The 72089-nt window shown below is 35.1% G+C and overlaps 5 protein-coding genes, 3 long non-coding RNA genes and 2 pseudogenes across 12 annotated transcripts in view; 6 read left to right on the forward strand and 4 right to left on the reverse strand.

Annotated features, from left to right (window-relative positions):
• The first annotated feature begins 5057 nt into the window (after positions 1 to 5057).
• On the forward strand, positions 5058 to 13740 carry LOC145167550 (putative disease resistance RPP13-like protein 1). Of its 3 annotated transcripts, XM_079086775.1 has the most exons (4): positions 5058 to 9100; positions 9197 to 9297; positions 13013 to 13067; positions 13156 to 13740. In XM_079086775.1, the coding sequence occupies exon 1, from the start codon at positions 5241 to 5243 to the stop codon at positions 9069 to 9071; it is 3831 nt and encodes a 1276-aa protein (XP_078942901.1). In that variant the 5' UTR covers positions 5058 to 5240; the 3' UTR covers positions 9072 to 9100; positions 9197 to 9297; positions 13013 to 13067; positions 13156 to 13740. The 3 variants fall into 3 exon arrangements, with proteins under 3 accessions (XP_078942901.1, XP_078942899.1, XP_078942900.1); XM_079086773.1 differs by lacking the exons at positions 13013 to 13067; positions 13156 to 13740 and adding an exon at positions 9424 to 9960; XM_079086774.1 differs by lacking the exons at positions 13013 to 13067; positions 13156 to 13740 and adding an exon at positions 9643 to 9960.
• A 5554-nt stretch (positions 13741 to 19294) lies between these two features.
• On the reverse strand, positions 19295 to 19807 carry LOC145164862 (uncharacterized). The gene has a single exon (XM_079083527.1). It carries the CDS (start codon positions 19805 to 19807, stop codon positions 19295 to 19297), a length of 513 nt encoding a protein of 170 aa, XP_078939653.1.
• Positions 19808 to 29866: 10059 nt separating this feature from the next.
• Positions 29867 to 30530, forward strand: LOC145167551 (uncharacterized). Its single transcript, XR_013741223.1, has 2 exons — positions 29867 to 29970; positions 30373 to 30530. It is a non-coding gene; the product is annotated as an uncharacterized LOC145167551 (long non-coding RNA).
• Positions 30531 to 30780: 250 nt separating this feature from the next.
• LOC145164863 (uncharacterized) lies at positions 30781 to 31458 on the reverse strand. The gene is made up of 2 exons (XM_079083528.1): positions 31223 to 31458; positions 30781 to 31138 (listed from the first exon to the last, which is right to left on the reverse strand). The coding sequence occupies exons 1-2, from the start codon at positions 31456 to 31458 to the stop codon at positions 30781 to 30783; spliced, it is 594 nt and encodes a 197-aa protein (XP_078939654.1).
• Positions 31459 to 38327: 6869 nt separating this feature from the next.
• LOC145164864 (protein FAR1-RELATED SEQUENCE 5-like) lies at positions 38328 to 42064 on the reverse strand (annotated as a pseudogene).
• Positions 42065 to 42571: 507 nt separating this feature from the next.
• LOC145167552 (uncharacterized) lies at positions 42572 to 43475 on the forward strand. Its single transcript, XR_013741224.1, has 5 exons — positions 42572 to 42654; positions 42762 to 42814; positions 43005 to 43090; positions 43174 to 43261; positions 43366 to 43475. It is a non-coding gene; the product is annotated as an uncharacterized LOC145167552 (long non-coding RNA).
• Positions 43476 to 44478: 1003 nt separating this feature from the next.
• On the forward strand, positions 44479 to 46009 carry LOC145167553 (uncharacterized). 2 transcript variants are annotated; one of them, XR_013741226.1, is made up of 7 exons: positions 44479 to 44540; positions 44624 to 44708; positions 44796 to 44844; positions 45399 to 45482; positions 45552 to 45601; positions 45687 to 45765; positions 45880 to 46009. It is a non-coding gene; the product is annotated as an uncharacterized LOC145167553 (long non-coding RNA). The 2 variants fall into 2 exon arrangements; XR_013741225.1 differs by having other exon boundaries at positions 45552 to 45765.
• A 10019-nt stretch (positions 46010 to 56028) lies between these two features.
• LOC145164866 (protein FAR-RED IMPAIRED RESPONSE 1-like) lies at positions 56029 to 57287 on the reverse strand. The gene is made up of 4 exons (XM_079083529.1): positions 57266 to 57287; positions 57036 to 57166; positions 56283 to 56918; positions 56029 to 56196 (listed from the first exon to the last, which is right to left on the reverse strand). The coding sequence occupies exons 1-4, from the start codon at positions 57285 to 57287 to the stop codon at positions 56029 to 56031; spliced, it is 957 nt and encodes a 318-aa protein (XP_078939655.1).
• Positions 57288 to 59903: 2616 nt separating this feature from the next.
• LOC145164867 (putative disease resistance protein RGA3) lies at positions 59904 to 60709 on the forward strand. The gene is made up of 2 exons (XM_079083530.1): positions 59904 to 60209; positions 60611 to 60709. Exons 1-2 carry the CDS (start codon positions 59904 to 59906, stop codon positions 60707 to 60709), a joined length of 405 nt encoding a protein of 134 aa, XP_078939656.1.
• A 4308-nt stretch (positions 60710 to 65017) lies between these two features.
• Positions 65018 to 72089, forward strand: part of LOC145164868 (putative disease resistance RPP13-like protein 1) — a 9289-nt pseudogene continuing 2217 nt past the window's right edge. Inside the window, exons 1-2 of the transcript XR_013739879.1 lie at positions 65018 to 65062; positions 65803 to 69133. The product of XR_013739879.1 is annotated as a putative disease resistance RPP13-like protein 1 (transcript). The remainder of the gene's footprint in view (positions 65063 to 65802; positions 69134 to 72089) is intronic.

The raw sequence follows: 72089 nt of genomic DNA on the forward strand, positions 1-72089 counted from the left end.
GTGTGAAACTTTGAGTTATCTTCTTCCCCATTTAGACTTTGACAGATGAATACAACGACTGAAATGAATGTTCGCAAACGAAAGCCAAAAACCGATTCCAATCAACCCCGTGTAGACTTTCGTTCCGAGCACACCGATACCAAAGCGAATCCAAGTTCGTTCCAAGCATCACGATGTGAATCTGATTCCATGACCTTTCACTTCAAATCAATAGATTCATAGACCAAATGCGAATCCTTATCCATACAGAATCCAATCACATGTCCTTGAGACGAATCCGAACACAGGTTTGTTTTCCGTCCTCCGTTCATTCGTTCCAAGTGCTAACAAACGAACCTGAGTTTGTTCCAGGTTCGTTCCGAGTCCGTTTAATACACCCCAAAGCGAATCCATGTCAACGAATGTTAGTGCGAGCCCAGAAATCAATTCCAAATACGAACGTTCGCAGGTATGATGTTCGTCCCAAATCTCAATCAATTCAGACCCTTCGTTTGACCAACAGTTCATCCTTAACTCATTACAATCAAGATTCAACCCCATTTTTGACTTTTAGCATTGACCACCAAAAATCATTCCAATCGTTTGAACACTCCGATTCATTTATTCTAAGCAACATGATTCAGATTGATTATTCAATTTCAGTATAGATTTAAGTTCCAGTCGAATGATATCCTTCCGACTGCCAAATCATTCATTACTCCATTGTTCCAAAAACATTCACTTATCGATTCGTCTTCAGCTGTTCATCATCAGTTCTCAAAATAACAATCCCTAATCAACATCGAATGGAAAATCTAGACCCAGTGTCACAATCGATCATACAAATACCAACAGATGATTCCAATAACATTTTATCTAATTGATTTGAAGACCAAAACAAAACGATGATTCCAAGAACATTTTATCTAATTGATTTGAAGACCAAAACAAAACTCGAGAACAAAGTCGATTAAGACAAATAGAATCGATTTGAAGACCAAAACTCAAATAGAAATCGAGAACAACAGAACAAAAGAGTATTCAATCGCCATAAAATTAAACCCAAAAAAAAAAACTTTTGATCTGCGAGATTTTGAGATTTCAATCGGCAATATAGGAACAATGAACAATGAACGATATTTGTGGGTTCAAGAATGAACAGTGAATGAAACTTGTTGGGCTCAAAAACAATATGAATAGTATGGGATCAATTATTTGGGCCAGACTAAAACAATATACGATAGTTGATTTTACACTGAATTAACAAACAGATCCAATCATGGATACGAACAGAAACACAGATCGGATCAAAGAAAATACCTGATGAACAGTAATAGAACACATAATTCTCCATGAACAGTTGCTTGAACAGAAAGCTTTATTCCAAGTCGCCAAAACATCAAAAATCTTCAAAATCTTGTGCAAAAAATCACCAAATCAAGAACCGATACTTCAAAAATCAATAGATCTTCAAAGACCCGCTCTGATACCACTTGTTGGGATTAAAACCTAATTGTGATTTGATGAACAAGATGCGGAAAATAAGAACAAACACAAATAAAAAAGATATGCCGAATGATCACTCGATTTATTCAAAACATGAGGAATAAATTACACTTTCAGCATAGACTAAAGAATCTAACACTACATAAGAAACCTCACAACATGGCGGCTATATTTCGCCTCACTCTTGACCCTAATAATGAATAATAATACATGACTATTTACAGGGAAAAGACAAGTCTTGGGCTTTGAACCTACACTTCATCAAGGGGGCCCATTGCCATCATCCATGGAGTACTTTGAAACCCTACACATAGCATTTCGACGTCTTCAAACGTCGTGTTTTACTAGTCAATCAAGTATGGTTATAATCTCATCACATTTTACCTTAATTAAACAATTGGTTTAAGGTAGTTAGTACAATGGTAGTTACTATATACAATACTATAGTACATCTTCATTTTCCCATTACATTCATATTGTGATCTTCTCACATAAACGGTAATGTAAACTATTTTCTGGTAATAATAGTCATACTTGGGAAAAACACTCACTTTTACAAAAGAATAAACATACAGAACAGTCAGGTCTTGGTAGAAGACTACATTTCATTATAAGTAGAAAATGTAGGATTTTCTAGGAGATTCAAACATTTACATCAAACACTTACAAACATTTACATCAAACACTTACAAACATTTACAAACACTTTCATCAAACTTATACAAACATCTGACACTAAAATACTTATGAACTCACCAGCTTAAATGTTGATCTACTCTTTCAAAATAACATGTATTCTCAGGTCACCAGTAGACAGGTACACTGGACCAGGTTTTGAGAAGACGGAGCGCATTCGATACCCATCTTTTATTTTGAGTCATATTTTGGTGTCCTTCAAACTATACACAGAACACACTTGTATTAAATTATATTATTAATGCAATAGATGATGTTGTTGCTTGTTTACTATTGTGCATTGTTATGATACTGTACATGACGTCCTCCGCCCCCGAACGTTTCAGCCGTTCCGGTTTGGGGGTGTGACAGTTTGTGAAGTGAGTTTTCTTACAGTATTAATGGGTCGAAGGCACCAATGACGGCCCATTATTGTGATTATTCGGATTGATAATTCTATGTGGTTTGTATGTGATTATATGTTGGGTTGAGTGCGGGACTTACTATAGCATGTTGGGTTGAAATATACCCCAGGGCACGACCCACTACAGTATAATCGGGTTGAAACAGACCCCACGACGAGGCCCTAAGGTGAGGCCCATATGTGTTGTTTGTCTTGAAATATACCCCAGGGCGAGGCCCATATGTACAGATTGGATTGGATTATATCTCAGGGTTAAGCCCAGTTGTATGTTTGATATGTGGTACTTTGGGGAACTCACTAAACTTTATACTTACATTTTATGTTTATATTTTCAGGTACTTCCGTTTCAAAAGGGAAGGGCCCGGCGTGATGGCACATTCAACTATGAATATTAGATAATTATTTATAATACATCATTCATGGTTTCCGCATTTGATATATTTGTACTCTGAAGTTTAAATATTATGACTTGGGTTGATTTTGAACAATTAATGAATGATTTGATAAACTTTTAAAGAACAAAAATTATTATTATTTTCGGGACGTTACACATTCAACTATGAATATTAGATGATTATTTATAAAACATCATTCATGGTTAAACATTTAATTCATATAACCTAATGTATAACTAATTTTAAAAAGTATTCAACTATGTTTATAAGAAATTTTTATTTATCAACATCACTCATAGTTGAATATTTCGTTCGCAGATATGTAGTTTATTAGTTACGTGGAGCCAATATAAAATGTATACATCGAATTGTCTAGGTTTAGTATTTCTGGTGGATGAATTTGGGGATGTTCCTTTGTTAAACTATGAATATTCGGATTTTCCAAACAAATTTAACTGTGAATAAGATATAAGTATCGATGAAACATCATTTATAGTTGAACATTAATATCATATAACCTAATGTATAACTATTTTCATTCATTCAACTATGTTTATAAGAATTTTTTAATAATCAACATCATTCATAATTGAATATTCCACATTTCCACTAGCATATATGTAGTTTCTTAGTTATCTAGAGCCAATATGGAACTATTTACATCGAATTGTCTAGGTTCAATGTTCCTCATAGATGAACTTTTTTACAACATGAAATTTTTTCAAACTAAAGAAAAAACTATATACAACCTGAGTAATGTAAAACTAAAATAAAAAGTTGAATATAAACAACATATATTAAAAGTGTAATTAGAATATATAACAAAATTGTAGAATACCTGTAGATGTCGTGACTGAACTTTTTTCATTTTCTGGATCTACAAGGTTTGGTTGCAAGTATATCGAACTCGTCTTTATAACCTTCATCGTTATCATAAAGCACATATAATTTCTTTTCTATTCTACTGTTTTGTAGAGTTCGATTCTTTCACGGCTAACCTATGAATGTTCCGCAAACCTAACATTCAAGGCTTCATCTTCATCGTAAGAAACTTTGAGGCTTCATTTTTTCACTGTTGGAGATTTTGATATTGTAGCTTTGGGAGAAGTTTTGAAGTGTGATGCAGTGTTCCTAGAATCAATCGAGATATTTAGGAAGAAGCTATGACTAATCGTTTCTTCTATCTATTTATTATTCTATAGATTTTATATAGATAGTTGTAGAGTTGCTTCTTGATTTTGGTAAGGACCGTGGCTGAAGATATTAAGGATCTGAGTGGAGAAAAAGTTAGGTATTTAAGAGTTAAAAAACAGTTTTATAATTGATCAATATTACAAAATTGTCACTGAACGCATCTTTTTCACTGATCTAAAATCAACTCAAAATTTTGTAAATCTACTCAATAACTTTTTGCGTCATGCAAATTCTTAAATTATTTGTACTTAAAAAATTAATAAATATTAGTTATCATTTACGTGTAACTTAACAAAAATTAACAACTAGTTGTTAGAGAGGTTTTAACAAGAAGGTTGTAACTTAAAAATACTTATTAAATAAAATCTTATAATTTTCAGTTTATTTAAAAAATAGATAGGGGACCTCACATCTTTTTTTCATCTTTATCTAAACAAAAAAGTAAATCAAGTGGCTCCACCGCCAATACTCATAAAAATTTTGACCAGACGATCATGGGCCAGTTCAGAAATTTCCGTCTCCGCCACGCGCGGAATCGCCACTAGCTTCAATTCCTTAACTCTTTCACATTAAACATCATGATCCGCAATGTTTATCTCTATCAAAATGTAGCATGAACTAATGGCTGCCGGAGTCAGAATCGTCGGAGTTGGTAACATTGGAGAAACGCCGGCGGAAGTAGAAAGTGAAGAAAGTCATGAAGAATAGATTATTTTTGTCCTCATGGGCTGACTGAGGAGTGGGTTTAGTTCATCATTTTTCTTTGATGCAAACAATTATGGGTCCATGGAATTTTTACATCGACAAAGAAGTTTCACTTCGCAATGTTTGGTTAAACAATTTTTAATCTCTTTATCTTTTCGTTGAAACTCCTCAATTGCAACTTGCAACTTTTGGGCCCACAAATTTGTGGTGGGCGTTAATTTAATCCACATATTCACTGTAACCAATAATTGAAATCGATCTCTGTTCATCCAATTCATCAACTTCTCTTGATAATTGAAATCATTCTCTCTTCATCCATTTCATCCACATCTCTACTATATTCTCTGCTCTTGCCATAAACAATGGCTGAAATCGTTCTTTCTGCCTTCTTGACAGTGGTCTTTGAAAAGCTGGCATCTGAAGCCTTGAAGAAGATTGTTCGCTCCAAAGGAATTGAATCTGAGCTCAAGAAATTGAAGAAGACATTAGACCAAATCCAAGATCTGCTTAACGATGCTTCCCAGAAAGAAGTAACTAATGAAGCCGTTAAAAGATGGCTGAATGATCTCCAACATTTGGCTTACGACATAGACGACCTACTTGATGATCTTGCAACTGAAGCTATTCATCGTGAGTTGACCGAGGAGGGTGGAGCCTCCACCAGTATGGTAAGAAAACTAATCCCAAGTTGTTGCACAAGTTTCTCACAAAGTTCTAGGATGCATGCCAAGTTAGATGATATTGCCGCCAGGTTACAAGAACTGGTAGAGGCAAAAAATAATCTTGGTTTAAGTGTGATAACATATGAAAAGCCAAAAATTGAAAGGTATGAGGCGTCTTTGGTAGATGAAAGTGGTATTTTTGGACGTAAAGATGATAAGAATAAATTGCTTCAGAAGCTGTTGGGGGATAAAAATGAATCTGGGAGTCAAAACTTCAGCATCGTGCCCATAGTTGGTATGGGTGGAGTTGGCAAAACAACTCTAGCTAGACTCTTGTATGATGAAAAGAAAGTGAAAGATCACTTTGAACTCAGGGCATGGGTTTGTGTTTCTGATGAGTTCAGTATTCTCAACATAAGCAAAGTTATCTATCAATCTGTAACTGGGGAAAAGAAAGAGTTTGAAGACTTAAATCTGCTTCAAGAAGCTCTTAGAGGGAAACTACAGAACAAACTATTTCTAATAGTTTTGGATGATGTATGGTCGGAAAGCTATGGTGATTGGGAGAAATTAGTGGGCCCATTTCATGCTGGGACTTCTGGAAGTAGAATAATCATGACTACTCGGAAGGAGCAATTACTCAAACAGTTGGGTTTTTCTCATCAAGACCCTCTGCGTTGTATAGACTCCCTGCAACGTCTATCACAAGATGATGCTTTGTCTTTGTTTGCTCAACACGCATTGGGTGTACCTAACTTTGATTCACATCCAACACTAAGGCCATATGGGGAACAGTTTGTGAAAAAATGTGGGGGCTTGCCTTTGGCTTTAAGAATACTTGGGAGGTTATTGATGACAAAAACAGATGAGGAAGAATGGAAATATCAGTTGGATAGTGAGATATGGGGTTTAGGAGATGAAGATAAGATTGTTCCTGTTCTTAGACTAAGCTATAATGATCTTTCAGCCACTTTGAAGTTGTTGTTTGCATACTGCTCCTTGTTCCCTAAGGACTATGTGTTTGACAAAGAGGAGTTGGTTCTGTTGTGGATGGCAGAAGGGTTTTTGCAACACTCTGCTGCAAGAAATTCAATGCAACAGTGGGGTCAGAAATGTTTTGAAGAGTTGCTGTCAAGGTCATTTTTTCAACATGCTCCTAATGACAAATCGTTGTTTTTGATGCATAACCTCCTGAATGACATGGCCACATATGTTGCTGGAGACTTTTTTTCAAGGTTAGACATTGAGATAAAACAGGAATTTAGGAAGGAAGCTTTGGAAAAGCAACGCCATATGTCATTTGTTTGTGAGTATTACATGGGTTACAAAAGGTTCGAGCCATTCAAGGGAGCTAAAAATTTGAGAACATTATTAGCATTGTCTGTTGGGGTGGTAGAAGATTGGGTTACATTTAACTTATCAAACAAGGTGTTGAATGACTTACTTCAGGAGTTACCATTGTTAAGGGTCCTAAGTTTGAGTGGTCTTAGCATAAGCCAGGTGCCAGAAGTCATTGGTAGTATGAAGCACTTGCGGTATCTTAATCTATCTGACAGTAAAATCACACATTTACCAGAAAATGTCTGCAATCTTTATAATTTACAAACGCTGATCGTTTCTGGCTGTAATAGTTTGGAAAAGTTGCCCAATAGCTTCTCAAAACTTAAAAATTTGCAGCATTTTGACATGAGGGATACTCCTGATTTGAAGAAGATGCCCTTAGGGATTGGTGAGTTGAAAAGCCTACAGACTCTCTCCAAAATCATTATTGGAGGTGATTCCGGCTTTGCAATAAAAGAGCTTAAGAAATTGCAAAATCTCCATGGAAAAGTTACTATTGCAGGGCTGGGCAATGTGCAGAATGCAATGGATGCACGTGAGGCAAACTTATCACAAAAGAGGTTTACTGAGTTAGAGTTGAATTGGGGTTCTGAGTTTAATGTTCTTGGAACTGAATTACTTGAAAAAGAGATCCTCAATGAGCTGATGCCTCATAATGGTACTCTAGAGAAACTCAGAATTATGTCATATAGGGGTACAGAGTTTCCAAATTGGGTTGGGGATCCCTCGTTTCTTCGGTTGACTAAAGTGTCGATAGAAGGGTGTGAAGAATGTACATCTCTACCAAGACTTGGGCAACTACCATCACTGAAGGAGCTGTTTATTGGTAAGATGAGTAAGGTGAAGGTTGTAGGTTTGGAGTTTCTTGGGACCGACCTTGCATTTCCTTCACTTGAAATGCTACGGTTTTATAGTATGTCAGGGTGGGAGGAATGGTCAACAAATAGTGGATCGTTTCCTTGCCTTCAAGAGCTTCGAATTTTAGATTGTCCTAATCTGGTCCCGGTCTCCATTGAAACACTACCTTCACTATGGTTTTTGAAACTAATAAAATGTGGTCATGGTTTATTGAAAAGCCTGGTTGATGTAGCTTCATCAATCACCAAGTTGGAAATAGATGATATTTCAGGGCTTACTGATGAACTGTGGAGAGGTGTTACAAAGTATCTTGGGGCAGTTGAAGAAGTAAGCATCTGGGGGTGTAATAAAATAAAATACATATGGGAATCAGAAGCAGAGGCAAGTAAGATTCTTATTAATTTAAAAAAGTTGGATTTAAGTAAATGTAAAAATTTGGTGAGTTTAGGGGAGAAAGAGGAGGATAATAGTGGGAGCAGCCTAACATCTTTTAGGAGGTTGGAAGTAGAGCATTGTAACAGCTTGGAGCATTGCAATTGTCCAGATAACATGGAGGCTTTGTATCTTCGAGGTTGTGATTCAATTACATCGGTCTCCTTCCCAACAGGAGGAGGGCAGAAGCTCAAGGAACTTCTCATCACTGGTTGCAAGAAACTATTGGAAAAGGAGCTGGGAAGAGAGAAGACAGGGATGCTTGTAAACTCAAAAATGCAGATGCTTCGATCAGTACATATATATAAATGGCCAAATCTGAAATCGATCACTGCGTTGGGTTACTTCATTAACCTCGTCAGGTTGGCAATAATAGAGTGTCCAAGTATGGAGTCATTTCCTGACCATGAGTTGCCAAATCTCACCTCTTTAACACGTATCTGGATAGAAAGGTGTACAAGTATGGATGCATCCTTTCCTCGTGGGCTTTGGCCTCCCAAATTGTGTTACCTGAGAATAGGAGGGTTGAAGAAGCCCATCTCAGAGTGGGGCCCACAGAATTTTCCAACATCACTTGTTAACCTAAGATTACATGCCGGACCATATGATGACGTGAAAAAGTTTGATCAATTGTCACATCTTCTTCCTTCATCTCTTACTATTTTTGGCATAGATGGATTTGAGAAAATGGAATCGGTTTCAACGGGACTCCAACACCTCACCTCCCTCCAACGTCTCTTCATTGACAACTGCCCGAAGACGAAAGATCTACCAGAAAACTTGTTGCCTTTGCTTCTGGTATTGTGGATCCATGGATGCCCGAATCTGAAAGAAAAGATTAGCAAAGGAGGATCCTATTGGCCCCACATCTCCCTTATCCCCTTCTTCAGCACATTCTAGTAAGGAGATCTTACAAGTTTAATGTGAAGGTACAACCCTCTGTTCGCCTTGGACTTCTTTTGTTTAAATTGATGGCTTATTAATTGAATTCAAATGTATTTTTCTCACATTTCCCACAATTACAGCCATGAATTATGAAATGAAAGCATCCAGAGGAAATAAAAGATCAAACTGATGATGGTTTACAAAGGAAGACATTTATATGGTGCTGCTTCTAGTTTACAAGGTTTGTTTCTGTCTGACTGATAAACCCTTATGCGATCTAAAACAATCTTTTATGGACAGTGGTTTCCAAAATTTACTTAATTTTTTCTTGTTCTAAATTTGCTTGAAATGGAATCTTGATCTATAGGTGAATGACTTACTTCCCAACAATCATTCATGAAAGTTAAGTGCAGAACTCCTGCTGATGATTTAAGCTGTGAAGCTTCAATGATTTTTATGTGTAGCATCTTTTCAATCATTCTAACTAGGCCCAGTCTCTTCATAACCTTTTGAAATTAAGTAATCAATTTGACATCCTATATATGAGGCATGGTTGTTTGTTTTCTGATATTTACTTTTTTTCTAGACTTCATTCAAACCAAAGAGAAAGAGAAGTGTCCGTTTTCATGAAGTGACATCCTATGAGGCATGGTTGTTTGTTTTGTATAGGAAGACTATGTTTGAAAGTTAGATTAAAAACATAACAAAAACAGAGAACTCCATCTGCTGTTCTAAGAAGTTGAAAACAGAGTTCTTGTCACTTTGACTTTCATCGAGTGTTGTCACTTTGACTTTCGCTGACTGTTGTGATTTTTCTTTATTTATTTGTTTTTTTCTGTTTTCCACTCTAGATTTTTGTGTATTTTCTTGGGCAAATTCCATAGAACCCATTTGTTGTTTGATTTGTTTTGTTTAGCCATTGTAAGATTTTTTTTATACTTTAATGACATAGATTTCTTTTTTCTAAAAAAAACAACTATGAGTTTTTTCCAGTTATAAATTGCAAGAAGCAATAGATAGTGGTGGGTTTTTTTTTTTTTTTTTTTTTTTTTAAAATCAAAGTTTTATCAGTTAAATCATAAGCAAAATTATTTGAGTGGCTAAACCGAATTAATTCCATACTATAGTCATTTTCATAGAATTTAAAGTTTATATAATGTTTTTTTCTTAAATGAAAAGAAACTCTCAGTTGTTAAATCAGAAAAAAATATCTTCAATTAGAAAAAAAAAGTAAAGGTAAAACAAATTACAATGTATTATTAAGTAAATTTGGCCTATTTTCTTTTAACTAACTATATTCCATGATTATACAGTGGTTTTTATGTTTTTTGGGTACTTCCTAGTAATATAACAATCATATTCAAGGTGTATAGTCTTCTAGTGAAAGACTAGATTATATAAATAGTAATACAACATAAGCATAAAGTATTATAAACTATTTAGTACATCATCATAAAAAAATGTCTTAATATAAGAAATTTCTTTTGTTTATGGGTTGCAAAATATTAAGTAAGCAATGACGTTCGATTTAAATTCACTACTAGAAAACAAATGTAATGCCAACTGAATTTTAGCGACATAAAAATCTGTCGAAAACAGCGATGTAATACAGATGGATTTTTCATGGAATAAAAAAGCCTAATTATTAGGATTTTACTATGATTTCCAAACGGTTTAACAACATAATCCATTTCGTTAGTAATCTGTTAGAATACTACCCAAAGGAACTCAACAAGTTTGCAATCCGCCCTTAATTATAATTCCTTCTTTAATATAACGTATTATAATATTATTAAATTTACATTCCTCCGTTGATTGTTTTGAAACGGATTACCGTTGGAACTTATATAAAATTATTCTATACTTCAAATTATTCACTTTGACTAATATTAGTGGCAATTTGGCTATTTCCGTATCTTCAGGGTCAATTTTGTCAATATTTGTATAGTGTAGGGCAGTTTCTGTTATTTATCGTAATACCTCTGTACGCTATTTCCTTGAGATCGAAAACAACGTTAGTTGCGATTCCACATCTACCTACGACAGAGATTAGTGTTAGCGACTAGCCTACTATTTTCTTTGAATGGCATTTTCATGCACGGATTCTGTTCGGGTATGTTACAATTATCTGTTTTGGGAGCTTCTAGGTCTTTATGTATGGGAAAAACCAGACATTGTTGTGTTAATTTCTGTTTTACTTCATTTGAATTATTTAGGTAACATTCGGTTTCATTTGTTTTTCTTTCCATGTATTATTGCTGAGATGATTAAAGAAGTTGCGATTAAGCTTGTGAGTATTGTAATGGTCGTTATAATTTTTGTTAATTAATTTGTTGGAAGTTAATATCAGAATGTTGTCATTTCTAGGGTTATTGAAACAAACGAGCTAATTGTTTTGTTAGAAATTGGGATGTTTAAGCTTGTAAGGAGAAATGACGTGTCATGCAAGCATTCATTAATCACTAGATGTTAATTTGCGTTTCTTTAGTATTTTTTTTAGGAAAAATGAAAAACTTTCCTCTAATTTTAAAGGTTTGCTTGGAATGATTCTCTAAACAATACATCCTGGGTTGTATGAGTCCAAGTTATGCAGAGTTCCACAAGGAGCTTCAATGGAATCAGTTTCATTGATAATCCATCACCTTACCTCCCTCCAGCATCTCTCCATTTACCTAATAATATTATTTCAATACAATTATGTGTTTCCTCAAAAATTCTGTCTCAGTATCTAATTGTTAACATTGATAAATGAAATACATATCCTTTTAATGTTACTTTTTTTGTTGTTGAATTTATTCGAATCACGAATACAGATAATGTATAGCCTAATAGCCAATTAATATGTTTATCAGGTGACCCATTTGATCCAGGACTAATACTCTAATTGAATTGAAATGCTTGTGAATGGATATTTTATTGACCCATTTATCCTAGGATTGATCCTAGAATTTTCATTATTTGTTGAAGATTTACTGTTTAGATTTTGAAATCATGAATATTAAGTTAACAAAGTACAAACAACCAATATACATATGTTCAAATAACGAATCACTTTACACAATATCTTTAAAATAATGTGATTAGCTAGCTATGTAGTTATGGCTTGTTGGGTTTATATTCAAAATTAGTTTCATAAAACTCAAAAATTTAGCAAACGAAAGACTTTAAAATGAATATTTTAAAACTAATTTATAACCCACAAACGATCTTCTTGCAAAGTTTGGAAAGAAAACAAGAACCAAAGAAGAAGAAGAACATAACAACCTTTGTAGTCTTAGTCTTTGAATCCTCAATGGGAAGTTAGGAAGTTGATGGAGAATGTGAGTAGAACTATTTCCTTTGTGGACACCAACAATAATCCAACTTGAAGATGATGCTAGTCTTTAAACTCTTAAGCTCTTAAGCTTTAAGTGCCCAAAATATGACTTAAAGAGAGCAAAAATAGAAGCAAAAAATAACCTCTAACACTTTGAAAGAGAAGAATGAGAGAGAGAGATGGAGGAGCTACGGTTTTTTGCATGTCTTAAGCAATCCAAAATGAAAGCCCCATGTTATAGTATTAAAGCAAAGGCAATACTCTTAAGGTCTTAACACTTTTAAGACCTACATGTCCCTAATGTTCCTCATACCTTTAAGTCATGCTTTCTTTTATTTAAAATAATCAAAATGCCATATTTCTTTTATTAATTCTTATAAGACAAAACTGCAAAAATGGTCCATGTGGTATTTCTAGGGTTCTTGAAACAAATGAGCTAATTGTTTTGATAGAAATTGGGATGTTTCTGTTTATTAGGAAAAATGAAATTGTTTCCCCTAATTTAATTGTAATGATTCTCAAGAATAGCTTCAAGGCGTTGAATGTTGATTGGCATTACTTTATCATCTTGTTTTAAACTGTACCTTTGTTATGTGTTTTTTCTATTTGACTATTTGACTTGGTTACCTGCATCTTGAAGCTCCATATCTGTGATGGACATAAACAACATCCAATATCATATAACAAGAGAAAAGGTAAATCATCTTCTTATTATACTAGAATCAATCTATCATAAACCTTTTTTGAAAACTCACAATCTTTATGGTTTTATACTTTTTGTAGGCATTAAATCGTGTTGTAGGAATAGACCAGAATTGTGACTTCATAAAGGACTTGATTGTTCTTTTGTGATCAGCTAATGTTGCATTCTGATTTCATGAAGATCAGTTTTCTTTTTAAGTGTAGCATCTATTCAGTCATTCAAACTGGGCTCAGTCTCTTGATAACCTTGATGTTGCAAACTTATTTTGCTTTTCCAAAACATTTTTAAAGATATACATTTATCTCATTGTCAAACTGATAACGTAATTTCTAAAGGCAAACTCAATAGAAATAGAAATTATTATATGATTTATATTCTGATATTTACTTGTTTTCTAGACTAGATTCAAACCAAAGAGAAAAAGAAGTTTCGGTTTTCATCAAAAGACATCCTATGAAGCATAATCGTTTGTGTTGTCTAGAAAGACTATGTTTGATAGATAGATTGAAAACAGAACAAAAGCAGAGAACTCAATTGCTGTTCCAAGAAGCTGAAAACAGGGTACATGTAACTTTGACTTTCGTTGGTAGATGAATAACATTAATAACTCATTATGCTTTCTTTGAGCAAACTAACTTCCATAATTCCAAATAGAATTTTATTGATACCTAATGAAACTATCATTGTAAGTCTATCGTAGACACCAGGTTGTTGTTTAATTTGAGTAATCTCCTTTGGGGACTTCCGCCTCTAAAATGACAATCCTATTCATGGTGTTTAGCATTATAGTAAAAAGCTGTCTTGTCCTCAAGACTAACATCTGGAAATTGACTTTTTATGGTTGCAAATCTTCCCATGTTGCTTCTTTCTTCTCCCCATTTGATCATTGCACCAAACATTTATCTACAATCTCATGATGTCATTACACTGTTAGATCTAACAGCCAAGATTGCTATGGGAATGATTATTTCCGATTCATCTAACAAACACAAGTTCAGGGGGTAGAATTGTGCTAGTGGGTTTTTGAACAACCTTCTCCAATAAAGATACATGAAAAACATTGAGTGTTTTTGATGTAGGAGGAAGATCTAACATTTATGCTACAGGACCCACAGTAGCCGTGATCTGTGGTATGCTGAACTCATGTGTAGTTCTGTTCCCCCTGAATGGAAAATCTCTTGCCAAAAACAGCTTAAAAATAGAAGGGTTTTGGGATTCGGAGTAGTAGGCCCTAACAATTCATCATTCGCATCAAAGTAAGATGGTTGAAAAGCCTGCCTCAAAGTGGGGCCTACAGAACTTTCCTAACCTCACGTGATAGTTGATAACCTAACGTTATATGGCGGACTAAGTGACGATGTGAAAAAAATCACATCTTCTTCCTTCATCTCTCAATTTACACAAGATGTTTAAAATGATGTGATCAATTTACTAATAGATAGCTACCTACGACTTTACCCATTTGAAAATGGTGATTAATATGTACTTTATTTCGATGGCCCATTTAACCAAGGTTTAATACTAACTAAAAACATTACAAACTATTGAAAAGTCAGATGGGTCAAGTGGATGGATGTTTTCTTAAGAATGACGATTTTAATTTATTCTCCGGTCTCTATGAAAGAGAGTTAGAGTGAAAACAGAACAAAAAAAGAGGAGACCATTTGCTATTGCAAAAAGTTGAACCCACAAAACCTTGTACTCTTTTCCATATAACTTTTGACTTTCGTTAGTAGCTGGATAACTTCGGTAATTCATCAGAATTTCTTAAATTCATTAGCCTGCACACAAAACAGAGTTTGAAATATGCGTTTTAATTTAAGCAACTCATTTAAAAAATACTCGAAGCTCTTGGGCCTCTGAAGATTGATCTCTTACTACAAGATGATGAGTGCCTAATTGATTAATTTGTTAAAATATAATCTTGATGGATGGGTGTGGAATACTACTAGTCCAATGATCATGGGTGACAGTAAATGGAGAGTGCTGGAATGCTGATTTACTTGTTGCTCTTGTGTCCCGGGTGGCTTTGGTTTTCTTAAAGCTTCAATGCTTTTTATGTACCATCTTTTCTAGTCATACAGAACTAGGCTCTATCTCTTCATAACCGGTTTTGATTTTGCAAAACCTTTAAAAGTACACATTTATATCATTGTCACATTGATTATTCTTTAAAGTCTAATTCTACAAAGATTTATTTTCTAATGTTCATTTTTTTTTCTAGACTTGATTGACAACAGAACTAAAACAAAGAAAAAATAAACATCATATGCTTGATGTTCAAAGAAGTTGATGTCACAACACCTTGTACTCCTGTGTGTTGTATCGTTGGGGGATTAAGTTGTAGAAGACAATACTTTCCCATAATAGGTCTATACGATCAATCCTCAATAAATACAGACAGAGAGCATAATACATGGGCTACAAGTGGGCTAACAATCTAATGGGCTACATACATACAATACAATACATATCTACACTAATACGTCCATGCAGTTTGAGCGGGAGTTCTAGAGCAAACACTTAAACTGGTCCTAAATTTGGTGAATAGAGATGTAGGGAGCCCTTTGGTGAAGATATCTGCATATTGAAGACCGGAAGGGACATGAAATTTTTTGACTTGACCAGTTGCAACCTTGTCACGCACAAAATGGATGTCCATCTCTATATGCTTGGTGTGTTGATGTTGAACAGGATTAGTAGACAAGTAAACTACACTAACATTATCACAGTAAACAATGGTTGCCTTGGTGAGAGGAGTGTGCAGCTCTCTGAGCAAATTTCTTAACCAACAAGTTTTGGCTATCGCATTTGCCACGCCACGGTATTCGGCATCTGCGCTAGAACGAGAAACTGTCTGCTGGCGTTTTGAAGACCAAGATAAGAGGTTGTCACCTAAAAATACACATTAACCGCTGGTAGATCGGCGTGTTTCGGGACATCCCCCCAATCTGCACCAGAATAGGCAATAAGAATCGTAGTGGAGGAGTGATGAAGCTGAAGCCCGTAGTCCAGTGTACCACGAACATAGCGCAAAATGCGCTTGAGGGCATGAAAGTAAGGTTCGCGAGGGTCGTGCATGAATAGGCATATCTGCTGAACTGCATATGATAGATCTGGATGAGTAAATGTGACATATTGGAGAGCACCTGCAAGGCTCGCGATAAAGAGTCGGGTCTATAACCAGCTCGGGAGAAGAATCCAATTTAGAATTTGTGTCAGCACACATGAGTTGCATTTCATCATGTCAGCACGCTCTAATATTTCCAACGCGTATTGGCGTTGGGATAAGAATATACCCTTATTATCCCGTGTTGCAGCTATGCCCAGAAAGAATGATAAAGCACCTAGGTCCTTCATGAAAAACTCTGTTTCTAAAAGTGAAATGATGCGTTGAAGGAGTGCTGTAGATGAAGCTGTCAAAACTATATCATCAACATAAAGAAGTAAGTAAGCCATCTCCGAACCCCTGCAAAAAAATAAATATTGAAGAATCACAGCGACTATGTGAAAAACCGATCCTAGTGATGTAGGATGCAAACCGCTGAAACCAAACCCTTGGGGCTTGTTTCAGACCATAAAGTGAATTATGTAGAAGGCAAATATAATCGGGATGTGTAGTATCCCGGAACCCAGGTGGCTGGTGCATGTAAACAGTTTCATTTAGCTGACCATGCAAAAAGGCATTTTTGACGTCTAACTGATGAATAGACCAACTCCGCGAAGTCGCTAGGCTAAGAACTGTATGAATGGTGGTTGGTTTAACAACCAGACTAAATATCTCATCATAGTCAATCCCAGGGCGTTGGCTTTTGCCATTAGCTACAAGATGGGCTTTATACCTCTCAAGAGTACCATCTGCATTATATTTCTTTCTAAACAACCACATGGATCGCACAACATTAGCCCAGTAGGTCTTGGAACAAGAACCCAAGTACTATTAGCAATTAAAGCACGATATTCGTCTTGCATGGCAATGGTCCGGTTAGGGTCTTGAAGGGCTTGGGTGTGAGATTTAGGAAGAGGAGGTTCAGTGGTTGTGTGGAGATTTAGGCGGGAGATCGGTTTAAAAATGCCAACACGAGCACGGGTTACCATAGGATGAGTGGATGGTGGTGGGGAATGATTTTCATGGGGAGGACTAGTGTTTGTAGAGGAGTTAGAGGTTGTAGATGAAGAGGTAGTAGAGTGAGATGAGGGTAGAGGGGAAGAAGGTGGAGAATGGTGGCTATTAGGAACAGGAATTCCAGAAAATTCGGCCCCAAAATCGGTTGTTTGGGTGGTATCGTTGCTGTCGGAATTGGTGTTTGGTTGATGATTGTTGGACATAAGTAGGTCTCGAGAGATGGTGTTTATGCCATCAGTGTTATCAAGAAAGGAATAAGAGGGGGGTTTATTTGGTGTCATTGATTTGTAAGGGAAAACATCTTCTTTGAAGATGACATGACGGGATATGATTATTTTGCATTTGGCAAGGTCAAAACAATGAAAAAAAGATGTTGGGTTGGATAGCCAATGAATATGCAAGGTGTAGAGTGTGGTGCAAGTTTATGGGGTGTGGGTATGTTTGGGTAGCAGAGGCATCCAAAGACTCGAAGATGAGTAAAGATAGGTGGTTTGTTATATAGTTTTGTGAAGGGGATGTCATTGTTTATTGAAGATGAGGGAGTGATGTTGAGAAGGTGGGTTACCATGTGAAGAGCTTCAACCCAAAAGGTAGGTGGGAGGTGGGATTGGAAAAGAAGAGTACGGATGACATTATTAATGGTGTGGATCATGCGTTCTGACTTCCCTTTTTGTTGAGAAGTACGGGGACAAGAGAAACGAAATTGGATACCATTTTGGTCAAAAAGGTTGTGAAATTTTTTGTTCTCAAATTCACCCTTGTGGTCGCATTGGAACCGCTTAATTTCAGTTTGAAACTGAGTTTTGATATGGGCTCGAAAATGTTGAAATTTTGCGAAAACATCTGACTTTTTACGTAAGGGGTATACCCAAAGAAAATGAGAGAAGTGGTCAAGAAAAATTAGAGAGTATTTTAAACCACTAGAGCTAGTAATAGGTGATTCCCACAAATCAGAATGAATAATATCAAAGCAACCAGAAACAACGGAATTAGAAGTATAAAATGGTAGCTTAACATGTTTCCCAAATTGACAAGCGGGAAAATCAAAGGAACTAGATGTTTTATTACATGAAATAAAACGATTTGAAACTAAATAATTGAAAACTTGAGCACCTAGATGACCAAGACGCTGATGCCACAAGCTGGAGCTACCGGTAAGAAGAGCAATGGAAGGCTGAAAAGTAGATGGTGCGAAATATAGATCGCCAGTGCTATCACACCTATGTAGGACCCAAAGAGTTGTCAAATCCTTCACAGTAAAACCAAAAGGATCAAATTTAATAGAAACATGATTATCAGTTGTGAAACGACGCACATATATAAGATTTTTTATAATACTAGGTGTGACAAGCACATTATAAAGATGTAAAGGGCGATGAGTAGTAATAATTTTTGATTGACCGGTATGGGTAACGGGAATAGCTGAACCATTGCCAACAAAAACAGATTTAACGTTACTTTTATTACTAAAAGACGAGAGTATACCTGTGTCGGATGAAAGGTGAAAGGTCGCGCCCGTATCCATGTACCAATTTGCATCTGTGTCATCAGTAACAGTCATAGAGTTGAGTTCTTGAGTTAAATCTATGGCCCGATCTTATGATATCGGGGGGAACCACTGCCATTGGGGCTGAAGTTGAGGAGTGGTAGTCACATGAAAAGCAGTGTGGGGATGTTGTGGTCGAGCTGGTGGGGCTCCAAGAATGATGGACTGATGCTGTTGAGCTTGTCCAGTGCACCGGCGCTGGTGTGGGTTTCCTGGAGCAGGTCTGAAGTATGGCCAATATGGTGAGTAAGGTCATGGAAAGGGCTGCCAAGGCATGGGAAATTGCTGCCAAGGAAGGGCCTGCTGGTGATGCTGATGGTCGGGCCCAAAAGTTTGTTGGCGGCGCTGATCGGAATTGCCACCTCCTCGGCATGGCTGGTTGGGGCGACGGCCGCCACGGCTGGAGTTGGATGAGGCTCGCTGGTTGTGTCCCGCATAGAGCACGGTAGAAGATGATGAGTGATCCGAGTGGGATGCTTGAGTAGGACGATTTGTTTTGAGTCGATAATGGATCTGTGTGGCGAAGGAGCATGGATATGTTGTCATACTATGGAGATAATCCATTCAAAAGATGTACAACGAAGGTCTTTTTGGGTATGGGGTTGTCGATATTATCTAAGAGGTCCGAAATGCCCTTCATTTTTTGACAGCACTGAGCAACAGAAAGGTCACCCTGTGTTGTGAACCGAAGTTCGTTTTCAAGTTCAATGGCACGTATATTCTTGTTGTCAAGAAACAGATCTTCAAGAGATTGCCAGGCAGAGTGAGCGGTGGAGTTCTTCTTGACTATGGATGTGAGTAGAGGTTGAGTAAGAGTTGTATAGATCCATGATTTTACAATAGAGTCAAGGGTGTACCGGTCTTCATCTTTATCATACTTCGGTTTTGAGGTTCCTGTGAGAAAGCCTAGCACACGGTATCCTCTGCAATGGGTCTCAAACAATTCCCTCCAAGCATCATAATTGAGTTCATTGAAATGAAGAATAATGGGGACATGAGTCTTGATATTAACCACAACATATGGTTTTTGATTTGAGGAAGAGCCTTCATCACCTGACATGATGGAGGGTAGTGATGTGGAATCAAGAAATATAAACTAGAAATACCAAAAAGAAGAAGAAGGATCATAAGAGGAGAAGATGTTGTCGATGGGAGAATAGTGTCGGTAGGAAGGAAGAATCATAGACAAGAAATAGGGTTAGGATGAGATTTCTCTGATACCATGTAGAAGACAATATTTTCCCATAATAGGTCTATACCATCAGTCCTCAATAAATACAAACAGAGAGCATAATAAATGGGCTACAAGTGGCCTAACAATCTAATGGGCTACATACAATACAATACAATACATATCTACACTAATCTAATATAAGTATGTGATTTATGAAATTAATATCAGCAACATTCATCTTCAAGAGTGGTTAAAATAGCTAATGTAAGGATGCCTAGCTACATAATGTGATAAAAATAAATCGTAAAGGATTGGTAACGATGCAAGAACATCAATACAAGTAAATACTTAAGGTTTGACAAAAATGTTTAAAAATTGGTAAAAATATCAATTAAGTTGTTAGAAGTGAAAAAAATGAAATTTTGCGAAAACGAATGAAAAACTTTATATATGAATCCTCAACATTTGGACATTCTAGAATGAATGAAAGAAATATCAAAGTTTGTGTCAAGAAATGATGGAGTTTGGTTACGACTAAAAATGACCAAAAATCTGAGTAGCTAACCAAAAGTTTGCAGTCTGGCTCATAAAGGTACAAACAAAGATACAATACACTTGGAATGTTCGTAATAAAGTGCTAGGAAGATATTGGCAACAAACTAATGGAAAGAGATCTTGTTGGGTTAATCGAGTTGTTCACTAGTCAGCGGTACTAAATGGTCTAGGGGTAAAAATGTCTTTTAACCTTCTTGATGGACGTGAGATTGTTGGAGTCTTTTGCTTCAAGTTTGACTTGAGAGACTTGGTAATTTGGTTGACTGAGTTCTCAGGAGAGGTGAACACGGAGCTAAAAGGGAGGAGGACCTGGTCATATGCAGCATGTGTTTTCTTGATTGCTTTAGTTATAAATAGGAGTAATATTAGTTTATTTGTTTTTTGTACTCTCATATTTAATATAACAGATACCAGATTTAACAGTAGAGTTCCATTTCCATGCAAATTACATACATACACGTGAGTGTGTGATTGTGTTTGTTTTGTGGGGCCTGAACCAACAATTGGTATCAGATCTTAGGGCTCGTGAAGAGGTATAAGGCCGTTATGAGAGTCGACTTTCGAAGGGGAGGAGCCTTTGGGTGCGGGGTTGCCATCACAGCGGAAGCGTGATGTTTGGCAGTGTTTTTTTTCTTGCAGTGAGTAGCAAGCTGTAGGCTTATGGGGAGCACCATTCGAGACGACGGGGGTGATAGTTCAAATCGTGGGATCTTTTGAAGTGGTTCTAAGTGAACCAGTTGCAGTTCAATAATGATGTTATGTGTGAGCCGAGTTAAAAAACAAGAAAATCTATGTGATTAGTAAAAGATCTAATTGAGAATTCGTGCACTGTTTCATTCATTATTACGTAACAGGTTTTGAATACAAAAGCAAACAGGATATATATATCCTGAGATCCTGAAATTCAGTAAAAGATAACAAAAACAAATAGATAAATACGAAACATCTGTGATTATCCATTCACTGGAATAATCTAGATTCCTTTACTCCCCCTCAAGCGGGAACATGAAGATTCTGGAATAATACGAAACATCTGAAGATTCTTACAGACTCGTGTTTCATTGTCTTTTCTAAAACCCTGCGGTATCTTCATGTAAATGTCTTCGTCCAAATCTCCTTGCAAAAAAGGCGTTGTTAACATCTAACTGGTGTATGATCCAGTCACGTTTGACAGCTATAGTGAGTAGAACACGCACGGTTACAAGCTTAGCTACCGGGGCAAAGGTGTCATGAAAATCCACACCTTCCATTTGGGTGTAACCCTTAGCAACAAGACGGGCCTTGTAGCATTCTATATCTCCATTTGGCTTGTACTTTATCTTATAGACCCACTTGGAATCTATAGCTCTTTTTCCAGAGGGAAAAGATGTAAGTTCCCAAGTGTTATTTTGTTCAAGAGCATGGATCTCCTTTTGCATGGCTTCTTTCCATCGGTCATTTTTAATAGCCTCATGAAAGAACTTTGGCTCATCGTGGGTGGCGATGACAGCTAAAAAGGATTTATGAGAATTAATTTTTTTTCATATGAGACATAATTAGTGAGAGGATGTACTGTGGAGGCGACTCGATTGGTAGCAGGTTGCGGATGACTTATCGAAGGAGGCAGCTGTACGTCATAATCTTTGAAGCGAACTGGCTGAGATCGAGTTCGAGTCTCTCTGTTGCTGTCAGTGTTGTTGATTTCTTGGTTCTCGTGATTGTCGCTCTCCATGAGTTCGCTGTTTTCATCGATGGTAGCATTATCTAGCTCGAGAGTATCGTGATGATCTTGGGCTTCATCCCCGATGTGGCTGTCGATGATGGAAGGATGCTGAACCGGAGTCATGGTGACCTCCTTATCAGTGAAAACAAAGAGATCTCCATCTTCTTCATTTGTCTTCTTACTTTCTTGTATTCTTTCATTGTAAATTCATGTTCTAGAAATCTCACATCTCTTGACACTACTACCCTTCTGTACTCCAAGTCATAAATTTTGTAGCCCTTCGTCCCCTGTGGATAACCAACAAAGATGCCTGGTCTACCTCGCGGCTCAAACTTGTCTCCACCGGTTTCTGTGCTTTGGTAGTAGGCCGAACACCCAAATACTCTCATGTGATCATAAGTGGGTGATTGATTAAAAAGAACTTCATAGGGAGTGACCCCATTGAGCACTTTCGAGGGAAGCCTGTTGATCATGTAAGTAGCGGTCATAATACATTCTCCCCAAAAAGCTTTGGGAAGATTGCCCTAGAAACGAAGGGCTCGTGCCGTCTCAAACAAATGTCTAAGTTTGCGTTCTACCACCCCATTTTGTTGGGGTGTATATGGACAAGAAGTCTCCAAGACAATTCCCTCTTGTGCATAAAATCTATGCATTTTATGAGAGACAAATTCTCCCCTATTGTCACACCTTATACGTTTGATCTCCTTTCCAAACTGCGTTTTGACCATCTTGTGAAAATTTATGAGGTGTGCGCTAGCCTCATGCTTATGTTTGAGAAGGAATGTCCATACGGATCGACTAAAATCATCTACTATGGTCAAAAAATAAAAAGCCTTTGAAAAAGATGGGGTTCTATATTTTCCTCACACATCATAATGTATAAGATCAAAACAACTTGTAGCCTTTATTTCACTAATGGTAGTCTTTATTTCACTAATGGGAAAAGGAAGCCTTGTATGTTTAGCCTTAAAACAAGCATCACACACTTCAGCTTGAGTATTTCTAGAAATATTTTTAACAAAGCCTAAACTAGAAATCTTCTTGGGTGATGGATGACCTAGCCTTTTGTGCCAAACCTCAAAGGTAGTAACGAAAGCTTTCCTCTCCATTGCCCCCATTCGATATAGTCCTCCAATGCAAATACCCGCAACAATCAAGTCCCTCGTCACTAATTTCTGCATCACAAAGAAATCAGGAAAGAAGGTTATAGCACAATGTAAGTTCTTGGCAAGCTTATTCACAGATAACAAATTATAATTGAAATTTGGAACATGTAGGACTCCATTAATCTTAAGGCCTCCTGGAAGGGTATGTTCACCCTCCCCCATAACAGGTATTTTGTCACCATTAGGAATGATGACGGGTGCCTCCTTCGTGTAAGTGATTTTGTTATCAAGAAGATCACTCCTGTGGGTGATGTGATCGGTAACACCCGCGTCAATGACCCATCCATCGTAAGAATTTTCTCTACCTGCCAAGTTAGCCTTCGGAATTGTCTCATTGAGTGACTCCTCCTTGAAGTGTTCCACAAAGAGGTGACATTGCTCATCGGTTAGCCCAGGTATAAGGCTAGGACCCATATCCACGCAAGCTGCCTTCGGCTTGGGTTTATCCTTCTTCCCGGGCCACCAGTCCAGATACCCTTCTTGAAACAGTCATCCTTATTGTGACCATCTTTCCCACAAAAGGTGCATTTTTCTGCCTTGTCATTACTTTGCTTGAATGTCTTTGGAGTGGGCTTGCTAGCTGGTTGAGTTCTGTAACGCCCCGTTTTCATTTATAAATAAATAAATAAAGATAAGTATTTATGTCAAAAATGTTTATAAAATTATCATAAGTTATATATAAATATATAGTAGTAAATTTGGTGTTACAAATAATCAAAAATGTGTATAAAAGATTTAATGGTTATATGGTTTAAAAAGTTATAATTACATTTAAATATGAAAGTAAAAATATATTTATTTTTAGCTAAAGTGATCTAAATGAAAGTTGTAGTACTCGGAAATACCTACGCATGAAAAAAAAAATACGTCGAAAACGGAATTCGTATGAAGAAGTTATGAATTTTTGAAGTTTGAACAAAAATCTCGAAATGAAATCCGGCAGCCGACCACCGGCCGGAAAAGTGGCGAGTGGCGGCGCGTGGCGGCGAGTGGCGGCGAGTGGCTGGTGCCATTGGAAAGCTGACTCGATTTCCTTCAAGATGGAGTCGGGTCCAATAGTTCTAGGTGCGGTATTGAGTGCCAGAATTAGGCCAAAAGTAAAAGAAATCATAAAATAATAATAATGGAGAAATTAGGTCATGAATAAAATAATCAACATTTTTACCTATAAATAGAGAGGTAATTTTCCTTCATTTGGGAAAGAACAACAAGTGTAAATTATAGTCTTGATAATCGAGAAGATAAATCCGGAGAGGCTGTTAAGTGAATAAACTCGAGAAAACAAACGTTCGTGTTGCTGTTCTGCGACTAATGTGAGTTTTACTATTCTATATGTGATACTCATGTATGTAGTTATTATAAAACAAGTTCATGTGAAGATATTATGATAAATAATATTTACCATTATTTACTATTGACGGTAATTATGTGTAAACATGTTATATGTGTAATTTTTACTGTTGACGGTAAAAATGTTATGCTATATATTATATACTAGTAAATGTTATTACTATGATTATTATATGACATACATGATTAACTACTGTAGTTAAACAGTAGATGTTTCAGGATTACTGTAGTAAAACAGTAAATATTTCAGAATTACTGTAGTAAAACAGTAAATATTTTTATAATGATTATATGCATGTGGTAAAATGTATAGATTGTGAACTCACTAAGCGTTGGCTTATCAGATACTATTAACATTTTTACAGGACCCTCTGGGGTAAACAAGGGGAAGAATCCAGCTTGACTATCGTGGCAACCGCATTACTCTTGAAAATTATGGATAAAAGTCTTCCGCTGTTTATTTCAATAAATCATGTTTTATGTAATAAAGTTTAAACCTAGATTTATTTGTGTTTATTTAAAACTCTTTAAATGTCATTATATTATAAATGAAGTTTTATTAATATTCAAATGGGGACCAAATCAGATATTTTATTACTGTAGTAAATATTTATTTACCGCAGAAAAAAAGAAAAAAAAAAAGGGTGTTACAAGTTGGTATCAGAGCTTTAGTTTAAGGGATTCAAATATACATCAGTGTGTGTTTGAACTTAAACCGAAACTCAAAATTTTCAAGAAAAATAAAATTTTGGAAAAAGTGTCAAAATTTTAAAAGAGTAAAGTAATGTGGAACGAGCAGTCAGCCGGTATTCTTCAAAAGGTATAATATAATATATTTTTATAATATATTACATACAAGAAATTTTGATATATATGATATATATGTATATATTTCACATGCTAGAATTGAATAGGATATAGATAAATATCCGTATGATTGTGTGTTTACTTAAAATTAGCAAAGAGTAAAGTAAATGCTTTAAAACTATGCATAATTAGAATTACATAGACTTAGAATTTTGACTAAAGCCTTACTGCATGTTCTTGTTTGATTGTTGCTTTAGGGTAAAAAGTTAATTATTTGAATGACTATTTGATTCAGCATTATGTATAGTTATGTATTTATAATACTCTTTGATAATATTAATTGGTTAAAAAGAGTATAATCAGTAAACTCTGTAGACATTATATGTATGTCTACAATATGTGAAATAGAAAATGCGTGTTAAACTAAAATCTGCAATTTGGAAGACTTTGTGATATACCAAAAACAATTATGTATATGTGTGGACGTTAGTATGGGCCCGTACTAACGAAAGCACATGATACATAATTGGGACGGGAGGACCACAAGGAAAACCAGAAAACAGATGGAAGTTTCTTTAGAATAAGGCATAGGATTAATTACTTATATATATATATATATATATATATATATATATATATATATATATAATTTATTATATTATGGTTATAAGAAAGATGGTGGTTACAAGAAATGGAAGTGGAAATGGAAATGGAAGTGGAAATGGAAATGAAGATCAACATGAAGATGTCAATGTTAGGGAGCTAGTTGCGTCTGAAATAAGAGTAGCAATTCAAGAATTTCTCCCAGAGTTATTCGAGCAAGTAAAGACTGATTTGTTAAAAATCATTGATAATAAGATGGCAGCATCTGGTCAACTCAAGAAATGCAAGTATCAGGATTTTGCAGCTACCAAACCACCATTGTTCCATGGAAAGAAGGACCCTCTGGTCAGCATGCGCTGGATATCAGAGATAGAGAATGCTTTTCGTACTTGTTTTTGTCAGCCAGAAGCAAAAGTTCGATTTGCAGCAAACCAATTACGAGGAACGGCGAATGATTGGTGGGAGTTAACCATGAAGAAGCTTAAGGAAGCTGAAATAGAGAACATGACTTGGGCAGAATTCAAAATACTCTTTCAAGATGAGTATGTTACAGTGGTAGAAATAGATAGAATAACTGAAGAGTTTCTATCTATGGAGCAAACAACGGAATCGGTCAATGAAATCACCGATAAATTTCTGGAAAAATCAATCTTTTGTCAAGAATTTGTGGCCACGGAAAAGATGAAGATGAATCGTTATGTTAAGATACTCAAGCCCAGGATCAGAGAGGTTGTTGTAACCTCTAACTGCAAGACATTCAAAGACATGACAGAAATAGCAAGACTCAAGGAGCTGGATATGGAGACTCAAGACAAGAAGAGAAAGCAGGTACACGTTCAAGAACCAAACAAGAAGTTCAAACAAACCAATAACCAAACTGAAGGCAAGAAGAACCATCCCAAGTGTGATAAATGTGGGAAGAATCATCCAGGAGAATGTCGTATGGGAATGGGAGTATGTTTCAAGTGTGGAAAAAGTGGGCACATGAGTAGGGATTGTCCAGAAAAGTTGAAAATATGCTACAATTGCAATCAGTATGGGCATATTAAGCCAAATTGTCCTTTGTTGGCTCAAGGTACGGTTCAAACTCCAGCTCCATCTACTCTGAGGATCACTGATGGGAGAACAGGAACAAGAAATGAAGCCCCAAGAGTTCAAGGTAGAGCTTTCCAGCTCACCGTTGAGCAAGCACAAGATGAACCAAACGTAGTTGCAGGTACCTTCCTCATTAATTCAAAACCAGCACTAGTTCTGTTTGATACTGGAGCAAGTCGCTCTTTTGTGTCTTTAGCATATAGCAAGAATATAATTGTTAAACTAGAAAAGTTAGATAGAGAATTAGAAGTAGAGATAGCCGATGATAAGACGATAACAGCACATCATGTATATAAAGGTTGTGTATTAGTAATATCCGATGTGAAGTTCAAGATCGACCTCATTCCAATTCCGATGAAAGAAATCAACATCGTTATAGGGATGGACTGGTTAGAAAAGCATCATGCCTTGATCGACTGTAGAAGACATCGAGTCCGAGTTCAAACCCCAAGTAGGGGAGAACTAATCATTCAAGGGGAAGGAAGAAGGAACATGACATCCATCTGTTCAGCAGCAAGAGTACGTTAGTACATACAGCATGGATGTACTGGATATTTGGTTTATACACTAGATGGTAAACCAGAAAAGAAGACAGTAATTTCCAATGTGCCAGTAGTTCAAGAATATACCGACGTGTTTCCTGAAGATTTACCCGGTATTCCTCCAAAAAGACAAGTAGAGTTTGGGATCGACCTTACTCCCGGAGCAGCACCAATAGCCAAGACACCATATAGACTTGCACCCCCTGAGATGCAAGAACTGTCTGCTCAACTGCAGGAATTGATAAAGAAGGAGTTCATACGTCCAAGTAGTTCTCCATGGGGCGCACCAATACTGTTTGTCAAGAAGAAAGACGGATCATTCAGGATGTGCATTGACTACAGAGAACTTAACAAAGTCACTATAAAGAATAAGTATCCTCTACCAAGAATCGACGACCTTTTCGATCAGTTGCAGGGAGCATCTTGGTTTTCCAAGATCGACCTTCGATGTGGATACCATCAGATGAGAGTTAAGGAGGAAGATATACACAAGACAACATTCCGAACAAGATATGGACATTACGAATTCATTGTAATGCCATTTGGACTTACAAATGCACCAGCAGTGTTCATGGATTTAATGAACCGAGTTTGTCGACCCATGCTTGACAAATCAGTGATTGTGTTTATTGACGACATTCTTGTGTACTCAAAGAACAAAGAAGAGCATGAATATCATCTACGAGAAGTATTGACAGTACTGAGGCGCGAGAAGTTGTATGCCAAATTTTCAAAATGTGAATTTTGGTTACGAGAAGTCCAATTCTTAGGACATATTATCAATCAGAATGGTATTAAAGTTGACACGGCCAAGGTTGATGCAGTAATGAAGTGGGAAGTTTCCAAAGACCCCTACAGAAATTAGAAGTTTTCTTGGTTTGGCTGGATACTATCGTAAATTTATCCAAGATTTTTCCAAAATCGCAGTACCATTAACCAAATTGACGAAAAAGAATGAATTGTTTGAATGGGGTAATGAACAACAAGTAGCTTTTGATATCTTAAGGCAAAAGTTATGTGAAGCACCAATCCTAACTCTACCAGAAGGAGTCGATGATATGACTGTCTATTGTGATGCATCTTATCGCGGATTAGGAGCTGTATTAATGAAAAGAGGAAAATTGGGACCTAGATTCATTGGTCCATATAAAGTTATTCCACGAGTTGGGAAGGTAGCATATCGCTTAGAGCTACCAGAACAATTAAATCAGATACACAACACATTTCATGTGTCGCAATTAAGAAAGTGTATGGCAGAAGAAACCTATATTGTGCCACTTGACGATATTCAGGTAGATAACAGACTTAACTACATTGAAAAGCCTGTTGCCATTATAGATCGAAAAATAAAGACATTACGCAACAAGGAAATAGTAATTGTTAAAGTACAATGGCAGCACCGACGTGGAACAGAATGGACTTGGGAACCAGAAGATGAAATGAAAAAGAATTATCCCGAGTTCTTTTTATAAGGATTTCGAGGACGAAATCATTCCAAGTAGGGGAGAATTGTAACGCCCCGTTTTCATTTATAAATAAATAAATAAAGATAAGTATTTATGTCAAAAATGTTTATAAAATTATCATAAGTTATATATAAATATATAGTAGTAAATTTGGTGTTACAAATAATCAAAAATGTGTATAAAAGATTTAATGGTTATATGGTTTAAAAAGTTATAATTACATTTAATAATGAAAGTAAAAATATATTTATTTTTAGCTAAAGTGATCTAAATGAAAGTTGTAGTACTCGGAAATACCTACGCATGAAAAAAAATACGTCGAAAACGGAACTCGTATGAAGAAGTTATGAAATTTTGAAGTTTGAACAAAAATCTCGAAATGAAATCCGGCAGCCGACCACCGGCCAGAAAAGTGGCGAGTGGCGGCGCGTGGCGGCGAGTGGCGGCGAGTGGCTGGTGCCATTGGAAAGCTGACTCGATTTCCTTCAAGATGGAGTCGGGTCCAATAGCTCTAGGTGCGGTATTGAGTGCCAGAATTAGGCCAAAAGTAAAAGAAATCATAAAATAATAATAATGGAGAAATTAGGTCATGAATAAAATAATCAACATTTTTACCTATAAATAGAGAGGTAATTTTCCTTCATTTGGGAAAGAACAACAAGTGTAAATTATAGTCTTGATAATCGAGAAGATAAATCCCGAGAGGCTGTTAAGTGAATAAACTCGAGAAAACAAACGTTCGTGTTGCTGTTCTGCGACTAAGGTGAGTTTTACTATTCTATATGTGATACTCATGTATGTAGTTATTATAAAACAAGTTCATGTGAAGATATTATGATAAATAATATTTACCATTATTTACTATTGACGGTAATTATGTGTAAACATGTTATATGTGTAATTTTTACTGTTGACGGTAAAAATGTTATGCTATATATTATATACTAGTAAATGTTATTACTATGATTATTATATGACATACATGATTAACTACTGTAGTTAAACAGTAGATGTTTCAGGATTACTGTAGTAAAACAGTAAATATTTCAGAATTACTGTAGTAAAACAGTAAATATTTTTATAATGATTATATGCATGTGGTAAAATGTATAGATTGTGAACTCACTAAGCGTTGGCTTATCAGATATTATTAACATTTTTACAGGACCCTCTGGGGTAAACAAGGGGAAGAATCCAGCTTGACTATCGTGGCAACCGCATTACTCTTGAAAATTATGGATAAAAGTCTTCCGCTGTTTATTTCAATAAATCATGTTTTATGTAATAAAGTTTAAACCTGGATTTATTTGTGTTTATTTAAAACTCTTTAAATGTCATTATATTATAAATGAAGTTTTATTAATATTCAAATGGGGACCAAATCAGATATTTTATTACTGTAGTAAATATTTATTTACCGCAGAAAAAAAGAAAAAAAAAAAAAAAAAGGTGTTACAAGTTCCTTGCCCTCGTGTGTTTTTCTTCCCTATTAAATTCACTTGAAAAGCCGCTGCTTCACCACCAACTCTTCTTGAACCTTTAGAAATTGCTCGTTGTTGCTCATCTTCGGTCACTAGATGGTATATTGCCCCAAGGACGGAGCTGGCTTCATAGCAAGTATTTGTGTACGGATGATAGAAAAATCATCATCGAGTCCCATGAGAAACTCATAGATCTTCTCTTTTTCTTTAAGTTCACTCAATCTTTTTCCCAATTCGCAGTCACATCCGTCACACGTGCAACGGGGCATGGGAAGAACAAGCTGCAATTCATCCCACATAGCCTTTAGTTTCGTGTAGTAAGAAGAGACAGAAGATTCATCTTGTTTGGTGGCATTTAACGACTGTTTCAACTCATAGGCACATGGTGCTCCCTCCTTCTCGAATATTTCTTCAAGGTCCTTCCAGATTTCGGCTGAAGTATTTGCATATCTAACACTGGTTCAGATGTCTTTCTCCATGGCTGTTGTCATCCATCCCTTCACCATAGCATCGACTCGCATCCAAGCCATGTACGTAGGTGCTGTTGATTCCTGCTTCTTGACTGATCCATCGACCAGTCCTATCTTATTCTTTGCAAACACAAAATTAGTCATCTCCTGCTTCCATTCATTGAAATTATTGTCGTTCAATATGTCGTTAACTTGCATCTGTTTCGGGTAGTCAGATGGGTGGATATAGAAGGGTGAATTGGCATCGATAACATCTCCGTCCTTCTTGCTTCCGTCTCCTTTCTCCCCCGTCATGATCATCGTTAACCTATGACCTAACGGATCACATGCTCTGATACCATAAAAGATCTAATTGAGAATTCGTGCACTGTTTCATTCATTCATTACGTAACAGGTTTTGAATACAAAAGCAAACAGGATATATATATATATATATATATATATATTCTTGATCAAATAAGAAGTGAATTATTTGTAGGAAGGTAGGAAGACACACACACACACACACACACACACATATATATATATATATATATATATATATATATATATATATATATGGAAGTTATCCTACGGTTAAATAATGAAATATGATAAATACGTTACAACTTGCAACAAATAATAACTTTCATTTAAATGATGAATTAAGATAAGATAAATACGTTAAAACTTATCTCTTTGTTATCCCTAATATGATCACATGTCTTTATGTCTTCCATGCCCTAATTTCCACCCAAAAACAAAGTCGGCATCGGTGATTGATAAAGAAAAATCAATAGTTTAAATGAAAACAATCAAATTGAAGATCATGCTCTACGATATTGAATTTCTAGTCGAAGGGTTTATACCAAAGTTCAATATTCCTCTACGAATCCGGTTATACACAACCATAATTTTCGCCCAAAAAAATCATTCATATTTGCAAATTGAAAAAGAAGAATCGATGGTTTATTATTGGAGATTGGATACCATTAAATTGGAGATATTGTACTACGGATTTTTCCGTTATGATGGTTTTACAAAGATTGAATGGCTGGTAAAGCTATATAAAGATTGGATGGTCGAAGGCTTGATACCGAAATTCAGCAAACAGATACAATTTCCTGTGGGTTTTGAGCTGGTGTTAGAATTTTTTTGACTAATGGAGTATCCTGGTGAAGCACAACCTCATACAGACTCGATGGGTAAGTACTATTTGATAATCTTATTAGTATTCACTTGTTGTGAACAGGACATCAGAGTATTCATTATTTATGCAAGTTATATACATTTGTTCTTAATGATAGTAGTGGTTAGGTGTTTGAGTGAATCAAGTGTTTTTTATTACTGTATATGATGTGAATTTAGTGTCCTAGTAATAAAACCTAGGTAGCAAAGTGATTATCTTAGTAGAAATGATTCTGGTTACCAATGCTTATCTGTCAAATGAATCCGGTTAAACAGGTTTTTGGTATTAGGGTTGTATAAGTTATATTGATAGTTCTTTAACTGATTCAAAATACTGTAACATATATTCAGTTTTTTGTCTTTAATTTTGCATTAATAATCGTTTAAGTGATTTATTTTTATATATTTGGTTCTAAAGTGACTACATCAGATACTTATTCTCGAAAGCGTCCAAGTGATGATGATGACGATTTTGTAAACCCGCCACGCTTTACAATGCCGATACAAAAGATTGTGAAAAAGCAAACCATAATAGAAAAGCCAAGATATGTGGAAGATTCATTAAGATGTTTGAATACCAGGTTCCCTCCAGAACACATAACCAAAACCATGGCCTTGCTGAATGAAGATCAACAAAGATGTATACAATCTATTGGATTTGGATCAGCTCTAAATATGCAGTTAGAAAAGCTACCTCGTAGGATATGTTACTGGGTCGTTGACAACTACAACCCAACTAGCAATTCCATTTATGTACAAGACCAAAGACTTTTAGTGACAAGGGAAAGAGTACACGAGATATATGGGATTCCAATAGGTGACATACCAATGTCTAAACCTTCTAAAGCAAATTCTGAAAATAAGGTTGTCAAACTTTGGAAATCCCAATTTCCAAAAACAATAAAAAGAATACGGCTAACACATGTTATTGACATGATAGTAAAGGATACACATGCTGGTCCATTTTTTATCATGAATTTTCTTGTGTTGTTTGTGTAGGTGATGATTGAGTACTCAACGATGGGGACTGTCAATCAAGGGTTCTTGGAAAATATTTCGGGTGATATGGATATCAAACAACTAGATTGGTGCAGATTTGTTGTATCATGCTTGAAATCAAGCCAAATGATGTGGAAACCCTTGGACGATAAGTGCGTGTACACCGGTCCCATTGTATTTCTTCTGGTAAACAAATTTCCTGAAAATCAAAATATTATTAAAGATGCTTATATATATATATATATATATATATATATATATATATATATATATATATATATATATATATATATATATATATATATATATATATATTCTTCATCAACATATTCTTTGCAGTTGTTTTACCTTAATTTTACAAAAGTTGAGGATGGGACAATTCAAAGTCCAACTGCTGGAATGATTCACTAGACAACAGACATGTTGAAAAGGAGGGAATTAGAAGAGCTATCTAAAGGAGGTTTTGGAAATGTAACCATATCATTACAACACATGAACATGAACCGCACTGAACAAGGTATATTCGAGCATTTTCAAACTATTTTTGTGGTATCAAACAAATAAAATGTACAAAATATTAATTCACAGACGATAATTACAAAACAGAAGATGGCGAGGATGATGATGTTGTTGGATCTGAAAGAGATTGCATATCTCATGATGGGTTTATTGGAAATGTAGTTCAAGAAACATCAGAAAATGATGCAGACAACAACTTGAAGGTAAAAAGCATTCTTTTTATAATTACTGATTCACATGCTTCATTTATAAACTGATTCAAGTTACGATGCCATTTTTTTTATCAATAGCATTAAACATGGTAAACATTATGATTATAGTGATGGGATTTAGGTACAACAAATAAACTAGAAAACAATTCCTAAGTTTACATGCAACCTACTTTGGATCTATGTTTTAACTATTGAACATACAACTTTGAATTGCAAAACAAGAACCCTAGAGGAGAGAGGCTAATTTCGAAATTAACAAACTAGGGTTTAGGGTTTACACACCTTTCAATTGTTATAGCAAACAATTGATATTCCCTTGATCTTGATCTTGATCTTCTTGGAAGCTTTAGCACCACAAGTGTAATGCCTCTAATGGAATCACACCCAATGACTAGCAAGAAGGAAAGTAGAAGAAGAGAGAGGAGAGGGAGTATGCAATTTCGGCCAAGGTATTCTTCCAAAGAATGAGTACCCTAAAATGTTAGCCAGGAGGCTCCTTAAATAGTTGAGGGAACTAGGGTTTAGGGAAAACCCTAGTTATCCTTTGCTTTAGAGCCTAAGCAAGACCCAAAGGCCTTATCTTGGACCCCTTGGACGAATTCTCTAGGGTTTCCCCTAGGGTTTTCGTCCACCCCCTTCCAAGGGAGTTCTGGATCCTTCCATTCAACTATCAGTTAATTGCAAACTAGTCCCTGCACTTTATAATTAATTCTTTTAACCCCAAAATCAATTCTGATTAATTTCTGGCTAACAATTAATTAAACATAATGATTTCTAATTAATATATTAATCTTTTAACATATTAATAAATCATTTATATTAATTCATTAATCTTATAAATTAATATTTCTCCTTTCATAATTTCCTTGTCCAGTTGCTAGGTTAAGGGCAACCCAAAAGGACTGTGCTGCTATCAATTCAAGTACATACCAATTATAGTTATGGGCTTAGACACCTAATCCAACATATAGTGCTTCATTTATAAACTGATTCAAATAATTTTTATTTTATATTCTTTAATTTTTAAGCTGATTCACCTAATTAGTGATTCAAGTGCTTCACTTTTTGTGACACTTGTGAAAATTATGCTTTTTAGTGATTCATTATAAAACCAAAATGAATCAAGTGCTTCATCACATTTTGATTCACTGATGCAAGTGCTTTTTAGTGATAAATTATGCCATTTGTTTTACTGATTCAAGTGCTTCACTTTTTGTGACACTTGTGGGATACTTGTGAAAATTATGCTTTGCAGTGATTCATTATAAAACCAAAATGAATCAACTGCTTCATCACATCTGTTTTACTGATTCCAGTTCATATATTGTCACAATATTACTTTTATAGCATTCTACTTATGTTATGCTTATTCCCAGGAAATTATGAGGGAAATAAACTTCAATTTCAATGCATATCACATTGCAAAGAGAGCTATAGATAAGTTGTTGATGTGAGGTATAAAGAAGTTTCCCGATTCTGTCGAACTGCGCATGCTAGTAACAAAAAGAAATCACGAATTCAATCTGGCATGGCCAGATTTTTCAACTTCCGATGATTCTGATGATGGGACAACTTCCAATGGCACCACCACACCTGTTATGCATTATCAACAAAATACGACCGCAACTAAAGATGATCAATTTCAGGAATCAACAATGGTGGATGATGATGATGCAGTTGCTGATGTTGTGTGTACACCTTTTACTCAAATTCTAAACGAAGATACTTTTGACATGCTATTGGAATCAGCATTAGCTACCTCTATTAGGCATTCAAGTCATCAAAGTCTCACTAATTCGGATCATCGTGAACCAAATATCAAAAATGATGATGTAAACACTGTTCCTGTTACTATTGTGGCACCAAGACGGTCGAGAAGATTGGTTCAACTAACCGACAAACTTAGATCACCTCATTATAGGAGGGCCGTTGATCCAAACCAACCAATTAGATCAATTGAGGAGAGAGTGTCAGGTTGGATTTTCGCAGGGCTGGAAGATGAATGGTACATTTTCTAAATTAATATATCCCTTCTACATTAAACAAATAATCACACTAACTATATAGATATTGATGCGAGCTTATTTTGTTTTAGGGATCTTGTATTTGAAACAATGTTTGGAGATAGTGGACATCGGGGAATTTTTGAGAGTATGATTCCTGGATCCAAAATCCATGGAACAATGATTGACATTTAGGCTACTATTCTAAACCATCTAGAACTGCGCAGAAATAAAAAGTCACCAGCAAGGATGTTTTTATCATGCACACTCCTGGTAAAATTACACTTGAGGTGTATACTTACTTTAAATGATTCAATAATATATACATTTTAATTGTAGAGCAACTTCATACTGGATGAGGCGATTTGCATAGAACAACGATACAAAATGTTCGTTCATCGCATGAATGAACATATCGAAAAGTTCAAGCAATGCACAAGCTTTAATGACGTGGACCTTGTAAGTCATTTTCATTACACTAATTCACTTGTTTTAGACATACTGTATTCAACCAATTTTGTTATGGACATCAGGTATTCTTCCCGGTGCTTGAAAACGATCATTACTACCTTATTGTCTTTGATTTCAAAAAATCAGAATGCGTAATAATAGACAACATTTACTCTGAAGAGTCGATTGAAGTAATTTATGGAAATGTGCCTAACGATCTGGTAAGGAAATTTCATTTTAATTTAACTTACCCATGATCATATATTATATTGTAATCACCTATCATATTTATTCCAGAAAATATTGTTTACTCTGTACATCGACGCTTTGAATCATCCAAAAAGAAATTCAATTAAGCGTGCAGTCAAAGTTTGATTGTCCATGGCGTGGATGACAAAAACGAACTACATAGATTGTAGAGTATTCATTATGAGGCACATGGAAACTTATAAAGGTGAGGATTTGGATAAATGGAATGTTGGTTTGGAGCCTGAGTTCCCAGACAACGATGACCAACAGATGCAGTTAAATGAATTGAGAAAAAAGTATGTTACGAAAATTTTGACATCTGATTTAAACCTTATCAAACCATCTCTGCACAAAAAGTTGGCATCATACGATAAGTTATCTGATGTCGAAAAGGAAAACTTCAACACCGAAGAACATCTCCAACGGATTGAGCGCAGAATCAATTTGTTTTATTAGATTTCCATTAACCTTTCAAGCATGTTTTATGCTCTATTTTATTTGGCTTTGTTTTTGATGTGACAATGATTCAGTGTTTTGTTATCTGTTTTAAGTGAAAATGATTCAGTGTTATCTTATCTGTTTTAAGTGACCAATCTTTCCTTATTACCGTTTTCATTAATTTATTATGCGTTTTTGATGATTACTATAATTTCCCCTATCAATATCGTTTATGATATTTTTGATATCAAATTCGAAACGAAGTTACAGTCTTTGATATTTACTGCACTTACCTGTTCAATAACATTTTTGTGATGTATGTATTAATCACATGGATTATTAAAATAAAGTTAAACCTTAAGACTCAAGTTGATTCCTTTTATTACTTAGGTTGTCATGAATTTCATGTAAGGAATACTTCTTACCACTTTCATCAGTTTCTAATTCATGCCATTAAACTACATATGCCACATAAAGTAATTCTCAAGTTTGTTAAGGCATCACTTATCATATAAGCATTAGAGCTACTATAACATGTGATTTAGACATATTCACTTACTGTCTTAATACATTACAGCTACTATAACATGTGAATACATTAACTAAACTTATCATGCAAGAATTAGATCTAGTATAGCATGTGATTTACACAAATGCACTTACTGACTCAATACATTAAGTAAAAAAATTTAGCTTCATGTCTTACTACTTAGTGTGTTATATGGACAGAATGAAATATTGGATTCATCCAAAAAAGTTGGCTTAATTTATTAACACTCTTACCATTTACAAATATCGCTACCATGTCAGATTGAGTTTACTTATTTTTTGACCAATCCTTTTAAGCAATAATTAATATAGTTAAATCATTTTTAATTCATGCCATTTAACTAACATATGCCACATAAACAGATGCTCCATTTAGTTACGACATCACGTATCATCTAAGCATTAACGATACCATTACATGGATTCAGGCATAGATAGTAATTTATTAAAAATAACACTTCTCCAATTATCTGCATTTATTCTTGCAAGTACATTGCATAAATGTAGAACTCAAAGATTCATTTTTATTTGTAAAATAAATTTTTTTTCTTGAAAACTTAATAACTATTTAGAAGAAGAAACATTAGCTTTTTTTCTGGCAAGTATGAGCATTATGATCAACATACTTTCCGCATCGTCCACATTTTCTCGAACCCTTTTTAGCATTCAAAATCGCATTCTCTTTTTGGCCTATCATCCTTTTCTTAATCGATGCCATTATCTCTGTTTGAACTTCAAAGAACACAGTTCGTGTGAATGTTTGAGCTGCCTCCTCTTCAATCAGCAGTTTAGTTATAATTTCAGGATTCGTGTAACGCGAGTCATGATTGTTTTTACGTTGAACAAAACGATGTGTTTCCATTGCCGTTTCAAAATGACTGACAAACTCAATTAAGTGCAAATCTGCATTTGTCGTCAACCCGTAGAAGTAATTCTCACCTTCCGATCTTGATGTCGTTCGCATTAACCCTGATAAGTGGCAATCCTGAAAATAAGCAGGAATCCATTTAACTCGTATTGCAAACATTTCGTGAAACCAATTGTTACTATTTAAATCGTATTCATCCATTATTGATTGCCATTCTATATCAAACTCACTTGCACTGATTCGTTCATTCCATATAAGACTGTTTAAACATTTCAACACCCCCGTCTACATATGTGAACCAAACTGAGAAATCAAAAAGTAATCATCAGTAGATAAAAATATGTCATTTCAGGTTTACTAACTTAGTAGTTCAAGTATACCGATTCAACAGAAGTTACTGATTGTGCCTCAATTTCAAATGAACTACATTAATACTCACACATACATACGATTCTAATTGGTGATTCAATTTTGAATATCTTAGTGATTCAACATGACAAGATCAGTTTTCCAACATATATGAATTTGGTTTTAACTAACTATTCAACTTTCAAAAAAATTTCCCCTTACTTTTACAATTCCACTCTGATAAAATATAATAGATACCAATAATAATGATCCACACAAATAATGCATACAATGTATTATGTGGGTATATTCTTTACCTTGTCGGTGAACTTCTATGATATGTGCCACATACACAATCGATGCCTACATGATGGTGAGAAAACAGTTGGAATCGCTTGCTTGATAGTCGGGTCTTGATCTGTCATCAACATTGCTGGTTCCCGTCCGAAAGTACTTTTAAAAGCCATTAACAACCATTTATATGATTCTATTGACTCACTAGCAAGTAAGCCAGCTGCAAAAGTGACACATTTTTTGTGATTGTCGATACCGGTAAATGTCACAAAAATCATGAAGTACCTGTACAACAAATAATACGATATGAATTAAACTTGTTATTACTCACTATAAGTTCATATGATACGACCAAACCGAAACATGATAAGTTTTTAATAAGTAAAGCTACTACATACTTGTTTGTTCGGTAAGTAGCATCGAATCCGACAACATCTCCAAATACAGAATAATTATGTTTTGCTTCTTCATCTGCCCAAAATAACCCACATAACTTCCCCTCACTATCCACACAATATTCAAAAGTAAAGTCGTGTAAATACTCCTTTTTTTAGTAAGCTTCTCAATTACCATGTCCGCATCACTCTCACCAATATATGTCATCATATCCCTTTTCAAATTCTTGCATTCAACTTCCGTTGCCCCTACATTTGCAAATCCACCTTGTGTTTGCTTCAATATCTTGAATGCTCTAATTGGACCAATATTTATATCTGAAACATCATGTACAAGTTGTTTCTGATGATATGTAAGCCTCTTGTTACTTTTCAAAAAAACAAAATCTTCTGGATTAACTAGTTCATGTGTGTGTTTCTCCTCAAAATATTTGACCACCCAAAGATTTTCATCATTAACCTTCAATCGGATACAAGCTTTACATCGTGTTCGGTGACTTGGCCGATTACGACGCTGTTTGCTCCGGTCTTTCAAACTATCAAATGAACGTTTTTTTTCTCTCCCTCCCTATTACATACTATGTACCTACGTGAATAACCATCTCCCTTTTTCGAATGCTCTGTAGTTGCCTTTCGTATTTCAAACCCACTATTGCGTGCATATTCTCTGTAAAATGCCATAGCTTCATCATACGAAGGAAACACTTGCCCTACATATGGTTTCAACTCCACTTCTGGTGTCCAACCTTTTTCCACAAGTTCTAGACATTGAACCCCATCAGACTGAACACTTGTTGGTTGCGATTCAGACATATCTGTAACACATAAAAAGATTTATGTCAGATTCATGTAAAACACAATTAATAAAGATTACCAACTTCAAGTTATCTCCTGATGGTTTTATTGGAAATGTAGTCTAGGAAACAACATAAAATGATGCAGACAACATCTTTAATCTAAAAAATGATTCATTTATAAACTGATTCACATAATTTAAATCTGACGTTATTTGATTTTTATACATATTATACGCGCTGTAAAATCATTGTTTTTATACTTACTGATTCAAGTGATTCAATTCAAGTGCTTCAGTTTTTGTGACACTTGTGTTTTTTTTAACTGATTCATTAAAAACACCTAAACGAATCCAGTGTTTCATCACATCTGTATTACCGATTCCAGTACATATTCAACTAACCGAAAAACAGGAGACACAAATCATATTTAATTAAAACCTTTCTTTAGCATTTTTGTAAGTCAAGAAACAGCTTGCATTAGTTATCAACTTCGTTTATAACATGATTGAATAACATAAGTAGCATCACAAAATGTAATGAATCACACAAATTGTCACTAGTTTCCTAGTGTATAAAAACATACATCATATTGAATCAACATATTCACATTAACATACATTTAAAAACTGCATTCTTTAGAGTCAAATACAAATAAAAAAACAAAAACAAAAACAAAAACAAAAAAAAACGTGAATCAGTAAACTTATTTAACCAAACATGTATACTTCTTTCTTCGAATTATGTTTAACGAATCTGTAAAATCATTGATTAATAAGTTGAAGCTTCTAACCTTTGATGCGTCTTCTTCTCTTGGTTGTGAAACGTGAATCAGTAAACCTCTGCCTTTTGAATCTGGAAATCGGTGGATGTATATGTGAGCTTCTTCACAGAGGTTGGTTGCTCTTTATATCATGCGTAGTCGTTCCAAAAAAAACCCAGACAAGAAAATAGGCAAAAAACCATTTTTACTTTGTAACTGATGACAGTCTTTAATATCTACATTGGAAACGTGACTTACTCCTACCCATTTTAAAACCACTTACTTAAATAAATCCTTGGCTCCAATATTACAATTATTCCCTTTATGAATCATTAATTACTATTTTTTCTTACCTTCTTACCATCTGTGATTATCCATTCACCGGAATAATCTAGATTCCTTTAGAATTATCTCAATACTAGAAACCTGACCTATAGTGACAGAATTTGCGACGGATTCTTTCTGTAGCTAATCAGTGACAGTTTACTAAGGGATCAGCGACGGAACCCTCGATCAAAATAATTATAGTATTTTAGAAAGGTATTAGTGAGGGATCAAGGACGGATTATCTAAGATTTTATCGACAAAAAACCCTCCCTCGCTTAACCGTCGGGAAGTAAAACCTCCCAGCCAGGGAACAGCGACCGATTGCAAAAATTAGAGGCCTTTTTTCCTTGATCTCGCGAAACCCTCGCAGAAGATCTATGCCTTTTTTTTTCATTCCCCGCTTTTCTTTCTTTTGTTGTTCCCTCGTTTTATTCTCATTCCCTCTAAATTCTTCAAAAAGCGAACAATTTCCTCCCAAAGCCCTAAATGACCATCAAGTCTTTCCTCCGCCCCGGAAATCGCCTCCACCATAGTCGATCTGCATCGCTCCTCTTTGAAGCCTCTGAAAGGAAAACCTAATCAGAAATCACATCCTTGTCGGCTTTCCTCTCGGTCCGTCTCCCTTCCTTGCTGACTTGCCACTTAATTCCTATCTAACGCCTTTCGATCTATTGGTTCATCATCGAACCTTGATCCTAATCTTAGCCAATTTCCCAAATCACTCGTAAATTTTAGAAAAACTCTAGTTTTGAGTTAAGTTTGGTCATTGTGTTGAGTTTAATTTTAGATTTATGGATTGTTGAATCCGACATGGACTTCTGCAAATTTCCGTTGATTTACTCTGGTTCTTTGCATTCGATTGCAGGTAAATTAACTTACTACAGGCTAATACATCTTCAAAAAATTAGGGTACAGAGGATGACAAATTGAAAATTTAGCATGTAAGTAAAGACTTTAGCATGTAAGTAAACCTATAAATTTATTTGGAAGTAACTTGGGGATTGACTATTTTACCCTTTTGATACAAATATGATACTTCAGATAAACAGCACAGAGAACAGGTATGTGCTTCATTCGTGCTTCAAAGGACACAGCTATAAACAGTGATGGAAAGAATGTTGGTAATTAATTATAATCTGTTATCACCCTTTTTTTTACTATTCTTACTTAATAGTCAACTCAAAGTCAACTAAATAAACTCCACTCTTCTTTTCTCATTTTTATTTAGGAGAGTATTTCAAACCTTGTATGGATGGTATGGAAAACAAAAGTCACTCTGCTGTAAGTGTATATAAATCTTTACATCTTTTATCAGTTTTGCAATCTTACTTTCTCTTTTTTAAGCTTTTTTTTAAAACTTCTTTCGTTTTGTGAGCCATTCTCATTTTATAGATTATTCACTTTATATGGTGAGAATTTTGGATTTCTTTGCTTTGAAAGTGCTGACATATATATATTTTTTGGTTTCCAGCTTCATGGTGCAGAAGCTTTTCTCTTTTATTGATCAGACCTCAGGAAGTTCTTCTGCCAGGTCACTTGGTTACAATATATGTTAAGGTAAAACTCAACTACATTTATTTAAGCATACATACATTATGAAAATATGGAAGAGTAGACAATCTTTTCCTGTTCATTTTCAGGAAAAGCTTCAGGAATGGCTGCTAAAATCTAAAAAACTACTTCAAGATGAAGCTGATAACAGAAAGAAAAACTTTGAGTTTGGAAGTTGTATGTTCCATTCCATGTCACTCTATAACTTACTCAAACTCTAGATGTTAAAATATTGTTGATCTAAATTCTTGTTTTTGTTTTTTTGGGTTTAATTATTTCAGTAGATGATGTGAAGAAGGCATTTGATAAGAATCCTGCAAAACAAGTCGGTTCAGCTGTTGAAAATATGTTGAAGACTGGAAGATTGGTTACACAGTTGACTCTTGATCTGAAAGAGGTACTCATTTCTTTAATAAATCTTGTAGAAATTGTTTAAAAAATTTAACTTTGGGTAATCACATTTGTTTGCTAGAAAGCTGGTATGCAGTTCAAGCAGAAAGGCTTAATTTTCTCATATTTTTGTCACATTTTAGAGTGGTTCATAGAGGTTCTTCACTTGCATGACTTCGTACTACAAGTGTGCGCAAATTGTTGCCAGAGTATGTAATTTAAATTTAAATCTTTTTTATTTTCTTTATATATGTTTTTCTTTCTTACTTTCTCAGTATGATCCTTTTTCTCTACTTATGTACAGGACATGGGGTTTTGTATGCATGCATGACACGCCAGATGGCGCTCCATGTGGACTGCTGAATCATTTGACTGCCTCATGTCGTAAGTTCACACATTTTTTGATGTTTTTTTTATATCTAGAATTTAAAAAGTGTAAAGAAATAAATGAACTGGATTCCTATTTCTAAATTCATTATATTCTTGATGCTAATATAATAGTTGTTGTTCTCTTTATACGTATCACCTCATATTATGACTCGGAAGAAATAATCATAGATTTCTCAAAAATAAACATCCATCTTAAATACTAATCTTTATTTATTAATTACAAATGTCATTGCTATTGGTATTGGTGGAAGCTTTCTTGGTCCATTGTTTGTGCACACTGCTCTTCAAACTAGTTAGTTTCTTCAACTCCATGTTCTTATTCTTAATTAATCTTCTTTTTGTATTGTGTTGCATTATAAAATAAAATAAAATAAATCTTATTATCATAATTTCTTTTGTTAACTTACAGATCCAGAAGCTAGTAAATCAGCTAATCAGCTGGAGGACGCCAACTTCGCTTGTAAGTATACATATTTTGTAATAAAGTTCATAAAGCCTTACAAAATCATGAAATTTGTTATAAATTTATGATTGAGATGCTTGTAATTAGGCAATGATTTTACCATATCTTGTTTTTTTTAACCTCCAATCTGTGTATTTTCTTCGGTCTTTCAAAATGTTGATCCAGTTGATGTTGCAAGAAATATTATAGGCTTGGATCCCGAGACAACTTTAGGTTCATATTTTCCTTTGTAATTCATTTTATTTCAAACAACATTTTTTTTACATAATTAATGTTATTTTCTTCTACCACTACAGTTGTTGTAGTTTCCAAGACTTTTACTACAGCTGAGACTATGCTGAATGCAAGGACATTCATGGAATGGATCTCATCTACTTTAGGGTAACTAAACCATTTTTTTCTTCCTATTATACCCTTACTCTTTATGTTCTCTTACATAACTTGGTTGCATTTTCTTTGCTGTTTAAGGCCACAAGCTGTTTCAAAGCATATGGTTGCTGTTAGCACAAATCTCAAGGTTCTTTTTTTCTTTCTACCTATTACAACTCATAAATTATTAAGTATTATTCATCATTCTAATTTTTTTATATGTTTTTCTTTGAAATCCATTCATGAAATGGTAAGTTTAAAATCTAATCTTTAAGAGTGATTTAAAAGAAACAGAACCTTAGTCAGGTACCATGCACATGCTATTGGTAGGACTAGGAGCGGTAAAATAGTCCAATAAAAGACTTTAGCTTTATTTTACATTCTTTTAAACTAAAACCTCTCAATTTGTGTCCATCTTCCATATCACATGAAAGTTTAGTTTTATTCTTAATAAGCAGCCCTCAGTCTTTCCTGTTGAATGTCCTTGAAGTCATTCTAACTAATACTTTGCAAAAGACATTTATACCCTTGTTTATTCTATGACTAAATTCATTTTCAGGGGCTCTTGAGTCTGTTATGTACATTCTCATTCAATATATATATATATATATATATATATATATATATATATATATATATATATATATATATATATATATATATTACCACTTTTATCTTGTTGATAATATTTTTTTTGGGTAGAATGATAGGAAATCTGCAACTTTGGAAAGAAAGATGGACAAGCTGTGCGAATCCTGAAAACGATTTTACACAAAAGATACTAAGGTAAATTGTTCTTTTTACTACTTTTACTTTCAAAATTTTCAGCATTTGATTTCCAGAGTTATTGATAAGGTTGGTTGCATGCGATCAAAAAAGGGCCAATGGCACTCGAGACCATGAAGGTTAGTTCTGTAATTTTCTTCCTAATTTAAAATTATGCATCCATTTTTATAAATGCTTATTGTGCTATTAGTTTTGGTGTGGTAGATGGCCCATAATGTTCAATACAAATGTTCAAAGATAAAACCCCAAAAGAGAAATTTCTGAAGACCAATATGCAAACACGGTATTTTCTTTCACCAACATGTTTTTTCATATATTTTTTGGTCGGAATCCAATTCCATTCTAGTCCTGCATTTAGTTTAGCTTCCAACAAACACCATGTCACATTCCATTGCAGGATAAAGTAAGTAGAACTTTGTTAGCCTAATTCCATGGGATTTAACGGGAATCGGAATCCAATTCCACTATGATCCTTCTTTCGGATGCAAGATGTATGTAGAAATGCAAAATATGAGACGAAATTGAGATTATGGTACATTATACATGGAAATAAAATATCAATCAATATTAAACTTTGATATTTGATGATTTTGATCCTTTTGGTAAACATTGATATTTGATCTTTTTAGATGTTTTGTTAAAATTTGATAGTTGGTTTTGGTATTTTAATATTAGTGATTGTATAATTATGTGATGTTTTTGGTATTTTATTATTGTTTAGTTTGGAATTGTATAATTATTTTATGTTTTTAGTATTTTTTTTGTTTTAGATTTGTAATAAAAAAATTAATATTATACATTTGCGAGGGATCAGCGACGGAAACAAAAAAAATCACATCTAAATTTTGTTACGGATCAGTGACGGAAATAAAAAAAATAACATCTAAATTTTGCTAGGGATTAGCGACGGAATATAAAAGACAGATGTAGAGGCTTGCTAGGGATTAGCGACAGTATATAAAAAGACAGATATAGAGGTTTGCAAGGGATTAGCGACGGAATATTTATTTTGTTTTGTCGCTGATGTCCTAAAATAACGGTATTAAGGGAGCAATGTGCGATGGATATTCCGTCGCTAAATTCGTCGCAAGGAAAATCAACTCCGTCGCTAAATCCCTTGCTAAGCCATTAGCCACATTTTATTTGGCAATGGAGTAAGTCTGTCACGGATCCATCGCAAAAGACCTCTAGTGACGGAATAGCGAAGGATTCATCCGTCGCTAAAACCCATGTTTCTAGTAGTGTCTGTGTGAAGAGAAAGGGTTGTGTGCTGACAAAGTGTTGTGTGCTGAGAAAATGTTGTGTGCTGAATCCAAGTTCTGGGTGAAACAAGAAGATAAGCAACCTGTGTGGTGAAGCCTGTGTGGTGAAGCTGTCATATGTGGAGAAGCAAGACAATGTGAGGATAAATAGATCTGTGTGATCAGAAGACGAGAACTCTTTACGCCTGCAAGTGTGAAAAATCAATTTGCTATGAAAAATCAATTTGCTTTGATCGCAGAGAAATACATGGAGATATACATATATACATACATACCGAAACATTTGCTTCAATACATTTTAAGATGAGTACCTTTAAATCTGGCAATGAGACATACACATAGGTATGTTCTGCAAAAAATTTTAATATACATATGAGACCGTTAATAAAAGAAAAAACTAAAATGAAATAAACAAGACGAGCTAGATTTATTATGTGTTTTTTATGATTACAAAATTACTTACCAATACAATATATAGGTATCATTCATTTGAAAAAACCAAGAAGACGGTTTCAGCTACTTAGTCTAAAAAATGGTTGATTTCGAGAAAATAACATTATTTAACATGTTTTGGTTTTTGGATATATATATATATATATATATATATATATATATATATATATATATATATATATATATATATATGGGAAAAGGGAATATACATTACAGCCCCACCTAAGCTTAGGTACTAAACCTTTTGAAAATACATTGTTTTACTATATAAAGATTACGGTTAATGGATTCACGATTAATACTTCAAGATGTAAATTCAAGATCGACACAATAGGGTTTAGGGTTTAGATTTAGGGTTTTGGGTTTAGGGTTTAGGTTTAGGTTTAGGGTTTAGGGTTTAGGGTTTAGATTTAGGGTTTAGTGTTTAGGTTTAGGGTTTAGATTTAGGGTTTAGGGTTTAGGTTTAGGGTTTAGGGTTTAAATTTAAGGTTTAGGGTTTAGGTTTAGGGTTTAGTAATGTTCACTTGGGTGAAGTAATAAACGATAATTGAGGAAAGAAAACAGGGATGGTAAAACGATAATGAAAGAAAGAAATGTTGTGGAGGATGATATATTTACCAAGTGAAACCAAACCGGGTATATCTAGCATGTTAAAACGACATACTTTAGAAGTTTAGTACCTAAGCTTAGGTGGGGCTGTAATGTATATTCCCTATCCCCTATATATATATATATATATATATATATATATATATATATATATATATATATATATATATATATATATATATATATATATATATATATATATATATATATATATGATGTTATTATATGTAGAATTCAAATTTCCTTATTAGATACCTAATTAAAAAAAACGCTTAACTAATTTCAACTGATGTGAAAAAAAGATGATTAATAATAATTTAATATTAAAATTGGTTAAAATAAAAAACTACATAGTCCGTGCTTATGTTGTCCAGGGGTTGATTCGCATGTGGTGGCTGCCACCTAGAAGGTGCAAAAGAATATTAAAAATAAAGAGTTAAACATTACCTACCGGCTAATCCCTTCTATATTGTGGAGTAAACGAGTGATTAATTGCATGTTGGCAGCCAACTAGGAGATGAAAAAAATATTATAAAACGTTAACCTAAACAATGGCTGAAATCACTATAAAGAATGTGTAATATCCGGATTTCCAGGTATCATAAATTGAGTATTTATTTTAAGCCAAGGAGAGGGACTCGACGAGTTGACGCCTAGACTCGTCGAGTAGGATCGCGATTGCTGACTAGGATTAATGAACGGACTCGACGAGTCGGCAAGTGGACTCGACGAGTCCGCGCTGTGGACAGAAACCCTAAATCCTCGGGCATGTGCCCTATTTAAGGGATCTTATGGCCCTCATTTGCGGCCACCTTCAGCCTTGAGAGCACCAGAGAACCTGAGAGCATTGTGAGTGAGATAAGAAGCCATTTTCTGCATTTCTAGTGTGATTTTTACAAGAAAGAAGGAAGGAGGGCAAGCTAGGCAGATTGAGGAGCTCAGATCTGCTATCATTTGATCAGAAGAGGCTGCCAGAGGTATAAATCTATGCTCATTCTCGTGTATATGGTGACCTACTTAAATCTAGGGTTTTCTTATGCCTTCTTTAGCTTGGATTCGAAGCATATGAGGTCCCAAGGTAGAATTCTTCTTAGATCTGGACCTTAAGAGGTCCAGAGAGTCCTAACCATCCTGCTTTATGCTATCCCTTTTGAGATATGAGCCTAGGTTGCCATTTTAGAAGCTATTTCATCAAAAGAAGCCCTATGAGTGTTGCATGAGCGTAAAGGTCGGACCTTTACGTAATTATTGTTTATTGGAAGGTCAGATCTATAGGTTAGAGAAGCAGATCTAACCTCAGAAGGTCATTTGAGAAATCTCATGGACGAAACTCGCCGAGTCCATGAGCGGACTCGACGAGTCGGATCGTCTTGCACCACGATTCGTGTTTAGTGGTAACCCGTTGAGAGAAAGGTTAACTCGACGAGTTGAGTTAGGCTTTAGGAGGATTCAGAGGACACGTATGGACTCGCTGAGTCACCCGAGTGCACTCGACGAGTCTAGTCAAAGATAGACCGTTGACTGGGGTTGACTTTTAGGGTTTAGTCAACATTTGGGCATTGGACCATTGGAGGGGTAAAATGGTCTTTTCCCCTTCTGAAAGAATATAGGGAGGGATTTAGTCTAGCCTTCGAGAGCCGTGTTAATTAGAGATAACTACTTTATGTGATTAGGCGGAGGCTAGATCAGATATTCGAGTTCGAGACCTTTCCGAGATTACCCGAGGTGAGTCTTCTCACTATACATTACCTAGAGTGGTAACTATGTGCAGACCGAAGGGTCTTATGTGTTATGTGTATGTTAAGCTTATGTGAATTGTGATATATGTATGCTATGTGTTATGTAGACCGGACCAGAGGGTCCAACGAGCTAGACCGGACCGGAGGGTCCAACGAGCTACGGGACTGGAGGGCCCCGCTGAGACACATTGATCGGAGGGTCATACCGAGTTATAGCCTCGAGTGGCTTATGTGTTGTATGTGGTATATTGGGGAACTCACTAAGCATTATGCTTACCGTGTTATGTGATATGGGTTTCAGGTACCAGTGAGGATCGCGGGAAGGCGCCGGCATGATTTGTACATACTGGAAGAAGAGTTGTTGGAGATTCTGGGATTTGTTATTATTATGACATTTGACATTATGAGATTTTGAGAACTATTTTACGAGTTTTATTATGTTGAAAAATGAAAAATTGTTTTGAGAATTTACGTTGTTACGGAATGGTACTGAATGTATTTTGTGTTGTGAAAGTAGGTTTACTTTTATGTAAATTTTATTTTGCTGTTTTGTGATATGAGCTAAGGTTCTGTTTTGTTTGAATGCGTATTTAAATGTGAGTCAAGAGTATGTGATAGAGTGTTTGATTAAACTGTGAACGTTAGTGTGATTTAAGTTTGAAAAAAAGAGTACATAAAACCTTAAATGGTATATGTTAACTCTAAATTGCTTCCAATTTATAAATTATGTTACATGATTAAGATTGAAATATGTATTCCTGTTAGGCGCATACCTGTGTATTAGAAAATAAAAATTGTAATAATATAGATGTGTTTATGTAATTGTTATGTAGGAGTTAGTAATATGTGTTGTTTAATGATGTTAATACTCAATTTGCGGAGTTATGTTGATGCTTTAATGAATGTGTATTCATGGTCGAATGTGTGTAATCATGCATAAAAATTCAACATTAAATCAATGTAGGATCGTATGGTATTACTTCTAGGGCCATAGTTTGATATTGTAAATTAATAAGTTAAGCAATGTATATGCGTGTATGAATGGGTGAAGGAGTAGTGGTGAATATGATATTTGTTGTTTTTTTCAAGTGACTTAATGAATGTGGAAGTGAATGAGAAATCTGTAATGAATGTGTATTCATTTGTGAATATGTGATTATGTGATTGTCTAGTGTGTTATGATTACATGAATTCATGGATAAATTGGGTGTATACAAATTGTATTGATTAATTTGTTATGAATGTGTATTCATTTCTGAATATGTGAGTAAGTTAATGTTTATTCTGTTATGATTACAATAATTCATGGATAAATCTGTTTATAAAATTTGTAAAATGTAAGAATGATTAAGTGATAGTCTAGTGTGTTATGATTACATGAATTCATCTATAAATTGGGTGTATACAAATTATATTGATTATTATGTTATGAATGTGTATTCATTTCTGAATATGTGAGTAAGTTAATGTTTATTCTGTTATGAGTAAAATAATTCATGGATAAATATGTTCATAAAATTTGGAAAATGTAAGAATGATTATTTTGATAACAATATATAGGGTCATCTAGCGTACGTGTAGTTGAAGGAAAGAATTCTATGATGAATGCGGGGAAGAAAGGGGTAGCTAGTAGGGGACGAAAACTAGAATTACCCAAAAAGACAAACAATGGAAAATCATATAAGAATGACAGAAGTGATGATGATTTTGTTGAGAGGAAAAATAAGATGGATTCTGAAAAGAATGAAAAGAAAATGAAAAGGAAAAGGGTTGACAAGAGTGTTAAGGATAAAAAGGTTAAGGTGAAAGGGAAAAAAGTAATTGGATCTCAAAAAAATGTAAAGAAGGGAAGGTAGGAACTGAATTTCAAAGGTTGAGTACTCGTATATCTCCGAATTCATTGTATCTAGCCATTAAAAGTTTGTCAAAAAATCAGAGAGAAATGGTACGCAATATAGGTTTTGGATCTTTTCTGGGAATGAAGATTGACACACTACCTTGAAAGATAGCATATTTTGTTGTAGATAGCTTCTCAACAAGTTCTTGCTCCATAAGGGTTAAAAATGGTGAAGTGGCCATAACAAACGAGACAGTAGAAGCTATGTTTGGACTTGCGAATAAGGGTTTGGATTTTAACACACTGGATGAATGTGATGAGAATGATCCTTTGCTTGAAGCTTGGAAAGGACAATATGGGAAGGGAAATTATTATAATGGGAACTATTTGAAAAATATAAGGAAAACAAATGTTGCGGATGAGAGGTTTATGCTGAATTTTTTGACGTTATTCATTAACACTTTTGCTGAAACAGAGACAATGGGGTCTTATAGAATTAATTTTATTGAGAAGTTAATTCAATGCAAAGATGTGTCAAGGATTAAATGGTGTGAGTACATAGTAAACTGTTTAGAAAAAAGCAATAATAAATGGAGGCCAAACGACAAAAACTGCTACTTCACAGACCTGTTGCGTTACTAATGGTATGATATTCAACATTAAATTAATCTGTTAAATTCTATTATCATTAAAATTTAATTTTAATGGAAAAATTATTGAATATAATTGTGCAGATGGCGTATGCAGACAGAGTGATATGTGAAGATGTAAATTTGCAAAGGCTTAGGCCCTTCATCACAGAAATTGATTCAGAGCACCTAAGAGTTTTAGAAGAATATGAAGTAAGCAGGGGTGTATTTGGAAATCTAAGTTTAAGGGAAAATGTGGATGGTGTGTTTTATGATGAGATGATGAATCAAGATCATTCAAAAGATAGATCAGTTGAGGTAAATAGATTTTACAATAAATATAATAGTAATAGTATTTATTTTATGTTAGTGATTGTTAATTGTATATTATTAAAAAATATTTGAGTGTTAAAGTAACATTTCATTGATTTTTATTGTAGGAGAGTTGTGGGATTATTGAAAGTATGGTAGGAAGGTTGGTTGAGCAGAAAAAGGTTGTAGAGGCAAGTAGTTTGATGTGTATGGAAACGCATCCGAATAATGATAAGATGAAGGCAGCGATTAAGAAGGTTGTTGACATATTTAATGGGACAACACTAAAAGCTTTAATTGCTGATGGGCATGAAGATAGAATGGAGGTTGATGGTACGAGTGTGAATGCAACAGAAGGAGAAAAATCAGCTGAGGATATGGACCTAATGATTACCAATTTGACCAACAAGATGGGGAAGGATTTACTTAGTGGACCAAAAGTTTATTCTGATTCGAATGTGGATGCTTCAGATTAGGGAATGGAAGGAATTTCCCCAACAATTGTAAAGCCAATTGGTATGTGCAATGATAAGGTTCTGTTTGAGCATCAAGGTGGTGCACATCAACAGAATATAGGAATGGAAGTTGTAATGTACAATGGGAATTCTAGTTTTGATTCTCCTTGTATATTAACACCTGGTTGGATAAAGCAAGCTGATGAAATAGAAAGAAACAACTCTAAAAAGAGTATTATGTTTAATAACGATTGTCCATCGTTTGAAGCTAGACTGAATGAATGTGCACATGAGATGACAACTTCGAAACAGAATGAAGGTAAAGATGATGCAATTGTTGAACAGGATTGTCCTAAAAGGACAAAGAGAAATGTTGAAGCTGTAGTAGGGATTAAAATGAGAGAAAAAAGAGAAATGAAGAATGGACCTACATTGAAGTCTCCTTTTGTACAAAGAGTTGTGAACTTGAAAGATTCAGTTGAGCAAAAAGAAATTCTGGTTGCACAAGCTATTATTGGATTAGGAATGGATAAAAGGTGTAGTTGAATACTTTTTTATTTGTTTTTTTATGATTAATATTGTGTAAAATATATGATGTATACAACCGTGACAAATGCAGGGAGCTCGTATGGGAATCAAAAGAAGGGTTTGGAATGCATCTAGAATATGCCAGAATATTGCAGCAAAAGTGAATATTCATTCAAATGTAATAGACTGTTGGAGTGTTCTACTAAACAAATTGGAAGAGAGTAAGGCAGATTCGTCATATTATAGACTTTTTTTTACAATAGGCACACTGGTATAGTTTATTTTATAAAATATAATAATAGTTTTTAAAATATTTTATGTTACTTATTGTGTTGTTTAAATGTAATGTCCAGCGTGAATCAATGTATGATGAAATGGTGAACGAAGATGTAAGATGCATAGAGTTTGAAGTTATGGTCTCCTCATCAATTGAAGATCTTACAACTGATTCTGAGCTAAAAAACGTCGATTTGGTAATAAAAATATTTTTATTAACATGTTTAATATTACATTTATTTGTTTTTGTTATTAAATGTTATATTTTGATTAAAATGCTGTAGGTTTTCTTCCCCATTGTTGATGGGAATTACTACCTGATATGTTTTAACCTTAAAAGTTTTTCAATTTTGATAATTGATCAAATGAGATTGGTGGGAACAGTTGAGTCCGTCTATGGGAACATACCCCGTGTGCTGGTAAGTATGAAAATAAGATCATTAATGTTAATATATGTTTGTGATTATGTAAATGGTTAATATAATTTGTGTTACATAATTAATGAGTGTCATTAACGATATGGTAACAACAAAAAATTTTCTGCCGTTTTCTAAATGATGTCCGTAAGAAGAAGGTGAAGACTCTGATGACAAGGAATGTGGTGGTGTTGAAAATGAAGTGTCAAGCATACAACCGTTCAAATGATGGTGGAATCTACCTTATGCGACATATGGAGAGTTATATGGGGGGATCAAACATCAAAGTGGGATTATGGGCTAGCTGTGGATTTAAAAACACAAGATATGTATTTACAGAAGTTAAGGTACAAGTATTTGGTGAGGTTGCTTTTGTCTGATCATAATATTTTGAAGTGTGAATTTGAAAAGGAGTATGCAAAATTTGTTAAGATGGATAAGGCGACAAGGAAGAAAATCGTTCAAGGGAATCTAAAAGTAGTCTTTGATGAAGCAATTGGTTAAAAGCTGATGGGGAAGGTAATTGTTTTTTTGGGTTTGGTTTGATGATTGGTATTTTTGACAAACAATTTTTTTTGGTGGGATGGTAGCATTTGGACTAGGGGTAATGTAGTATGGATATGTTTTAGTTATGTGTCTATGAAGTGTTGACTGTTTGATGATTGGTATTTTTGACAAACAACTTTTTTTATGTATGGATTATTCTGTTGACTATGTGTTGACTGTTTGATGTTTGTGGTTGAACCTATGTTATTACTATATTTTTGTGGTTTGAACCTATATTATTACTATTTAGTTGAATGTTAAATTTAAGTTGATTTACAACAATAAAATTGTGTAGAATACGTACTTTAATGGACTTGTCATGCCATGTATGATGAATGTTGTATGATCCAAATCGTTAAATTCACTTTTGAATATGTAATTGTGTTACCAATTCTTAAGTAGAAGAACCAAATCATTATAAATTAGCAATTAGAAATTTATGTACATGTTTGTTGACACTTATTTGCAATTTGGAGTTCAAGTAGGAAAATATATTTATTTTTAACAATTTAATGTAGATATATGTACATTCAATGTGTACAAGTTTCTTTTGAAAACACAATAAACATATATACTTTACAGTACAAGATATGTACATTAATTGTTGAGAAGTTTTATTTGATAAGGTATGTAGTATGGTAAATGAATGTCAATGTGAGTGTACTCTTTTGGAGGGGTGTTGAAAAAGTTTTCATCTTTTTTGTATGCAACAAAGCATGTTTTGAGTAAGAAAAAGGAGTCATGGTATATTGAATGTACCGTAAAAGTATGAATGCTAATATCATTCAATGATGAATAAATTTATACATCGAAATTTAATATAAAAATGAGATAACAATAACATCTATTGAGAAATGGAAAACAATAAAAAAAAACAATCAAAAGTTTTAATAGCATTGAAAGATGTCTTTAAGATCAAAATGACAAATCTAAAACAAGCAGATCTAAGCAAAACAATTTAAGTATTAAACATGCATGCACAATAAAAAAATAAAAAAAAATGGAAATTAAAACAAATGCTAAATATAATTAATTCTTCTTTCCGGGACGTTGCTTGAAAATGTTGTTCTTTTCATCTTCTTTCCTTACAGGACAATTTCGCCAATCATGATCATTGCCCTTGTGACAATAACTGCATCCGGAACCCTTTGATTTTTCTGTGCAAACTCTCTCGAACTTTTCATTCTTTTTTTAGTACCACTTCCTTTGTTGCGGATTTCTCCAGGATTGTGAATATCCACACTAGTGGGAATGGTAACACCAAGTGTTTTTTCGAAATCTTTATTCTTGTTTCCTTTATCATGAGTTGTGAAATCGGAAAGGAACTTTGCTTCAAGCTACTTTATTTCCTCTAAGTATTCTGTCAATTTGGTGTGATTTTTGCTGAGAGAAGATACACAATTGTCAACAGTAGAAAATATATCAAGTGCAACTCTTTGGGTATTCTCGTCAGAATCAGCATAACGGAAACACTTTTTCAATAGTTATGTGGGGATGATGTCCTTCTGCCAGCGTCTCAGTAAATATTTGGAAGGAATCTCTTTGATGTTATATGACTTCATTAAAGTAAAAATGTGGCGACACAAAAAACCAAATTGTTCAAACTTCATACAAGGACATGTAAATGTTTGTGCAGACTTATTGTGTGTAACCTGTATTGAATAAAGTGAAGAAGACTTAGATAAGAAAAATATATCAATCTTAAAAGATTAAGAGTACAAGTTTCAAGAGCGATTACCTTGTAAGTGGACTCACATATAGGTATATCCCATTGATCATCATTTTCAACTTCTGGATCAATATGAGAACGATTTGAATTAGAAGGAATGTAATGAATAAATTCCTTGACAAGACACTCATCAACATCATCAAATGTGCTGATACAAATTTGTATACATGAAACCATAGACAAGTACATTTCATTATGAACTTGACGAAAAACAGTGCGAGTGTAAAACATAGATGCATTCCTCTCGATCTCAAATGGTGTCCTCATTGTTGGATGTTTGTCGTTAGTCTTGAAGTCAAATGATGATTGAGTGAATCTTTTCTTCTCCATAGCAGCTTCAAAAGAAATCATAAAATGGACAAGAGTAGAACCATAATGAGTGTTATGGTGAAATGCAGAATTCTCACTTTCAGAACGAGATGTGGTTCTCATTAATCCTGATAAAGGTACATGCTTGAAAAATGCAGGTATCCAGAAATGTCTCAATCCATGCATATCATCCAACCATTTATTATTTGTGAGCTTATATTCATTCAATAAGGACTTCCACCCTACCTCAAAGTCATCAACTTCAAGCCTATAATTCCATATGAAGAAATTGAACTTTTTACGAAATTCTGGATTGTTGACAATGTTCAAAGAAACCTGGGAATTTGTAAATTTAATATATGTAATCAGCTATAAAAAAAACATTCTGGTTTGAATACAAAAAAAAATGATTGTTTTATTGGTAAAGTGTATTACATAGACAAGAATAAATACCTTCAATGGCAATTTAGATGTGATATGCCACATGCAAAGCCTATGAATCGATTGTGGGAAAACGGTTTCGATGGCTTTCTTCATTGCAGGGTCTTGGTCGGATAAAACCAACAATGGTTGTTTGCCAAAAGCTTTAAGAAAAGATTTCAACAACCATATATAGGAATCAGTGTCTTATCTGCTCAACAAGCCAGCACCAAAAGTGACACACCTCTTGTGATTATCAATACCAGTAAAAGGGACGAAAACCATATGGTACCTGTAAAACTATTTGAATATATATATATATATATATATATATATATATATATATATATATAATTAATAAATAGAAATATATTAAACTACAATCATTTACAACCTGTCTGTTCGAAAAGTAGCATCGAAAGAAACTACATCACCAAACTCTTTATAATTGATCTTGGATGTTTCATCTGCCCAGAAAAGAGCATTCAACTTCTTATTCTCAACTCGATAATCAAAAGAAAAATTCTTAACATTCTCTTTTCTGTTATTCAGCTTGTCCACTAGCATTTGAGCATCACTACCACCAATAAAGCAATTGAGATCCCTCATATAATTTTTAAAGTTATCAATTAGACCGCCTACAGAATTGTATCCACCAAGAATACTTGTATACAGCCTGTGAGCTATGGTGTCACCAATATTCAGATTAGACATTGTAAGAATGAAAGATTTTTGAGTGTCATCCAACTGCCTATGATGACGTGAAAACAACATATTGTCTCTTGATAAAAGTGGATGATTGTGTTTTTCTTCAAATTCATATAACAACCAATTGGTAGTTCCAGGAAAATTTTTAAATTGTATATGTGCCTTGCATCCGGTCCTCCTAGTGTCAACCCTTCTTTTAATTTTACTTATTTTTAGGTCCAAAGTATCAACGGGAGATGTATTTGGGAAACCTTCCCTGTTACATAGAAGATATTTGATGTACCCAATTCCACCCTTCTTTTTGTTTGTTGACTTCCTAACATGAAAACCTGCTGCACATGCATATCTTCTGTACATGTCTTCAATTGCATCATCAGATGGGTATTTATGCTTTATTATTGGCTTAATATCATCAGGGACAAAAGGAATCCAATACGATTTACCAACTATTACCAAGTGTTGATCAAGACAATCATCTTTTCTCTCTTTACATAATTCAATGTCTGTAAAATCTAATAACCATGACAAGTTAATAACATAATACAATTAACAAATCAACAAATCAAACGAACGTAAATATACATTTTCAATAAAGTATACGATTCTGAAATGTTAATTTTCTGATAGTATTATAACAAAATATAAAATTGTGTAATATAATTGACACATATTTAACGAAATTAAAAAACTTCAAAAAACATACGAGGAACTTGAATATTGTGGTCATCCATGATGTCGACTTTTCCGAATGAGGGATTATCATGATAAGTCGAACAAAAAACATCATCACCTGACAAAAAATTGTCATCGACTAATGCAGATTGAACGTCATTGATCTCATCCTCTTCATTGATCTCGATTATATCATCAAACTAGTTGGCGAATGACAAATCCATTAATGGATTCTTATGGAAAACTTTCAGAACAGCTTAACTTGAATATCCGATTCAGTATGGTTTGTTAATATTGATGACCGATACACACGATTGATACACACGATTGATGATTGAAGATCGAGATAAATGTTTGTTATAACTAATATGAAACGTTCCTTAATTATAGGAGTTTACATTGATATATTCTTTAAATTTGATTAAACAATCAAACATTGCCTTATTAATGTAAAATAATATAAATTTTTTTATTTAATTAATTATATATATTGATTGGCTGAGATTTGTCCTCATGTTCTCACTTTAAAAATAGTTCTCATTTGAACTTAACACTATATATATATATATATATATATATATATATATATAGAGAGAGAGAGAGAGAGAGAGAAAGAGAGAGAGAGAGTCAAGATCAAATAAGAAGGAAATTTTTGGTAGGAAGATATGAAGTTTTTTTTCTACATATTTTTTTCGCGAACAAACAAAATGAATCATTAGATGATTCATTTGTAAGATGATTCGCAAGAAAAAATTCTCAAAAAAACATCTCGATGATTCATTTATACAATGATTTTGTTGTTATTCATTAAAATTGTCATAAAAGTGAATTTTTTCTTAATTTACTTCAAAATGAATCATAAAGATGTTTTTTTGGGAATTTTTTCTTGTGAATCATCTTACAAATGAATCATCTAGTGATTCATTTATTTTGTTCGTCAAAAAAATATATAGAAAAAAAACTTTTTACCTTCTTACCAAAAATTTCCTTTTTACCGGATCTATATATATATATATATATATATATATATATATATATATATATATATATATATATATATATATATATATATATGATGTTATTAGATGTAGAATTCAAATTTCCATATTAGATACCTAATTAAAAAAAACGCTTAACTAATTTCAACTGATGTGAAAAAATGATGATTAATAATAATTTAATATTAAAATTGGTTAAAATAAAAAATTACATAGTCCATGCTTATGTTGTTCAGGGGTTGATTCGCATGTGGTGGCTGCCACCTAGAAGGTGCAAAAGAATATTAAAAATAAAGAGTTAAACATTACCTACTGGCTAATCCCTTCTATATTGTGGAGTAAACGAGTGATTAATTGCATGTTGGAAGCCAGCTAGGAGGTGAAAAAAATATTATAAAACGTTGACCTAAACAATGGCTGAAATCACTATAAAGAATGGCCTGAATCCTTCTTTTTCCTGCACTCATTTCAACTGCATCCCCACCATACATACGTACCAAGTATTCCCATTTTACCGGTAGCAATGGCTGAAATTGTTGTTTCTGCCTTCTTTTCGTTGTTCTTTGATAAGCTGGCCTCCGAAGCCTTGAACAAGATTGCTTGTGCCAAGGGAATTGAGTCTGAGCTCAAGAAACTGAAGAGGTCTCCAATCCAGATCAAAAATCTCCTTTATGATGCTTCTCGGAAGGAGCTGACCGATGAAGCTGTTAAAGAATGGCTGAATGGTCTCCAACATTTGGCTTACGACATTGATGATGTACTTGACAATTTGGCAACCGAAGCTATCGAGCGTGAGTTGACCGAGAAATCTAGATCCACTAGCAGCAAGGTAAGAAAGCTAATCCCAACTTGTTGCACAAATTTCTCATTAAGTTCTAGGATGCATGCCAAGTAAGATGATATTGCCACCAAGTTACAAGAACTTGTAGATGCAAAAAGTAATCTTGGTTTAAGTGTGATAACATATGAAATGCCAAAAGTTAAAAGATATGAGGCCAGTTTGTGTTGGGGTTGAAACACACTTTTATTCAGAACTAGAACAAAAGAGAAGAGCTTACACGCTCAATATTACAAGAAAAAGAAACAACCCTCTAATACTCACTCTAAGTATTACACAGTACACTCTCTGTTTTATGGTGTCTTACAACTGATATTACAACTTCTATTTATACTAAAGCTAGCCACTATAAGTACTGTGACAATTTATTGTGTTCACCGTGTGAAATAAAGAAGCTGCCAATTCTAGTTGTTATTGTCAACAAAGGAGGCATTCATTTGTCAACAAAAGAGGGTGGTGCAGCTACTCATGGCAGGTTCACACCCAAGTAGGTTTACACTCACATTCTCCCCCTTAAACCTAACTTGGCTCGAGATTCGTCACTCCGATCATGTTTCGCATTTCACCATGTTTCACGTATGCTAAAGCCTTTGTAAAGATGTCCGCCCGTTGATCCTTCGAGTTGACATATTCCACTATAATTTGCCCACGTTCAACACATTCTCATATGAAGTGATAAAGAATGTCAATGTGTTTGCTTCGACCATGAAACACATGATTTTTCATCAATGCGATTGCTGACTTGTTATCGACATATAAGGTGATAGGCATAATATGATGTCTCGTGAGCTCCTTCACGAGATTAGCAAGCCAAATGGCTTGACATGCTGCTGTTGTAGCTGCCATGAACTCGGCTTCACACGTGGACAAAGCAACAGTCTTTTGCTTTTGGGATTGCCAAGTTATCGCATTCCTTCCCAGATAGAAAATCATTCCACTTGTGCTCTTGCTATCAACAGGGTCACCTCCAAGATCACTATCGGTAAAACCAACCAAATCTTCAATTTCACGACCTCTTCCATAGTTGATTCCATAATCAACGGTTCCTTTTACGTATCGCAAGATGTGTTTCACAACTTGGAAATGCAAAATGGTTGGTTCCTCCATGAAACGACTTGCAATTCCAACCGAAAATGACAGGTATGGTCGAGTGTGAGTCAAGTACCTCAAACAACCTACCACTCGCCTATATTCAGTTGGATCAACTTTTTCACCATCTTCATCCTTCTTAACCTTCAACTTAGGTTCCATTGGTGACGTTGTCGGATTGCAATCCAGCAACCCAAATTGCTCTAAAATCTTCTTTGCATAAGCCGTTTGTCGCAAAGATATTCCCCACTTCTTTTGCGAAACTTCGATTCCAAGGTAGTAAGAAAGTAATCCCAAGTCACTCATTTCGAATTCTTTCTTCATTTGTTCTTTGAATTCGACAACATCATTAGTGTTCGACCTCGTAATGATCAAGTCATCAACATAGACACCAACAATAAGAATTTTGTCTTTTGAGTTCCTTTTGTAAACAGCTGGGTCTTGTGAACTTTTTGTAAAACCAAGCCTTTTTAATCTTTTATCCAAACGAATGTTCCAAGCTCGAGGAGCTTGTCGTAGACCATAAAGAGCTTTATAAAGCTTGAACACCTTGTGACTGTTTGCTTTATCAACATATCCTTCTGGTTGGGTGACATAAACCTCCTCTTTGAGATCTCCATTGAGAAAAGCCGATTTGACATCGAGATGGTGGACAACCCACCCATGTTGAGCTGCTAAGGCAAGAATGAGCCTTACGGTGTCAAGTCGTGCTACCGGTGCAAAAACTTCATCAAAGTCGACTCCTTCCTTTTGTACAAATCCTTTTGCTACAAGTCGAGCTTTATGCTTCACCACTTTTCCCAAGTTGTCTTTCTTCACTTTAAACACCCATTTCAAACCGATTGCTTTGTGTCCGGGTGGCAAATCGGTAAGTTGCCATGTCTTGTTCTTCTCGATTGCATCCAACTCTATTTGCATAGCCTCTTGCCATGCCTTAGAGGTTACCGCCTCTTTAAAATTCAAGGGTTGATCCGCTGCAATCATCAACAATTCTCCGGGTTCAAGGAACACATTTTCGGTTTCAGAATAAATATCGGTTAACGGACGCAATCCCCTTGGCCCAATCTAATTAGAAAGGCTTTCCATATGGGGCGAGGTTGAAGAAAACGGGGCTGAGACAGTAGTATGTGGAGCTGGTTCAGGCTCGTCAAATTCAGCATATGGTTGTCCAACTTGGATAGCATCGATTCCTGGGCTGTTTGGTTGTTCCGGATTGATTTCGGGGTCATTTTGAGGTGTTTCGAGGTGTATTTGGGGTTGTGGTTCAATTATGGTAAAGGTCTTAGGAGTCGCCATCTCTTCTTCTTTGTTTTTGTACCAATTCCATTCTTCTTTTTCGTCAAAAACAACATCGCGACTAACTCGCAACTTTCGGTCTTGTGGATCAAACAAACGGTTGCCTTTAGTTCCATCTTCCACACCTAAATACACCATCTTCTTACTTCGATCATCAAGCTTCTTCAAGTGACCACCTACAAGTTTAGCAAAAGCAACACAGCCAAAAACTTTTAGATGTTCAAGGTTGGGCTTTTTGCCAAACCATGTTTCATAAGGCGTCTTGTCGGGAAGTACTTTTGTTGGCAGGCGGTTGAGAAGATAAATTGCATGTCTAACCGCTTCTCCCCAAAACTCTCCCGGAACATTTCTACCTTTGAGCAGACTTCTTGCCATGTCCATAACGGTCCGATTTCGCCTTTCTACAACTCCGTTCTGTTGAGGCGAATATGGTGTCGTAAGATGCCTTTGAATACCATTTTCTTCACAAAATAATGAGAATTCTTTTGAAGTGAACTCTCCCCCTCGGTCCGTTCGAAGTGTCTTTATTTTATAACCCGAATTCTTTTCAACCATCAACTTGAACCGTTTGAAAGCGCTCAAGGCTTAAGACTTCTCCGATAGCATGTAAACCCACATCCACCGGCTAAAATCGTCTACTAAAAGGAGAAAATATTTACTCCCTCCAACAGACGTAGGTGTGATCGGACCACATAAGTCCGCATGAACAAGTTGTAGAGGTTTTTGAGCTCGAAAAACTGCATGATCCGGGAAAGGAATTCGGGTTTGTTTGGAAAGAACGCACCCTTCACATACTTGGTTTGGGTGCTCAATCTTTCGGACTCCGATTGCCATATTCTTTTCGGACAACTTCTTTAAGGCGAGAAAGTTAACATGACCGAGTCTAGAATGCCATATCCAAGCTGGTTCGTCTTTTGTTGCTAAAAGACAAGTCGGTCTACCGGTCCTTAAAGGAGTTTTATATAACCGGTTTGGGGATCGTTTAACTCTCAAAAGTAGAGTTTTGTTTCTGTCAAACAATGTCAGATCCGACCCATCCATTATGACCCGACTCCCTTCCTCCGTCATTTGTCCAAGACTAATAATATTGTTTTTTAGACTTGGAATGAAATATACCTCATTAAGGAGTCTTTGGTCGCCATTTTTGCTATCGAATAAAATCGACCCTTTTCCCAAAATAGCGACGGTCGAACCATCCCCAAATTTCACATGGCCCGTAACGTGCTCATCTAGTTCGCGAAACTTTGAGCGGTCTCCAGTCATGTGATTGCTAGCACCGTTGTCGAGATACCATACCTTAGACTCGACTCGACTTTCTCCCGATGCAAGAAGATTAACACAAATCTTCTCTCTTAGAGACACTTTTTTGTGTGCATATTCTTGTGAGGTTGCCATCCTTAAAATAGGCTCTTCTTCGTTGGCTTGAGTGAGGTTTGCCTCCTCACCTCGATTCTTGTTTGGACACTCCGAAGCATAATGACCAAATTGTTCACAAGTAAAGCATTTGATTTTACTTTTATCCTTTCGAGAAGGATTATGGTCATTCCGATTTGTATTGTACTCGCGACCACCTCCTTGGCCACGTCCACGACCTCGGCCTCGTCCCCGACCTCGGTTACCATGTCCTCCTCGTCCTCTTGAAGTATTTGACGAGTTTCTCTCGCCAGTTTGCTTCGAACGAGATGCCCACTCGGCATGTGTAAGCAATAGAGAAGGTCCTTCTTCTTTTTCTCCATAGCTTCGAAGTCTCTCTTCATGGGTCTTAAGACGACCCACAACTTCTTCCACCGTCATATTCTTCAAATCTCCGAATTGCTCGATCGATGTTACGATTTGTATAAATCGTATCGGTACGGCTCGCAAAAACTTCTTCACAACCGTAATTTCTTCAATCTTTTCACCAAGAGATCGAATACCAGTTACGATAGTATTCAATCTCATGGAAAAATCATCTACCGATTCACTGTCTTTCATCCGGATCACCTCGAAAGTCATTTCTCAAGGTTTGAGCTTTAGCCTCCTTGACCCGATCGGCTCCCATGTGCATCATCTTGAGCGTTTCCCATGCTTCTTTAGCTGTGTCCTTCTCAGCTAACATCAGAAGTACGTCCTCTGGAATTGCTTGATAAATAGCCGCAAGAGCCATCCGATCTTTACGTTCGTCCGTTTCTGCATTTTTAATTACATCCCATACTCCTTGTGCTTGTAAATTCAATCGTATTTTTATGGCCCACACCGCGTAGTTCATCTTCGTGAGCATTGGATAGTGTAACGTAACGCTACCGTCTTTCTCGGTCCTTTGAAAACTTTCAACTCCGGCTTGAGAAGATGACGAGGTTGGTGTAGTCATTCTTGGCATATACTTGGGCATACACGAGTAAGAATATTTTTTTTTTTGAAGTACGGGGACCAATATGAACTTTTCAGAAGTTCAGGGGGCAAACAGAACTTTTACAGAAGTAAAACAGGGGCTAAATTGAAATTTTCCTGAAAAACGGGACCAAAATTGCAATTTTTCTGAAAAACAGGGGCTAAATTGCACTTTCCGGAAGAACAGGGGCTAAACTGTAATTTCCAGAACTTTGGTCAGCTGCTGACGTCACTGCTGATGTCACTGCTACAGTGCTGCTACAGTACCGTCTTCTCCGGCGAACCCTGGTTTTTCTGGCGACATTTCCGGCAGATTTGACCAACTTTGACCGGTGATTTGGAGGCCTTCCGGTGGTCAAAAAATTCAAAAAAAATATATTTTCGGATTCCTCAGAACGAGACCTTTCCAACGGTGTACTCCGAAATTGTTTTTGAGACAAAAAAATTTCGACCAAAAAACAGAGAATGCTTCCCCCGGAGCTTAACCAAGCTCTGATACCACTTGTTGGGGTTGAAACACACTTTTATTCAGAACTAGAACAAAAGAGAAGAGCTTACACGCTCAATATTACAAGAAAAAGAAACAACCCTCTAATACTCACTCTAAGTATTACACAGTACACTCTCTGTTTTGTGGTGTCTTACAACTGATATTACAACTTCTATTTATACTAAAGCTAGCCACTATAAGTACTGTGACAATTTATTATGTTCACCGTGTGAAATAAAGAAGCTGCCAATTCTAGTTGTTATTGTCAACAAAGGAGGCATTCATTTGTCAACAAAAGAGGGTGGTGCAGCTACTCATGGCAGGTTCACACCCAAGTAGGTTTACACTCACAGTTTCGTAGATGCACATGCTATAGTTGGACGTGAAGGTGATAAGAAGGCATTGGTTCAAAAGTTGTTAGGTGGTAAAGATGAATCGTTAAATCAAAACTTTAGCATCGTGCCCATAGTTGGTATGGGTGGGTAGGTAAAACAACTTTAGCTAGGCTTTTGTATGATGAAAAGGAAGTGAAGCGTCACTTCAAAGTTAGGGCTTGGGTTTGTGTTTCTGATGAGTTTGATATCTCTAATATAAGCAAAGTGATTTATCAATCTGTATCCGGGGAAACCAAGGAATTTACAGATTTAAATTTGCTTCAAGAAGCTCTTAGAGAGAAACTTAAGGAAAAACTATTTCTAATAGTGTTAGATGATGTATGGTCTGTAAGCTATGCTGATTGGGATAAGTTAGTGAGCCCATTTCTTGTGGGGGCTCCTGGAAGTAGAATTATCATGACAACTCGGAAAGAGCAGTTGCTTAGAAAGTTGGGTTACGCTGATTTAGTCCCACTTCCTAGTCTGTCACATGATGATGCTTTGTCTTTGTTCGCTCAACATGCATTGGGTGTAGATAACTTTGATTCACATCCAACACTTAAACCTCATGGTGAAGGGTTTGTGAAAAAATGTGATGGCTTGCCTTTAGCATTAATATCACTTGGAAGGCTATTGAGGACAAAAAAAGATGAGGAAGAATGGAAGATGTTGTTAGATAGTGAGATTTGGAGGTTAGAAAATGAAGATGAGATTGTTCCGGCTCTTAGACTAAGCTCTTTCTGCCTCTTTGAAGCAGGTGTTTGCATACTGCTCCTTGTTCCCCAAGGACTATCTGTTCCACAAGGAGGAGTTGATTCAGTTGTGGGGGGCAGAAGGATTTTTGCACCACTCTACTAATAGAAAGTCCATGGAACGCTTGGGTCTCGAATATTTTGAAGAGCTGTTATCAAGGTCATTTTTCCAATGTTCGTCTGACCACGAATCATTGTTTGTGATGCATGACCTCATAAATGACTTGGCCATGTCTGTTGCTGGAGACTTTTTTTTAAGGTTAGATGTTGGGATGAAAGAGTACAATATGGAGGATTACATGTGATACAAAAGGTTCAAGCCGCTCAAAGGAGCTAAAAGTTTGAGAACACTGTTAGCATTGTCTGTTGGGGTGGTAAAAAGTTGGGAGACATTTTACTTATCAACTAAAGTCATGAATGACTTACTTCAGGAGTTACCATTGTTAAGGGTCCTAAGTTTGAGTCATCTTAGCATAACCGAGGTACCAGAAGTCGTTAGTGGTATGAAGCACTTGCGGTATCTTAATCTATCTCGAACTTGGATCACACATTTACCAGAAAATGTCTGCAATCTTTATAATTTACAGACTCTGATTGTTTCTGGCTGTAACTATTTAGTTAAGTTGCCTGATAGTTTCTCAAAGCTTAAAAATTTGCAACATTTTGACACGACGGATACTCCGCTTTTGAAGAAGATGCCTTTAAGGATTGGTGAGTTGAAAAGCCTACAAACTCTCTCCAAGATCATCATTGGAGGGGACACCAGCTTTTCAATAAGCCATCTTAAGAACTTGAAAAATCTCCATGGGGAAATTTCTATTTGGGGGCTGGGCAATGTGCAAAATGCAATGGATGCACGTGAGGCAAACTTATGCCAAAAGAGGTTTACCGACATAGAGTTGATTTGGGGTGAAAAGTCTAATGTTCTTCGAACCGAAACACACGAAAAGGAGGTCCTCAATGAGCTGAAGCCTCATAATGATACTTTGAAAAAGCTTGAAATTGTGTCATATAGGGGTATAGAGTTTCCAAATTGGGTCGGGGATCCTTCCTTTTGCCGGTTGACTAAAGTGTCGATAGATGGCTGTGAAGAATGTACATCTCTACCAAGACTTGGTCAACTACCATCACTGAAAGATTTGTTTATTGGTAGGATGAGTAAGGTGAAGGTTGTAGGTTTAGATCTACTTGGGATCGGCCTTGCATTTCCTTCACTTGAAATGCTACCTTTTTATGGTATGTCAGGGTGGGAGGAATGGTCAACAAATAGTGGGACGTTTCCTTGCCTTCAAGAGCTTCGTATTGAAGATTGTCCTAATCTGCTTCGGGTCTCGCTTAAAGCACTACCTTCCCTAAGGGTTCTGAAACTAAGAAAATGTGGTTATGATGTATTGAAAAGACTGGTCGGCGTAACTTCATCACTCACCAGGTTGGAAATAGATGATATTTCGGGGCTTACTGATGAACTGTGGAAAGGTGTGATAGGGTATCTTGGGGCAGTTGAAGAAGTAAGAATGGAACATTGTAATGAAATAAGATACTTGTGGGAATCAGAAGAAAAGGCAAGTAAGGTTCTTATGAATTTAGAGAAATTGGAAATATAAGAATGTGAAAATTTCATGAGTTTAGGGGAGAAAGAGGAGGATAATAGTGGGAGCAGCCTAACATCTTTTAGGAGGTTGAAAGTATGGGGATGTAACAGCCTGGCGCATTGCAGTTGTCCAGATAACATGGAGGATTTGGATATTGAAGATTGTGATTCAGTTACATCTGTCACCTTCCCAAAAGGAGGAGGGCAGAAGCTCAAGTCACTTTCCATTAGTAATTGTAACAAACTATTAGAAAAAGAGATGGGAGGAGTAGAGAAGATTCGGATGCTTATCAACTCAAACATGCTGATGCTTGAATCTTTGTATATCTTCAATTGGCCAAATCTAAAATCGATCACTCCCTTGGGCCACTTCATTAGCCTCGTGAGTTTGACAATAATAGAGTGTCCAAGTATGGATTCATTTCTTGGCCATGAGTTGCCGAATCTCACCTCGTTAACACACCTGGTAATAGTAAAGTGTATAAGTATAGGTATGGATACTTCCTTTCCTAGTGGGCTTTGGCCTCCCAAATTGTGTTTTCTAGGAATAGGAGGGTTGAAGAAGCCCATCTCAGAGTGGGGCCCACAAAATTTTCCAACCTCACTTGTTGAGCTAGTATTATATGCCGGACCATATGATGACATGAGAGGTTTCGGTGAATTGTCGCATCTTCTTCATTCATCCCTTACTAATTTTGGCATAGATGGATTTGAGAAACTTGAATCAGTTTCAGTGGCACTCCAGCACCTCACCTCCCTCCAGCATCTCTCCATTTACAACTGCCCAAAGACGATAGATCTACCAGAAACGTTGTTGCCTTCACTTTTGAGATTGACAATAGTAGGATGCCCAAATTTGAAAGAAAGGACTAGCAAAGGAGGCTCCTATTGGCCACTGATCTCCCTTATCCCCGACCTCGACATAGATGACTAACTACATCTTCAACGGGAAGGTACGACCCTCTCTATGCCTTTGACTTCATTTACTTTCATTATGTACGATTGCCCTTTCAAACAAATTTATTACAAATATAATCTCAATAACTGTATGTATTTCGCCGAAATTTTATTTATGTTTAAATATTTAGTTGTTAGCACGGATATGCTAACTGATTTTTGGATTTTACTGCTTTGTTTTTGTTGATGAATATGACTACGGTTGTCAATATAGAAGGATGTTCACGATGAATTACAAAATGAATCAAAATGGTTACCCAAGTCAAATAATTTTAACTTAAAAAAGTATTAGATTTGAACTAGAATTGGTCATCGAATTATCATTATTTGTTAAAAATTTAGTAAAACTTAATAACGAAATAATAATAATAATAATAATAATAATAATAATAATAATAATAATAATAATAATAACTAGAAAGGTTACCCCCGCTACGCGGGAGCTGGAAGCTTTCAATGTTGTTTCCGAATTGATAAATATGACAGACATAAAAAGTGCAAGGATGAAAAGTCCGGGCTTTGCCCCGGACAAAAAATGTAAAAGTTTTGACTGTAAGGACCAGAAGTGTGAAAATGGCTAAAGAATTAAAGGGGTAGGAATTAGCAACTTTTTAGAAAAGGGATCAAAGTTGTCAAACCGTTAAAGTTTTGTGGCCAAACTTTAAATATTAAAAGTTTCCAAAAAAGTGTAAAAATATTGAGTGCAAGGACCAAAAGTGTCAAAATGGGTAAAGAATAATGAGCAAAGTTGCCAAAAAAACATCCAAATTTAGTATTCCTAACTTCCAACAATAATACAAGGATCAATTCTGCCAAAAAAATGGGAAGTTGAATGGAACACAAACAAAAGGACATGAATAAATTAATTAAAGAAGTACATGGACCGGATATGTAAATCAAGGGACCAAACCTGGACAAAGTATGTCAACTTTACTATTCCTTTCTTCCACAACTTTAATATATATATATAATAATAATAATCTACTATAATAAATAAATCTATTATAATAAATAGGGGTGAGTATGGTGCGGTTTTAGGGCCAAAACCGAACCGCAAACGGCAAGGTGGGGTTTTTGAATTCTAGAAACCAATGGGTGTGGTTTTTCAATGGTTCGGTTTTGCGTTTTTTTAGCGTGGTTTCGGTTTGTACCGGTTCGGTGTCGATTTTAAACCGAGTCAAACATATGGTGCGGTTTTTTATGTTCACTGGTACAATTTTTTTAATAGTGGTGTTCATGTGAAGATTTATGATTGTATGACATGTTGTCATTTCGTTTCCTCACATTTAGAAGCTGTAACTTTTAGTATTTTATATTGTTTACTTGATCACTTCATTTGCAACTCATATTCTCAAGCTCATTTTTTATTCAATTTGTGCTTAGAAGTTACAAGCATCCAAGTTGTAGCTCACGTAGTGTTTACATTTTATACGTAATCATTAAGTCACAAACACGAAGTGACAAACTCACATATTGATCATAATACCTAATTACTAATTACCTTCAAGTTCAATATATAATATATCTATAAATTAGAATTTTTTTAGTTTTTTAAATAATATGTATTAATGTATAATATAAATTAGTGATTTATTTTATTGTTAATAAGCTTGTGGTGCGGTTCGGTTTGGTAGTCCGGTTTCTAGATAAAAACCGCACCGCACCAACAAATTCGGTTTAAAAAAAAAACAAAATCCGCACCATTGGTTTTTGCATTGGTTTCGGTTTTTCAGTTGCGGTTTATTGCGGTTTTTCTTTTATCGGTTCGGTTTTTGCTCACCCCTAATAATAAATAAAGATCATTTTTGCCACATGTCATATTCTTATTTATTGTCATATGTTATTTTTTGGTTATTTTAAATTAATTTTTATTCCACATCTAGTTTTATGGTTTTTTACATTTTATTAAATTTTCAAATACTATTTAAATGTAATAACAAATGCATATCAATTTCATTAATGGACTTTCCTCTAATTTCAAATTTTCTAAACTAAAGCCTCATTAGTTTTTTTGTTTATTTATCTGAATTATTTGTTAAAATTTAAAAGAGAATAAAGCACAATAATTTTAACAATTCAATATTTTTTTTTCATTTTTCTTATAAATTCAAGCTTCTCAAATGTTTAGAATTTCAAATTTAATTTTTCTTTTAAATAAACTCATGTAATATATAGATCTCACACCTAGTAATAATAATAAGAGAATAATAGTCTACCTCTTCACTCAGAATTTTGGTTTCAACCTCAAGTTTTAACTTTGATTTTGGATATGTATTATCACATTCAATCAACAATATCCCAATAAATTAGCAAAATTATTTTAACTCCATGGATTATGCAAGAAATCAAGTATCGTAATTCTATCCAAATTAGGGGTGACAATCGTACCAGTTTGGCAGGTCGTGGGTCAGGGGTTGGTGGTTTGCGAACATCAACTCGGATACGATCCGTATAACTCATTTAATTTTATAGGTTTGATTCGGGTTTACGTGTTGTTGGGTTGACCCGTGAATCCAAATATTATTTGGGTAATAGCGAGTATCGATTTGATTTAGGGCATACAACACACATAGGCTGATAAGCATAGTCGCATAACTTAAATCTAGTGTTGCAAAAATCAGTCTAGGGGGCCAATTAATCGAGGATTAATCGCTAGGTGGTTGTGAACCGGTTAGGATTATGTCTGGCCGGTTTAATCTGTGTTGGTCAAAGACGGTCAAATTCGGAGCTAGACGATCCTAATTGGTCCTAGGCAGCCTAATTCGTCAAAATTTTAAAATTTTAAATATTAAACCAAAATTTTAATATTTAATATTTCAAATTTTAGAATATCATACCACAAGTTTAAAAAAAATTCAATTTTAAAGTTGTAAACCAAAAATTTTAGATTTTTAAATTTTCAAATATACCAATACCCAAATTTATTTATTTTCTTAAGCTATATTAATTTTT

Source organism: Lactuca virosa, chromosome 3 (genome assembly GCF_052849685.1).
Source record: "Lactuca virosa cultivar CGN04683 chromosome 3, Lactuca_virosa_CGN04683_v6, whole genome shotgun sequence".
In the NCBI taxonomy this organism is placed as follows: domain Eukaryota; kingdom Viridiplantae; phylum Streptophyta; class Magnoliopsida; order Asterales; family Asteraceae; genus Lactuca; species Lactuca virosa.

Coding starts and splice junctions, on each gene's coding strand:
- LOC145167550 (XM_079086775.1), top strand. CDS start 5,241: ATGGCTGAAATCGTTCTTTCTGCCTTCTTGACAGTGGTCTTTGAAAAG.
- LOC145164862 (XM_079083527.1), bottom strand. CDS start 19,807: ATGTCAGGTGATGAAGGCTCTTCCTCAAATCAAAAACCATATGTTGTG.
- LOC145164863 (XM_079083528.1), bottom strand. CDS start 31,458: ATGATCATGACGGGGGAGAAAGGAGACGGAAGCAAGAAGGACGGAGAT. Junction 31,139..31,222: donor CAGGAATCAACAGCACCTAC/GTACATGGCTTG, acceptor AACCAGTGTTAG/ATATGCAAATACTTCAGCCG.
- LOC145164866 (XM_079083529.1), bottom strand. CDS start 57,287: ATGGTTTTCGTCCCTTTTACTG. Junction 57,167..57,265: donor GGTTTTCGTCCCTTTTACTG/GTATTGATAATC, acceptor CTTTTCTTAAAG/CTTTTGGCAAACAACCATTG. Junction 56,919..57,035: donor CATCTAAATTGCCATTGAAG/GTATTTATTCTT, acceptor ACAAATTCCCAG/GTTTCTTTGAACATTGTCAA.
- LOC145164867 (XM_079083530.1), top strand. CDS start 59,904: ATGGCTGAAATTGTTGTTTCTGCCTTCTTTTCGTTGTTCTTTGATAAG. Junction 60,210..60,610: donor CTAGATCCACTAGCAGCAAG/GTAAGAAAGCTA, acceptor TGTGAAATAAAG/AAGCTGCCAATTCTAGTTGT.